The 72,089-nt window shown below is 33.6% G+C and overlaps 1 protein-coding gene, 1 long non-coding RNA gene and 2 pseudogenes across 7 annotated transcripts in view; 2 read left to right on the forward strand and 2 right to left on the reverse strand.

The window, feature by feature from the left end:
- Positions 1 to 691, reverse strand: part of LOC114383671 — a 6,194-nt gene extending 5,503 nt beyond the window's left edge. For all 6 annotated transcript variants that reach the window (XR_003660568.1, XR_003660569.1, XR_003660565.1 and 3 more), the window contains exon 1: positions 1 to 691. This exon is cut by the window's left edge and continues 142 nt beyond it. This is a non-coding gene — a long non-coding RNA (uncharacterized LOC114383671).
- An 11,908-nt stretch (positions 692 to 12,599) lies between these two features.
- Positions 12,600 to 15,142, forward strand: LOC114383284 (trifunctional UDP-glucose 4,6-dehydratase/UDP-4-keto-6-deoxy-D-glucose 3,5-epimerase/UDP-4-keto-L-rhamnose-reductase RHM1-like). Its single transcript, XM_028342915.1, has 2 exons — positions 12,600 to 14,165; positions 14,647 to 15,142. Exons 1-2 carry the CDS (start codon positions 12,642 to 12,644, stop codon positions 15,088 to 15,090), a joined length of 1,968 nt encoding a protein of 655 aa, XP_028198716.1. The 5' UTR covers positions 12,600 to 12,641; the 3' UTR covers positions 15,091 to 15,142.
- Positions 15,143 to 16,654: 1,512 nt separating this feature from the next.
- On the forward strand, positions 16,655 to 18,370 carry LOC114383898 (annotated as a pseudogene).
- A 2,141-nt stretch (positions 18,371 to 20,511) lies between these two features.
- Positions 20,512 to 22,071, reverse strand: LOC114383444 (annotated as a pseudogene).
- Positions 22,072 to 72,089: the final 50,018 nt, after the last annotated feature.

Below are 72,089 nucleotides of genomic sequence, written 5' to 3' on the forward strand. Positions count from 1 at the left end.
CGGCTTGAGTCTTCATGCTTGTTGTACTTCTCTTCATAACTTCCCTCTTGGTTATCTTGTATGTTCTGCTCATCTTAATGGTGTAATGTACTTGTGTTATCTATTAAAAAATTAATAGGCCTTACAGTGGGAATTTCTTCTGGCTTCTTGTCAGACAAATATTAATGAACCTCGCAACATTAATTAACAGCAGAAAACTTATTAACAAAAAAGAAGTCACAATTTTTCCAAACAAAAACTAATGAACACAACAAATACACGTTACCTGAATGGGGAAGAGCTCCGCAATCCCTTTCTTGGCCAGAGCATCTATGATCTGCAGAGCAATCCTGAGATTCGCGATCGCTAGTCCTTCATCATTGTTTGCGCCGCTAACCTCCTTGTAGTTAGAGTAATCGCGCTCGACGACGGACTGCATCGCGCGGAACCAACGACGCTCGAAAATTCAACGGTCTGGGCTTCGTGTGAATGGTTTGGGATCCATCGCAGGAGACATCGTACCTGTCGGCGGGGAACCTACGAGGAAGCAGCTCGACGGAGGCGAGAACGGTGAAGAAGCGGCGCGAGATTACGAAAGAGGATCTTCTAAGAGAGAGTGTGTGTGTGAGAGAGAGAAGGTTGAACGTCAAGCCCTTTCCAATTCTTTCTTTTGGCTTGTTCTGTGTGTCCAACTTAGCCCTGGGTGTGCACACATGGTAATTAACCACTGGGAATTTAAGGCGATTTTATCTTAAGACCATCGTTGTTGTTTTGTCAATAATTACCAAATTGCCACCCAAGTATATTCTAAGGCAGTTATTAACAACTGTCTTAAAATGTGCGTTGTAAAAAAAAATTTCAGATGTCCTAATTACAAGTTTGTCACTGCGTCACATTCTAAGACGGTCCTAAATAACCGTCTTAGAATGTGTGTCGTAAAAAGTTGCATTTCTAGTAGTGCAATTAAAATCAGCTTAAACTTTAGAAAAATGTTCTGCTTTTGTACTTGTATATCATTTTGATTTTTGCATTGGCATATTAGTTGTTTTCCTTTTTTTTTCAATGGGAGGATTCAATAGACAACTCGCAACAAGCAAGACAGCCAAGGAGGAGGAAAAGGAAATGGAGTTCGTTGGAAGAAGAGACACTAAGGGCTGGTGTAAAAATGTATGCACTTGTTCTAAACTTGTTAAACCATAACTTTCCTGGTGAACTGTCATAGCTATAAGTTATAATTTTGTTACCTGTTTTATGTTTTAAAGTGCTTGTAATCATTCAGTAGAGTAAGGTTTTTTTGTCGTGGTGTACAACTTATAATTTTTTTTTGAAAAGGTAAAAGGTGTAAATATATCTGAAAGTTTTGTGGTTGTTACCTGTTTCATATATTTTAAAAGTAGCTTGCAATCATTCAGTAGAGTAAGGTTTCTTGTCATGGTGTACAGCTTATAATGAACTCCTCCATCTTAAAAGCTCAAGGCGATTTTAATTTTCTTGCTACTAATTTTGAATAAAGAAATGGAAGGATAGAAACTTCAATATTGTGGTACCATATATTTTTTATCTTGGTGAAAAATTAACTGTGTTTGACTTACCACTTTACCATATTGTAGTGCATGCAATTATCATGGCAAGCTTAGTTCTGCTTCGGCCTGCATTGATTTTCGCAGTTACTCTATGGAGTTTTCCCATAAAAATTGTTGCATTATAATATAGATGAACAAATTGAACTTGGTAACATTGTTCAAAATGTGATGAACAAATTGCACAAGCATTTTGACTAATTGTAGAGAAGTGTTACTAACGTGAAAATTTATACTATTAACCTGTTGTCTTTATTTGGTGAGAATCCTAAGGGACAACATGCTTTGTGCATTGACATTATTATTTTTTGTTTGCTTTTGCCATCTATATTTATATTTATATCAAGTAAATTAAAAGGATTATAAAAATGAGTTTTTTTATTCATAATTGAGAAATGTAGGTGGTGGATCCATCGTGGGATTATGATGTAAGTGTTGTTCTTGCCCTTTTGTTGTTGATAAGTTGAAATGTCAAGATCACCACTTCTTTCCGCAGCTCATTCTAGCATCACATGCTGCCTTGACATTCGTAACTTTTTTATGTAAGTTTATATTTTATTTTTCTTTTATTCTTAAAGTTTTTGTTGAATTTTATCCTTTTATAGACAATGTAAGAATTTATATATTGCTTCCCTTCTACTCATAAGGTAGGATTTTATTATGTTTTACTTTTTTTATACATTAAATAAGGTTTTCTTATTTAACCATTTTATTACATAAGATAGATATTAATAATGATAGCTAATATTATTTTCACTCATTTTTAGATATTTTTATATTACCCTTTTTATTTTAACTATTATATTACTTATAATATTTATTTATCATTTTAACATACTTCAAGATATTGGTATTGATATAAGATAGATTTATTATTATTATTAGTGTGGAAATTTTATAACTTAAAAATATTATTTTGTAAAAAATTCAGAAGAATTACTTATAGTGTGTAATTTTTTTTTTACAAAAATTACAAGTGTGTAAATAATGTGTTAACTGTTCTTGCTCCATGGGGATGGTCTCCGCTACCTATATTATATTAAATTGATGTAGTTTTAAAGTTCTTTGTACGTGCTTTTTTCTTTTTCTTTTCATTATCTAATTAGATTGATTGAGAATTGTAAACAAAAGTTTAACAAAAGAAAGGCGAGAATGAAACATTGCATACAATATTAAAAGCTAAGTAGCAAGCACTCTCAATAATAACATAAATATATGTTAATTTTTAGTTTCATTGAATATTTATTAATCTACGTGCAATAATTTTAAACATAAAAAAATATAGGAAGTAGGTAGAATTATATTTTAATTAAATAAAATTTGGCTATCAAATTTAAAATACATGAAAAATAATGCAAAGATGCATAAAATTTTTGCTTTATTGGAAATGGCAACTCATGATTAAATAAGAGATGGAAACGTACATTTGACATCATGGTATTGCCGTGTACGTGGAAAAAGCAACGGGAATATAGAAAGGTCAATTAAAAGTAGCATTATATTGAGTATTATTGAACTGATAAAAAATATTGAGTATTATTAAATAAAAGATGACTAGCGTCACATATTTTTGGATGAGAACCCGTTGCTTCACATAACAATATTGTCCTCTCATCATATAATTTTTTTTATTTGAATTGCTATCTGTTGTTGAAATTAGGAGAGAAACTCCCATTCAAGTTATCCTAATAAAAATATTGTCCTAATAAAATAGAGAAAATTTTCTAAAACTTTTATTTGAGACTTAAGAGTGAGGATTGAGATATATTATTTAAGAGTGAATATAGAAAATATAGTTTATGAAGAGATAGGATAGCAGGGTTCGGACCAATCTCTTTCTTAATAACATCAATATTCAAATTAATTTAATCGGAGATTTAGCAACTCTTGCCGGTCCAGAATTAACCAAAGTCCAAACATTTTGACCTTGATATTCTTATATTATATTATTACTACAATTAAGGAAGCATTTACTTTGCTCCTAATTAACTGCCACTGATACAACATAGAGTATCTAAAATATCCCATAACCTTGACTTTGTTTCATACTTAGTACAAGAAGGCCAAAAATCTTAGTTGGTCTTCCTACAATTGGTCCTAATCAGGCCACTAGACCCAGTGAGAGGATTAAGGTTCCCCATTTTAATCATTGCATTGGCAAAGTCAGTTTGGAAACTTGCAGGATCTGAGTGCAAGAGACCCTTTTTGCTCTGCAAGTTCTTGAAGTAAGCATTGTCAAAGGTGTTTGGGCTTGTGGTGTTAAGAGGGGCCAAATTGACCAGAGACATGTATTTGATCGTATATTTATATTGACCATCCTTATTTAAAAGGAGAAGTACGAAATGTTACCACCAACACACAAATTCTTTCGAACACGTTTTCTTACTGTGTGAATTTCACACATTTTCTTACTTTATTGAGGGTTTTTTTTTTTTTTTTTTTACCGTTTTAGGTGAATGGGTTGCATGCTCAGTACGTTGGTGCTAATTTTACTCCCCATATCATCACTGTTAATTCTGGAGAGGTAAGTGTCCGAAATATCTATTGTCTATAAGTTGTGCTCTTGTTATGCAATGCAAAATAACATTTCTGATATTCAAGGAAATAGCCAAAATTATTGTGGAATAATATTATCTGACATTTTTCTTGGGTGGAAGCACAACTTTCACCAAAATTAGTCATTGCATCTATGATCTTTTTTTTATCCTTTCATCCTTTCCCCCTTCAAATGTTTCCTCTGTTGATTTGTTGATTTGTTGCATGTTCATTACATTCGTGTTTTTTTTCCTGGGGATAAGTAAGGTACATGCTTGGATAAAACGTGCCATTAATATACTCCATATGGCAATTGGATAAAACCTGTGAATATCGTAGTCACTTAGTCAGTTATAACCTTTGGCAATTGAACTAGAGGTGTTGCTTAATTGACAAATTGAACTCCATATGAGTGGACTTTAGTTGTAGTGTATGGATATGAAATCCACTGAAAGCATATTGTGACCTGCGCCAAGCTACATCTTTGGTAATTGTGTAAGAAAATATGATTGCTCCTTGTGCTTTACTTTAAATTTTTCACTCAGTTATGCATTTGGTGATGTTAAATTAAATCACCACTCAACTCCACGTTTAGTTTTGATCATCATCTTCTTCATGCTCGTTATATTGTATACTGTTAGTGTGAAAAATTACACAGATAATGGATTAAATTTAAATTCGTATGAATGTTATGCAGTCAATCAGCATGTGCTCTCACTGGAAAGTATACTCCTGATAAACCACCAAGTGGCCGGGCCAAGGGGCAGAATTTATACTCCAGAATTAGTAGAACAAGTAGGTAACGTCATGATTGCAGCGGACTCGTCTTCCCCACAGGAGCCTCAGCATGCCTCTCAGGCACCACCAGTTTCTAATACTAACAAGAATCATAATCAAGAGGTTTCGTTCTCTCTCTCTAATAATTTTGTTAGTTGCATAACTTGATTTCTCCCCTTGTTTTTTGTTTTTTGATACTTGAAATGCAACGATTCTTTTAAAAACTTAATTTGGTTCTGTATTTTTATAATTGAGTATCTTAAACTCTTATTCCTTGTCTGAATTTCAAAACATTTTTTTCCACAGTAACAAAATTAATTCACCACACTCAAATATGTAAACTTGATACATTTTAATATATTTAAATTAAAAAATTAATTACTCATTTAATACTTATAATTTTTAAACTTATGACTTTTAATTCATATCCAACCTACAATGTAAAGAATTGCATTTTTATATTTACTGAGATTTTATTTTATTTTATTTATAGAACGTTGATCATAAATTAAATTTATTTTATATTCTTATATTATATACTATGATGATTATGACTTCTTTAATTTAAATATTTAATAATGTATATTGATAAACTTGTTATTCGGGGCCTTTCAAAATGAAAATATATTGATTCATGAGTCGAGAGTTGTGAATGAACCTGTCAATCTATCATTCATGGATATATTATGGTTTTTTAATTTAATTTATCAATAAACAATATATTATGGTTTCTACCAGCAAAATGGGGGGCAGGTAATCGACTGTTGCTAAATGATGTTCCAAATTTTGAGTGTTCTGAGTTGACTAGGTACATGTGAATAGATTAAGGTTTATATTTTCCCCTCCTTTGTGTCCTGCAAGTAGACTTCGTGAATGAAAAAGAAGTTTCTTTAACCTTGGAAGACGATATTGTGCAGACCCAGAATGATGTTTGCAAAGATTCATATCAGACATTTATAATTTTATATCTTGCTACAAATAGCAACTTCCATGAGAGGAAAAAAAGTTCTTCCTATAAGATATGAGTTGGTTAATACATATTTCACTTCGCTAATGTTGGATTCTGTAGTAAAGATCTGATTTTGATATTTACTTCATTTTTTTAATAGAATATCTATATGTTTTGGCTCATATGTACTTCGATTAACCAGCTATTGTTTTTAATTTGTGTTGCTCCCCGACTTACCTATTTAGTTTAAAACATTGAAAGCTAGTGCAATTAATTTTGAGGTTGCAGTGGTGTATCCTGAATGTTCTTTCAACTAGAGTGCCAATTTTAATTTTGGGTATAAGTATAATTAAGTCAGAGCAGTTAGGCAAGTTTGGTAGGAAGATATGATGTTAGTTATGGCATCCTTTTTACAATTTATAATAAACCAGGACAAAGCATAGTTATCAGTAGTGGCAAATAGGCAACACTACAGTGCTGTAGCTGAGTGGAGTTCCTGCTGCTTGCTACCTGTTGCAGGAAATTCATAGTTTAGCATTTTTGCATCGTACATGAGTTGGAAATTTATTTATAACTATTATAATAATAATAATCTTGTACATATTTCTTAGATGATTTTGTTCTTTATTTAATTTAAAAACTACCTCTAAATCAGACTATTATTATAATAGATAACTCCTCGACCGTTATTTACATCTTTTAATCAAAAAATAAAAAATAAAAGATATTGTTAGTTTTTTTTAGATAAAAAGTATTGTTAGTTAAGGCATGAAGTGCCTATTCCGCACTAGTAATTCATGATGACAATTTCAGTATAAAATTTTGGTAACAAAGCAAGGGACACACCCTTCCCCTGGAAATGTTTTCATCAAGACTTGACCTCTTGACTTAGTAACTTAGATACCTCATCTATATCCAATGCCACACTCAAGTTAAACGAGAGTGACTTTGATTTTGGGGGACATTAGAATAGGAAGTAAAATATAATTGACTAGTAACAGCATGGTGATATCCACCTGGCTTGGATAGTGGATATCATTGTCTTGCATCAGAGTGATGTACTTAGCATATCCATAGTCTATTGAGCAATCCAGTGCGCAGACTTGCAGCCAACAACAAATAACAAATGTTGTGAAAACTGGGCCTTTAGTCTCTATTGTGCAGACTTGCAGCCAATAACAAATGCTTGTTACAATTACACCCCGTCAACAAACACTGTTAGAAATAATGAAACAGATAGATGGTGTGATCATTCTACCAGTGCATTAAAGGCCCCTCCTAATTTATCACTCTGCACTACTTGTTACCTGTGTTAGGATTTTGTTTAATGAAAGTACTATAGGCAAAGGTGCTAAAAGGCGTGCCTAAGCCATTGAGGCATGGTGCACGAAGCTTTTTTTGCTTTTTTTAATCATTTTATGCCTGCTATCTTTTCAATGAGTTGTGTCTATCAAGTTAATAGTGTGCTGAACTTATTTATTTATGCTTGGTATTGTCGTGCATTACAGCCTTCAGACATTATTTTCTTACTTTCAGGTTTTGTCTGTGACATTGGATGAATGGTCAAGTGATAAAATAGATGCAATGATTGAAGTTGGAGGAAATTCTTCTGCTAATTCAATTTATGAGGCTTATTTTCCCAAAGGATATACAAAACCTGGACCAGATGTCAGTCATGAGCAGCGTGCGAAATTCATCCGGTTAGATATGTTTTCATCTAATAACTTTACACTGTACATCTACCATTCTTAGCATCATTTTGCTTGTTTTATAAATCTATTATATATTATATTTATGGTCACCATAAAATGGGTAAAAAATGTACTCAACTTTATATGATATAGATATGAACTTTTGTGTCCTCATTGCAATTTTTTTCTTCTCATGTTTTTCTTTTTTGTTTTTTTCCATTTGGCTTTGCTGAGTCATTTATGTTCAAGTTTCTATTTTTTTCTGGTACTCTTTTGAATTGCAGTCCATTGTCCTAGGTTGATAATGGGCTAACCGGCATTGCGTTGGGATATTGCTCATGGTAGCATCATCTATGATAGAAATCTGACCAGGTTAAAGTATGAGCGTCAAGAAAAAAAATTATATTTGAATATATTGTTATTGTCATTCATAAACAAAAAGCAAAAAAAATTTTAAAAAATTATCCTACATCGGTTATACAGCAAACTAATGTAGAATGCTTTAACAATTCTACATCGGTTATACGAATAACTGATGTAGAATGCTTTACCATGAGTAGCATTCTACAACGCTTGACAGCCACACCCGATGTAGAAAGTTGACGATTCTACATCGGTTATTAGGAAACTCGATGTAGAAAGTTGACCATTCTACATTGGTTATCAGGATAATCAATGTAGAATCATCAGCTTTCTACATCGAGTTTCCTAATAATCGATGTAGAATCGTCAGCACTCTACATCGGGTTTGGGTTGACACCTGTAGTGGAACCCAAGTCATTCTACATCAGTCGTTGAACCGTCATAGTAGGACGACGATGTTTCAACATCGTTGGCTACAACATCGGGTCAAAACCGATGTAAAAAGCCTACTTTGTAGTAGTGATGGCCCAGGCCCTCCACGTCAGTGAGCACCTCCACCGCGTGATAGGCAGTGACAACTGCTCCCCTGACTGGCGGGTGCAGTTCTATGTGTCCTCCTACGCCCGCACCGATCGATACTTTGCGAGCTTAGACGATATTTCTTGAAGAAGATGATCATCAGCATAAGGGAAGAGTCCCGAGTTCGAGAATGGGATTTCGAGAACTTTTTGGTGGAAGAAAAGATGAAGGTTATAAAGGAAACACGCAAACGTTTTAGAAGGTTCTTCTATCAAGAAGAGAATTTTAATTTCTCATCTCGTAGAAGGAAACTAAAATTCCACATTTTAGTTGTTTAAAATTTTGTTTTAAAATTCTAAAAATTTAAATTCTTGATAAAAAAATATTCAAACAATGAATTTTAAATTAAAGAAATTTAAATTATGTGATAAATTATTTTTTTCAGTTAAAATTCTCTATTCAAACACACTAATGTGTTTAAAATTCTCTATTAAATTCTCCTATTATATCCTTTTTTACAAATTCTGTTATTATCTTTAATGATAAGTATTAAATGAAAAGTAAAAAAATTTATTATCTTGAAAGTATAAAAGTAGTAAGAGGATTAAGAATTATTGTTAATATGAATTCATTATCTCCGTAAGAAACAAGGCCACCAATTACCAACACTCAGCTTTCGTTTCTCTTGCTCTAAATCCGGAACAATCATTTCATCCTCAGTTTCAAATTCATATGAATATTTTGTCAGCAGTTGTTTTCTCTTCTCTTTCTAGCTAGTTCTGATTGATTGAGGGCATCTAGGATCAGTTTATTTAAATTTAGTTGTTGAAAAAAAATACTTATTTTAATAAAAAATAGCTTTATATTTTTTTAATATATTTGTTTAAACTTTTGTTTAAAAAAATCTATTTTATGTTTGTTAGTAAGCAAATTCTACCTCCTTATTAAATAAGGAATTTAAAAAAATGCTTATTTTAAAATTACTTGTTTTAAGTTTAAACAAATTGATCCTTAGTTCCATTTCAATTTATGAATGTTTTTGTATGACAATTAGACAAGTCGGGGCGCACACACATGAATGGTATTGAGAGGTGAGAGCAAAGTTGACTCATTTAAGATTTGTTCTACATTACACATTATTCGGTACCACTATAGAGAATCAAGCAAGAAGGGAATTGTGCTTGTGGCTCTTGAAACAAATTGTAACGGATAATTACATTTTTTACAGAAATAATTACATTTAATTAAGAAGTGTAGAAACTGAAAATTCAGCATTAATAGCATTTACTTAGAATAATTATAGCTAATTAAGAGATGCAGAAAGTTAAACATTTTAAACTCTAAAATAAGAATTGCAATAGAAAATAGGTTCATGTAGTCGTAGCTTGACTAAAGTTAATGCTCATGCCAACATGTTATCATAAATAGATTTCGGCTTAACATGCTATCACAAAATCATACATCTGATTACATTGAACTATCTCAAAAATGAAACATCGATTAATTAATTAATTTTTTCATGTAATGATAGGTTATGACTAAATGACAATAAATCAAATAAAATAACATATTTAAACCAAGTTTGTTAATTTGTAGAAAGGGGTCTCCATCTTGATTACACAAACTTCGAGTTACACCAAATAATCTTAGTCTTCGGTACGCTATCAGTTCATCTGGTTAAGCTGCTGACCATTATTGTCATAAACATCAATTTCTAGGTTGCTCTTAATTGTTTTAAAAGTAAATTGCACCAACTTTCCCTGAGATTTGATGAAATTACAGTTTTCTCTTCATATTTGACCCCTACAGAACTCTCCTAAATACTCACAAAATTTACACTCTCCTCCTCTTAGCAATTAATATACGATTAAATATTTTGATAGAAAGGAGTCATGTGCATCTTTCAAATTATTTTAAAGATCATTGTACCAATTTTTTTCCACGCATGAACCAAGGCCAAACAATCTAATTGCTCCAATTCTCAAGTCCAGGACCCAGAAAGCTCGATGCTTACAATGCAAATCTTCTATGAATACATCCAGAAACCAATCAAAGTTTCTTATTCCAATATCATTTTGACTTGAGTAGACAAAATCATTGAGTATTACCCCCCCCCCCCCCCCCCCCCCCCCATCCAGTTCAGCAAATACAAACCTAACATCAAAAAGGAAATGATGACGTTGATTTAAAATAGAACCCAATAACTAGAAACAATTTAAAACACCAATCCAGCAAATAGAAACTAGTATTCAGAGAATCAAAAACATGGGAGTAAGGGAAAGGTATAGAATATTGTTGAATGTGGTACCGGTATTAGATATATCTTCTCTTCTTTTTTTTTTCTTTTTTATTTCTAGAATCCCTATTATAGTTCAAAACCAAAAATGAAAATGAGTGAAAAAAACAGAATGAATTTTGCTTTAAACCCCCTTCGCTTCAGATTCGATTGGACTACAGGGAAAAGTCCAAACTGACATCAAAACCTAGATCTGAAAAGACGAAAAGTTGACAGAGAAGGAAGCATAGAAGGAGGACGAAGGTGGTGGCATCGTATCCGATAATGGCAGTCTGGCAGAGCGCGGGTGGAAAATCATATCTCACCGGTGGGCTGTGGCTTCAGCTGCTACTATAGGTTTCAACTTTACCAAATTTTAAATGAATGATTTACAAATTTGTCCTACATGCTCATTTTATAGGGGGACTAAGATGCAAAATTACTAAAATTACACTAATAGGTTGCAGGCTTATTGTTTTATTAATATATTTCACCGATTGTAATCTACCATTATAATAATAGGTAAAAATCAACAAACATCCAATTATGACCTATTATTATAAGTAAAAATTAATTGATTCACTTTTTCTTACTTTTAAGATAATTCACCATAGTTAGATGTCAAAATCATTGTTTGATATGTATTTTTATTAAAAAAAAAATAATGATTAATTTATTGCATAAAAAATGATTAATTTATGTTCAACATCTATTTTCGTTAATTGCATTATAATATAGAAAGGACACTGTAAAAAAATTATCATCATTTTAACATGTACATAAATGCAAACAATGAAAAGTTTACAAGTTACATGTGGTTGTTAAATCAGACTAAAAATGAAGAGTCCAATTTAATTGATTAAATATGATGGATTAATTTAATATTATCTTTGATTCTCTTATTTATCATAAAAATAAAAAAGATTAAATTGTGAATTAAACACATCACTAATTAGAAGTTTATATCAAATTAAACTGTGTTAAATCATTCAATTCATCCAATCAAATTAATAAGTCATTAATTTATTTTCTCTAAAAAAATCCATTTCTTCATATTTTATGAATACTTTTTTATACATCTTATATTACTGAATGAGTGAATGTAAACCATTTTCACGACGTATCCTCTAATGCAACCAATTATTTAATAAAATGGTTAAACTTCAATTGAAATCCTTACCATTCATTTTTGGGTCCTAAATCATTTGTTAGTTTTCTATTTTTTGCAACTAGAACAGAGAGACACGTTTCTTTTCAACACTCAATCATTTTTTAATTACACTCTTAAATCCTAAAATTAAGGTCATTGTCTTGGAGATCAACAAGTGAGAGGTAACCTATTGAAAACCAAATTAAGCTTCAAACAATTTTCGGATCTTAGTCCACGTTTTTAAGTTATAGCCCCAAGTGGAACATCATGAGAGCCAATTAATCTCAAACAAACATTACTACTTTCTCTCTCCTCTTTTCTGATCATTGCACACCAATTGCTTCCATTTCTCTCAACCATCCCATGACCAAACCACAAAACTTAATGTAAGTAAAAAGTCTATGTGCTCTTGTTCTTCCTCAAGACTATTACATTACAATCATTAACAGCCAAATTTTCCTTTTGTCTCAATCTTAATTTATGTGCCAGAATTGTGTCTCTAGGATAATTGTCAAAGTATGATATGTATTGTTTTTTATGTAAGTAATGGAAAAGTGATTTTGTTCATTGTGAATTTGCATTACCAATACCATGTTCATGTCTACAAGTTGTAGCCCCTTATTGCCCTTTATTTGTTCAAAGGCTACTATTACAAATTTCATTTACTTAATATGTTTACTTTAATATTCATTTGTAGTACATGTTATGCTTCTTTTCCCTTTTCATTCTTGAGATTAATCCTTGATTCTTTTGTTCAGTAACAGAACATTGTAGATATAGCAAATCATTGACATAAAGAAGAAAAAAGTCACCAAAGCCAACCATGTATGAACCAAAAAATATTCTCATTACTGGAGCAGCTGGATTCATAGCCTCCCATGTCACTACCAGGCTAATTGATAGTTACCCTAGCTACAAGATTGTAGCTCTTGATAAAGTAGACTATTGCTCCACTTTCAAGAATTTGCAGTCATGTGCTTCATCACCAAACTTCAAATTCATCAAAGGTGATATAGCCACTGCTGATATTGTGAATCACATTTTGATAGAAGAGGAGATAGACACCATTATGCATTTTGCTGCTCAAACACATGTGGATAATTCATTTGGGAACTCCATGGAATTTACCTACAACAATATCTATGGCACTCATGTGCTTCTTGAAGCGTGCAGGGTTACCAATTGTGTCAAAAGGTTCATTCATGTTAGCACAGATGAAGTCTATGGTGAAACAGACTTAGAGGCTGATATTGGAAACCATGAGGCATCTCAGCTTCTACCAACCAATCCTTATTCTGCAACAAAAGCAGGTGCAGAAATGTTGGTCATGGCTTATCACAGGTCTTATGGTCTTCCAATTATAACTTCTAGAGGCAATAATGTTTATGGTCCCAACCAATACCCAGAAAAGCTTGTTCCTAAATTCATTCTTCTTGCCATGAAGGGTGAGAAATTGCCAATCCATGGAGATGGATCCAATGTGAGGAGCTACCTCCACTGTGAGGATGTGGCAGAAGCCTTTGATGTCATACTTCACAAAGGAGAGATTGGCCAAGTTTACAACATTGGCACTAAGAAAGAAAGGAGTGTGTTAGATGTGGCAGAGGATATTTGCAAGCTCTTTAAATTGAATCCTAAAGATGTCATTGAGTTTGTTCAAGACAGGCCTTTTAATGATAAGCGATATTTCCTAGATGATCAAAAGCTCAAACAACTTGGCTGGGAGGAGAGAACTCCTTGGGAGGAAGGACTTAAGATGACAATTGATTGGTACATAAAGAATCCTGATTGGTGGGGTGATGTATCCACTGCTTTAAATCCGCATCCGCGTTTTTCGGCTATCAATCTCTCTGATGAAGCTCAATGGTCCTTTCAATATGGATACTCGAGGCTTGCAAGGTCATATACTGAAGTTGGTAGAAAAAATTCAGGATTGAAGTTTTTGATATATGGGAGGACAGGTTGGATAGGGGGGTTGTTGGGAAAGCTTTGTGAAGAAGAGAGAATTGATTGGGAATATGGGAGAGGAAGATTGGAAGATAGGAAATCACTTATGGAGGATATGAGAAGGGTAATGCCAACCCATGTGTTGAGTGCAGCTGGTGTTACTGGAAGGCCTAATGTTGATTGGTGTGAATCACACAAGGTTGAAACTATAAGGACTAATGTAGTGGGAACTTTAACTCTGGCTGATGTTTGCAAGGAACATGGCTTATATATGATGAATTTTGCAACTGGTTGCATATTTGAGTATGATAAAGAGCATCCTCTAGGATCAGGCATTGGGTTCAAGGAGGAGGACAAACCAAATTTCATTGGTTCCTTCTATTCAAAGACCAAGGCCATGGTAATATCTCTGAAATTTTCCATTTCATCTTATTTATAGTAGTGCCATTGTAATATTTTTCTTTTCGGTAACAATCAAAGGTATCCTTCACTAGAGGTGATCTTACTAGAGTGACATGGTAGATTCTACCAACAAAAGAAATATTAGCAACACTTTATTTTGAACACACTTTCTCTCTTATTGGTTGGAATTTATCAAAAATCACAAAATTTTGTATTTAATGAACCTCTCATATAACAAAATTTTGTGGTCTCATCTTGTTTAATAAACCTCTCATAATATTGTAGTTTTCAATGAATTTTAACCAATTATAGAAAGTCCATTAGACAGTATGTTGCTACTATTCTTCCTACTATTAAACAAGAACATGACCAGTAATTATATATTGAGAAAAGGGAAAAGTTTAACTATGACACATCATGCATATTTATATTTTCTTGCAAAGTTAATCACATTTAAGGATATGGCAAAATACATGCAGGTGGAGGACCTTCTAAAAAACTATGACAATGTCTGCACATTGAGAGTTAGAATGCCAATATCATCAGATCTTAGCAATCCAAGAAACTTCATCACAAAGATTTCTCGTTACAACAAAGTGGTAAACATACCTAATAGCATGACAGTGCTAGATGAGCTCTTACCCATATCCATTGAAATGGCTAAGAGGAACTTGAAAGGGATATGGAACTTCACAAACCCAGGAGTCATTAGCCACAATCAGATATTAGAATTGTTTAGGGATTACATAGACCCAAAATTTAAATGGGAGAATTTTGATTTGGGAGAACAAGCAAAGGTAATAGTTGCTCCTAGGAGTAACAATGAAATGGATGCTTCCAAGCTCAAAAATGAGTTCCCAGATTTGTTGTCCATCAGAGATTCCATTATCAAGTTTGTCTTTGAGCCTAACAAGAAAACTTGAAGGTGTTACAGTTTTTTCAATTTTCATATACCTTTGTATCTAAATTTTTATGTGGAAGGCTGATTGTAAGAATTCAAACATAGGTTTATGTGTGCATTGTTCTTTTTGTAATTTATACAGTTACCATATTCTCTTATATCATACCTTTTGTAGCGTACAAGTTATCTTAAAAAATTATTGGCATTTTACCCATTTTGGATGAGTATTGAATAATGATTAACGTCCCATTGGGATTTGTTCACTCAGCATTCATTCAGATTTCAGCCTTATGATTAATTATGTGTATAATTAATTTTATGCTTAATTATTAACTTGGTCTTCAAATTATTTTAAATGATTCAATTTGATTCTTAAATGTTAAAAAAGTTTAATTTGATCTTTAAATTCTTAAAAATATATTAATTTGGTAACCATACTTTTAAAAGATTTAATTTGATCCTCAAATTCTTAAAAATAAATCAATTTAATTCTCAAATTCTTAAAAATGAATCAATTTGGTTCTCAAATTTTTAAGAACTTGAAAATCAAATTGAACCATTTAAATAATTTGAAGGCAAATTATTATTTTTTAAAATTTGAGGATCAAATTAAACATTTTAACAATCTACAAACTAAATTAAATCATTTTAAATAATTTGCAGAAGAAATTGATAATTGAGCCTTAATTTACTTCAAACTGGTTAAGAGTAAATAATTGTACATATAATTATCAATGTAGTTAAATTAACTACTCGTGAGATAAAGTTAATCATTATGAAATATTTTATTAATATCATGACACTATTAATTATTTGTGACCTAAGATTAACTGCTAATAGACATTTCAATAATATCATAACACTATTAAGTGCATCAATAATTATACAGAAAAATTGCTTGTGCATCATTGGTGTAAAACATATTTACACAAGCAATCACTAGTATTTTATCATGTCACTTAATTACTTTAATTAAATCAAATAAAAAATAATTTTAAAGAAGGAAACAATCCAATTAAATCAAGTAAAAAAATAATTCAAAAAAGAAGACAATCCAATATTGTTGCACGTTCTTGCTGTTACATGCACCTTGTAGCAAATATTTTTTGCACAGAGCACTGTGAGAGTATATTTTGGGATCAAAGAAAGAATCTCAAGAAAACCATGTGGGGAAATTGGATAGCAACAAAGATAATCCATAAATTTATGGTAGTCTTGTAGGAACAATTAAGGTCAAGGTTTTCTTTTTTAGCATTTTGAACTGTAGTGTAATGGAATACTTCAATTTCAATAAATAGAGGCTGAGAACCAATAAATGGTAGATTCACTTGTCAGCATTATCACTACTGATCATTGCATCTTTGGCTGCTCTCTTTCCCCACAATCCTTTATCTTGTTATACATCTGCATCAATATTGTTTATGTTAAAATTTGAGAATTTTCTTTTATCATTAATATTAATATATTTGCTCATTTTGGGTTGCTTGTAAAGTTAGTTTAATAGTTGTTTGTACTCGAGCAAACTGAAACTGCAATTCATATTGCTTACTTCCTAGCTTTGTAATGAGTGCTTTTTGTTTTGCCCAATGAGGAGCTTCTTAGTTTGTCCATATAAGCTCTCATTGTACCACTCTAAATATGTTGCATTACTAAAATATATCAAGTCAATTTTGCTCTCTTTCATGTGAGGTTTCTAGTTTATAATTCGGTACTTTTATGTTTCTATTTAGTCTGATAGCTGTTAGCTTTCTTCTGATAGCATAGTCTGCTCAGACCGTTGCACAGTCTAATAGTTATTTTCGCTAAGTCTGAAAGTTGTTTTGAGAAGTTGTTTTGCTTCAATCTCAAAACATTTTGGTTCAGACTTACATCCTTTTTCTCATATGCCATATTCTAACATGGTATCTAGAACTTAAATGATCTTTAAGGGATTGTGAAGGAGCAAAAAACTAGAAAAAAAATCATTGAGATAACCCACATAAAAAACCTCCAAACACAAATATGGCTTCCATTAGTTGTAGTTCTTTACCTCCACCTCCTATATTTACAGGTGAAACCTTTCATTTGTGAGCTACAAAAATAAGGACTTGCCTTAGAGCTCAAAGTTTTTGGGATATAGTGAAAAGTGAAAGTAACCTAACTACATTACCTGAAAACCCAACAAAAGCTCAAATAAGGAGTCACAATGACAAAATGGCAAAGGAAGGCAAAGCACATGATGACATTTTTATGAAGATCCTAACTCTTGAGACTGCAAAAAAGGCAAGGGATCAGTTGAAGGAGGAGTTCCAAGGGAGTGAAAGAGCAAAAAAATGTAGGGGCTGAAGTTGAGAAGGAAGTTTGAAGCAGCCAAGATGAAAGAAAGTGAATCTGTCAAAGAGATCACTGATAGACTTTTGAAGGTGGTTACACAAATCAGATTAGTTGGAGAGGAGCTAAGTGATCAACATGTAGTGGAGAAAATCCTAGTGTGTCTTCTAGAGAGGTTTAAGTCAAAAATCTCCTCTCTAGAAGAAAATAAGGATTTCTCTCAAATATCTATTCCAAAGCTTGTGAATGTTCTACAAGCCACTGAACATAGGAGATCTTTGAGAATGGAAGAAAGCATGGAAAGTGCTCTTGTGGCATACACCAAAGGCAAAGCCCAAGGCCGGAGCAGTCCTAGTAAAAAGTCATATGGTGGAAAAGAAAAGGAAGAAGAAGCAACAAGAAAGGAGGAGGTTGGTAAAAGTCTCCACCTTGTTCTTATTACAAGAAGAACAATCATAATGAAAACTTTTGTTGGTTCAGGCCTAGAGTTAAACGTAAGGCCTGTAATCAGCTTGGCCATGTGGAGAAGGCATGCAAAAATAAGGCAAACCAGAAAGCGTAGTCAACTCAAGCTGTTGAGAATCACCAACATATTGAGGAGCAGTTGTTAGTGGTTGCACAAATTATATGACCCACAATGCATCTTTAAGTAGCTAGATCAAACTTACTTCTCCAAAGTCACCATAGGCAATGGAGGGCATGTTGATGTCAAAGGAAAAGGAGTTGTTGTTGAAACTCCTTCAGGTATCAAATATATCACTAATGTTTTATTTGTGCCTGAGTTAAGCCAAAGCCTTTTGAGCATGGATCAAATGCTAGAAAGGAATTATTCCCTGTGTTTTGAAGATATGAAGTGCACTATATTTGATCCTTCTAGAAGTGAAATAATGTCTATAAAAATGAGAGATAAAAGCTTTCCATTAGAGTGGAAGAAAAAATACTTGCATGTTTTTCCAAGTGTTGTAGATAATTCTCCTCTATGGCATAAATGACTTGGTCATTAGGCCTGCAAGTAGTTGTTTCCCTTCCTCTTCTTGTTGATCATCGGCAATGTTGACATCTCCTTGTTGTTGATGGGAACATTACTAGAATTAATAGATTTAACATCGTACAATTAACATCGGTTATTGGAATAACCGATGTTAACAAACACAAGGTGGCATTTCTGTAAATAAGTTTGGGTAACTAACAGCGGTTTTTAAAAAATACCGATGTTAACTTCGCTTTCTTTATAAAACCCAAACGCCAAAAACCCTCTTTCCCCCGCGTGCTCTGTTGACGGACAAACAAAAGTTTTTCTCTACCGCGACTGTGAGCATCAACCCAAGGTACAGCTAGCCAAAAACCCTTCTTGATTTACAATCACAAAGGCCAAATCAAGAAGTTGGTCTACGTTCCTGTCTTGTAGCTCTTGATTTTCAAACAAACCCTTCTTGATTTTCAAACAAACCCTAACATTATGACAAGTTGTTGCAGGTTCTTGACAAGTTGTTGCAGGTGGTGAGGGACAAAGTTTGAGGGGTGTGGTTGGAGAATTAGCGAAGTTGTTGCAGGTTCATTATGACAAGTTTTGGTTGATGGGTGCTGCTGCTAGTTACGATAATTACTTGAATTTGGTGGGGAAGTTTCCTTCTATAGAGAAAGATTGGGATTTGCAGCTTCTGCCTATTACCTTGATCTGTTAAGCCTCTTTCCGAATCCTATCATCGTCCCAGGTCCAGTTAAAACTCGCTTTTTAAATATTATAATAATTCCATTTCGTGAACTTTGGTGTCGTTTATGTGCTTATGTTTATTACTTTTAAAATTTTTAATATATACCAAAGTTTGAAGCTCGAGTTTGAGTGTTTTTTTTAGGTTGTTAGAAATGTTAGTTGGAGGATTTCAATCCGGAAACTTTCTTTCTTCCTTCCACCCTTTTCCCAACAACTGGATGTATCTTATATCTCCTTCGAGTTTAAGTGTGTTAACTTTTTTATTTATTAATTTATTATTTTTCGTAGGATAAGCCTTGTTAATTTGAATAAAGTTTTTTTAACATGCACTAACAAGTGGTTCATTTGAGTAATGATGGATTCAAATCTCAAGTAGGTGGTAAAAAGGGTTTGAATCCTAACTTGTGTATGGAAAAAAATCTGGTTGAGAGCAGGTAACTCGCGTTTGAGTGTCTTCAGATTCCTTGAAAGAGATTAGTCTGACAAACAAGATATTCCTTCTGTTATGTGTAACAAAAAAAAAGTGTTTTTAACATTGCTGACATTTTAAAGCACATAGTTTGGTTTGGGTTTTGTGTACTAAAAGTAAAGGGTGTTAGTGTTATGTTATGGTGATTTTATTGCTTTTGAATGACGAAGTGGACACTGGATCTTTGTCTAAACTGTAATTTTTTGTTTTACAGCTTAATGGATTCATTTGTCCTACGCCATCAACCCCTCCCGCCTCAGACTCACCTACGAGGACGTGTGGCTCCAATCCGATGATGGTGTTCGGCTTCACGCTTGGTTCATCAAGCTCTTCCCTAATTGTCGAGGTCCTCTTCCTTCTCTTCTCCTAGATTTTCTTTTATTCCTTTCATCTTGTACCATGAACTTTTCTATTACTGTTACTTGAGGTTTTGTTTGAATTGGAACTGATTAAAAAGTAGCTGGCATGGCAGGGGAGAAATATAGATCATCAAGAAAATTAGGGTATTATTTCCTATGATTTGAGTGAGACACGATGCTTTATGCTGCTTGTGAACAAATTAGTAAATTAGTAAAGATCACATTCTTACGTTTACAAAACTAGCACAAGATTAAACGAAAGTACTTAATTATCAATGTCACATCATTCTAAGGAAAAATGTCTTTATACATAGAAGTTACACAAAAAGAGAGATTGAAAAGCCATGTCCCAAAAGAATAGAAACAAAACCCGAACTTTACTCTCTTATTATTTTTGTCTTAACATTTTTGCTTGAGCTCTTCACATGCATTGATTCAGGGACAATTAATAACTAGGCTTTCGTCCATAAATTGAATTATTACATCCACTATCCACATGAACATTTATGATTGGAAATTTTGCCTGAGAATCACACGGACGAGTCCAGCATACTCTGGCAATTTGATATTAAAAAAATTATCCTTTGTCATAGGCATATGTGAGAGAACAAAACCAATGAACGTTAATTATACTCCTTATGAGGAATAAAAAACTATCCTAAGTGCACTTGCAGCTCTTCTTCCTCTGTTCAATTCTCATAAACATCTTCCTCCATATCCTGCACTTCTAAACAACGCTTGCTTTATGTCTTTAGAACTCAGCATCGTCCTTTGCTCCGATTCCTATTACATAACAAACAAGATAATAGCATTGATTAAACCGCGCTTCAATCAAAAAACGCCATATAGGATGAATAGAAAATATGCAACTAAATAAGATATATTAGGCAGTGCCCAAAAACCATGGTAGTGATGTACCTCTGAGCATGAAGACTGCATTGTGAAATCATTGAAACAACTAATAACACATTGTTGAATCTCTAGGCCTAATGCTTCCCGAGTGTTTACTCCCTGCACAACAAATTTCCACCCGGGTGTCCACACTCCTCTCCACCTCAAACTGCAAAGACCAATATAGGAAAATATAAAAATCAATGCAGGACTGCACCATTATTTCAAAAAGATCAATCAGAGAAATTATTATATGTTTGAGGACCATTATATTTTAATCAATCTCCATGTGACACATAGCTGAGTCTTATTAACTCTTTTTGGTAAATTGAAAATTTCAGTTTTATATCACATGAAGATAGGTCGGAGTCGAAGGACTACGTAGTAATTTCTTCTTGGAGGTGATAGGGAAAATCCATACCTTGGGTGAATTTCTCACTAGGATTTCATTTGGTTTTACATCTTTGAAAATGCTTGCCATGTTTGAATCTACTTCTACTTCTTGCTGCAGATTGTTGATCTTCTCCAGAAGTTCTTTCATGTAATCAATAGTACTGTCTCCAAGTATAGATGTTCTATCCATTTGTGATATGCATTCAACACAACAAATTAGATCTACACATTATGTAAGTACAACTCTGATTGAATGAATGACTCTCACTCACTGCATAGTGCATACCTTACTAATTTTGGGGACAATTGCTCTTAGCATCGAGAGCTGGTCGTTTAACCTCTTTCTTCTTCTCCTCTCCGCCATTAGATTCTTGGAGGGTTGCCCCTGAAGCTTATTTGATCGGTTCTTTCTTTCCAGACCCGTTCCCATGTTGAAAACCAGCATTTCAGAGGATTGGGTTGGCTCCATTTTACATGTGGTTTACAGCTCCAAATTCTTAAGCTCTTCCCCAAGCAAACCCTGCTCCTCTTCTTCCATCATAGACAATATTGGAAATCCTCTTGACCAAGAAATGGAGCGGTATTGAGTGGAGTATCAAGGGTGCTATAGAATGAATCCATAATCTGTGGTGATGATTCATCAAGTAAGGAACCATAGATTTCACTAAAGGGGTAGTCGTTATTGTAAGTTTGAGGAACTTCTTGACCACAAGAAGAGTTTGGAAGGTAAGGTAGAGAGTTTTGATCAAAACAGTCAAAACTCCAACCATTAAAGAAGTGGTTTTCTTCTGTTCTTGGATTGGTGTCCCATGTTTCTCTTCTTAGAGACATTAATTCCTCCAAGAAATCCTAGTCTTAAAACTCCATATCTCTCTCTTTCTTTCTCTAAATGTTTGTATGTGTATGCTGTGAATATGCTAATTCTTTAAGAAACACACCTTTTGAGTTTTGAGAATACGTAGGGTACTATATAAGGATGAAGAAGTATTTAAATAAGGGGATACAGTAAGGCTTGTGGCGTATGGATTATTATATGCAATGAAGTATGATGATGATGTATTCATTAGAACCTATAGTCTAAGACAGAGAAATGGAACCTATAGTGGTTTAAACTTTAAACGCTAGGATTTGGCTCCTCTCAAGTGAATTAGTGCACTTTAGAGGAATAAGTATGGATACAACTATTGCTTTAAAAACACAACAAATGAGATTTTAATAAAAAGGACCAAACTTAGATATTGTTCTATAGATACTTTTGGTGTTCTTGTATATGTTGACCTTTAATGTGAACCTTTATTGTGTGGGTTAAACTCCAATTCTAATTAGAGGACTATACCAAAAGCACCTAAAGAACTACATCTAAGTTAGGTCCCAAATAAAAATCAAGTACATGCATAGCAACTCTGTAGTAAAGTTGTTACAAATTTACAATCTCTACTGCTGATTTTCTACTCTGTGTGTAAGTGTAAGTGCCAAGTGGCATAAGTATCATCAATATGATTGATAGGTGCATGCATGTATTCCTTTCCAGTTAAACCTATTAACTTCAATAATTATATTCTGCCAAGTGGTCCAATTTGAGGTTTAAGTGTAATGCAAACAAACTTTATTAGGATAGCCTCTCCTCTAAAACGCTATTAAAACTGTTTAAATGAAATTAATTGGGTTTAATTTGTGGTACTTTTTATTTTGATATAACAATTTGGATGAAAAGGCTTTCCTCGTGCAGGGGGGACCACTACACTCTGTGGATCGTTCTTAAATTTCTGGCAGAGAAAACAAGAGTAGTTGTTCATTGAATGGGTGTTTTACTGTTTTATAAATCTATATATACAGTGAAACAAGTACTACTAGTTAATAACATACCTTTACTCAAGCAAGTTGTCCCTGCATTCTCTTTTTCTTTTTTTTCCTATGATAGTTGTCAAAGGATTCAATTAATTGCAAAGTAGAAAAAGCATATATATGGATTAAAAATTTTGATTGGTTTAACTATTCATTACCTAAAAGCTGTAGAACCAATCTTGTATTTGATTGGTTTAGTTCATAAAATTAGAGAAAGGCGAGAAAACCCACCGGTTCAGAAAAAAGGTTGATGTAGGAAGATGCACTAACCAAAGACTGAGAATGAGGTCAGATCTCAATCTCATCAGAGCCAACACCAATGTTTCCCAATTTTCCCATCAATTCCCTGATGACAAAATTCTCACTTCATTGTTGGAAACTTCCTTAAGCCAACACCAATGTTGGTACAACTAAATTTGTCTCTGCTGTCAAGTTGACACTGCCCTCCTGTGCGATAATGGCAAGCTGTACATTCATCACTTATTAGCATACTTTAGTGGAGATATCTGAAATTAAACATGTTAGGCGTACGTAGTAACTCTGAGCACAGTCAAATTATCTATATAATATACAATGATGATAGTCTCAACTAAATTAAAAAAGTTTAATATGTGTTGATGTATGCATCATAGAGGACTGCGGTAAAGGATTAAAGGGGAAAACAAAGCTAATAGATCTAACTTTCAGCTTCATTCATGCATATTTAATTTGTTATTTATATATTGATATTAATTTTTTATTGTAACTGGATGCAATTCTGTTATGACAGAATTTGTTTGCTGCATAGTGGAATTAACAAGTTTGTGGAATTGGTTGTAATTGTGCGTTGCTAATGGCTCCCGGCTGCTGATACATTATCCCGGCTTTGGCATTTCAGATATCCTCTCAAAGGTAATTGGCCTTCGTTGTATTTCTTGTTGGCCTATTATAGTTATTGTTAGCTTCTTTTATAGGGCCTGTGGTGTTGTCCTGCTTCTCTGATTTGTCGTTGCTATCAATGTAACCTAATTAATAATTTAGGTACAACAATAAGTGTCAACAGCTATAAAAAAATATATTAATGATTAAAATTATGATAAAATATACAAGAGCAGTGGGCATGTAGTTTTAATACTATATAAAATTGCATATGGGATCCATTGATGATGATCTACTTAGAAGCAAGAAAACAGATGTATAGTACGTAATATATACATAGATGATTTTTAAGATGTTATGAGAATCTTAATAAAAAATCAAAATAGTGGCCTGGCCTGCACATGTTACACATTAATTCCATGTCAGATACTCTCTAGTACTAGTAATGGTATATGTATAACCTCACATCACTCGTTATTTCAGGTCTGAGTTATTGAGTTAATATCTCTTGATGCAGTTCTCAAGAATTAATATTGCATGTCAGTAAATGATAAAACCTCAGAGAGAGAAGCCAGAAACGATGGCTAGTTCTGAAACAAGTAAAAGACAACTAGAGTTAAATTTTGGCCCACAAATCTCTCTTAAGTGGAAATAGAATTTGGAGCCTCCCATTATAGGTGTCATTAGTACCTAAGCTAGTGAAAATCTTTTGTTTAAAATTTTGAGCCCCAGTTAATGATTTTGTGATCTTTTATTTAGCTAAATGAGATCTATTAGTGGATTGCATCTTGTCTGTTAGCTGATCATTTTGTCTGTTAGCTGATCATGTTAAAGAGATTGTTTAAAACTTTGGTACCACAACCAAAATTTTATGCTTTCAGAGTTTATTTATTCCTTTGGCCTCTGTTTGCTAATGGTAATAACTACAAAATAAGATTCTAAAAAAATTTCTGAAAATTTGTTGAGTTTGAATTCTTGATATCCTTAGTTCAATATATTTTTGTAATTATTGCCTAAGAAGTGAAATAAAAGATAAGATAAAGGTGAGCTATGAGAATTATTATATGGAGTCAATCCAATACTAAATACAAACTGTATAATAGATCCATATCAACATTATCAATTGTCTTTATGTTTAATCAACCAAAAATTGGTTCATATTAATGTAAGATTAGTAAATGATCGTTCAAATTATTCAAACTCTTGTTACTAGGCCCTGAACTTAATGGATTTTAGTATATATAATGTAATGTCATAATGAAATAGAAAACATAAAATTCCTCCATGAATAACGAAAATGAGAATGTAGGGGGAAAAAAAAGATCTTTGCAATGAGTGACAGTTTTCCAAGGATTTCAACGTACTAGATTTGCCTATCTTAAGTCAAGATATGTGTATCCAATGTAACAAGGTACCCATATCATATCACAATTAATTCAATCAAAACAACAATACTAGTCCAGTCATAAAAGTATTTGTTTAAATTTTTTGATTGGAAAAGATGAATAAAACCTATCATACATTACTACTTTTGTGAGTTGTGAATGCAACAGAGCTTGAAATTCCAATAACCCATCATGTGAACTTTTTTCAGGGTTGCAACAAGTGGAGTGATTTTCAACAATCTGGGGCACCGATTGCTGCTATATTTATTGATGATGGTTTCCAATTGCTCCAAACGAAGCTCCAGAAGTATGGGTTCATTGTGACACCTTCTACCCCTCACATATATATTAATAAAGGAGTAAAAATTCAAATATTAATTAAAAGTATTTTTAAAACATTTTAAAATACAAGCCTTTCAAATGGGTAAAAGGCTCACATTCACTTTCTTCTACATCATATTCAAACTTGTCCAAATAAATAATAAAGTCATCTCGGCTCAAAGAAGGCCATCTAAGTTTCATACAATTAATATAGAACCTATATCCTAATGTCACATCCTATTAGAGCGTGGTGTTCCCGTGTCCTCTAGCATGAGGTTCTTCATAGTCATCCACCTATTCATCTGCTCCCCCGAACACAAAGTTCAAGATCATCACAGGATCCAAACACAAACAGCAAACCGAGAGTGAGTTATCACATTTCTAACTACTAGAGAGAAACAACACAACATATAGTAGCCAAATACAATTTACTTAGCATATCTCACACTATTTCATCACCTTGTCATTCATCAATCACACTTTTCAATCATCAATCACAATACACAGGAACCACACACTCCGATTAAGACATAATAACACATCAATTTCATAATAAACAATTAGCAAGCGTATGCAACAGTTATGCTAAGACTCAAGCCTATATGCAATGTGGTACCATGTCAGTGAAAAACCTCGTCGGGCGCCTAGGAGTACATGACAAGACAAACCACACACTAGCAAGTCAAGTCACTCTCACTAGGTAATATCATAGGGAGACCAGTCAGGGTCACAGTGTTTTGCGAGAATGCTCCAACCATATGGGATCAACATAGGCTTAAAGGAACACTCAAACCGTGTGACCCCCAAGGCCTACACTCTGAAGAGTCCGTCAGGGCCTCTCCCTCCTGATTCAGGTCCAACCCAGAAAACATTTTAGCACACAGACTCTATCTATGAACTGTACAAAACACACGACTCCTCAATTGTTCTCAAAATAATTTTAACTCGTCGCCCTTTAAGGGTCTTATCATTAACTCGTTGCCCAAAAAGGGACTTAGCATCAACTCGTCGCCCTAAAAGGGACTTAACATCAACTCGTCGCCCTTGAAGGGACTTATGATCGTGTGATTGTACAATTCATAGTTCACAACTCAATGCACATATATATCTCAATCATATATATACTCAATTTATCACATACACTTAATCCCAATCACAATGGTATAATCTCAATTTAACATGTTATCACACCTCATGAATCATATACACTTTACCTATGAACTATGCAATACACACATCTACTCAATTGTTTTCAAAATCATTTTAACTCGTCGGGTTCCCACAGTGGATCCCATCACAATACTCGTCGCCCTTAAAGGGTCTTACAATTGTGTGATTGCACAGTTCATAGTTCACAACTCAATACACACATCTCATCTCAATACACATGTATTTCATCATCCGTCACATGTTCAATTTATCACATACTCACAGTTTGAATCATCATTTCATAACCTCAACATAACAATTTATACAAAAGATTTTATCACAACATGGGATGTAAAACCTCTGAAATAGTTTCTCACAATTGTATCAAAATCAATTAATCAAAATCATGGGTTAACACAAAGACATCAAGAGCACTCAAGTTTATCAATCAATTCTCATCAGGACTTCAATTGGTACATAGAACACAATAATATTGTATTCATAATCATAAAGAAAAATTATAATTCAATAAACATCCCAAAATAAACCCAAATTTAGTTCTCTAAGGATCCCTACACATGTTCATTCTAACCCCAACATCCCTTACCTCTAAGCGGATTCACGTGTCTTCCCATAGCGATAGCGTCATCTCTAGCGGTTCCCTAAAATTTCTCCAGTTTTTCCTCCGACTGCTTCGGTAGAGTACCAAACGTCAGAGAAACGGAGAAGGGATTAAAGCCTCCATTTGGACTATCTTCATGCGATTCCTTTTTCTCCCTCCACGAACATTATATCGCAAATCCCAATGGTCAAAGCATGCGAAATTAAATTTCGAACAACATATCCAAAATTCACAACAATCCAACGGTTAAGGAAACCGGGATCGTAGTTTTACTAAGACAGCTCTGGGTTTCTATGGGAAAGGAAAGACTACAATGCAAGGGATATTTCTCTTAGCTCAGGCATGATATCAAAATTCCCAACGGTGAGAATGCTCGGAATCGGGTTGCAAACATGGTACTAAAATTTCGCGACGATCCAACGGTGAACGAGTCTGAGATCGTCGTTTTTCTGAGACAGGTTTGGTGGGCTGCGAGAAAAAAGAAAGGGTTTTGAGAGGAGAAGGAGAAAAACAAAAATGAGGGAAAGAAGAGGCACCGTCAGTGTGAAAACTGACCTAACGCTATTTATAGCTAGGTTTACTCTATTTATTTATTTATTATTTTATAAAAGCAAACTTTATTTTATTCTCTATCAAACAAATAAATAAAATACCCTTTTTATTTTCTCTCAAATCATTATTTTAATTAACAATTATATCTCCTTATTTATTTATTTACAAAATCACATCATTTTTTTAAAACTCTATTTATTTATAAATAACAATCCTTTTTAATCTAGTTTACGAAAATTGGGATGTTACATTCATCACTCTTGCCGATTGTCGATTCAATCTTGAATTGAATCACCTCTCCCTGACAATTTTGGTAACTATTTATTTTTTTATTAGTCAAAATCAAACTCAGATATTGGAAAAGTTCATATAATTTAATGAACAGAGTTAGATTTTAACTACATGTCGACTGCTCTTGTATATTTTAACTTAAATAAAAAATAGGAATTCTTCTTCGTTTCTTCGTAAAGAATCAGTCAAATAAAATATACAAGAGCAGTGGGCATGTAGTTTTATACAAGTTTCAGATTTTTGCCTGGTAACTTGTCACATATGTATGTTACATGAGTTTTATGAACATGTAGGAATTTGATGTTCCTACTTATTTTTGTTGATACCGTGTAAACTCTAAACTCTAATTAAAAGGTTTCTCCGCTACTAATTTTGTTAGTCCATACATACTTCATACTATTCTTCGCTGTATTTCAGTTACTATTATGAATGAAATGAGGTAATTCCATTTCTGTCAAAAAAAATTAAAAGGTTTCTTTTTTATATAGAAAATGGTCTATCAAGTATTTTTAGTACGACTTCTGATTCCTTAGGGGAGTAACATTTGATTTCTCGTGTCACTATCTGGATTTCGGTGGATATGATTTAGAGTTGAAGGTTATTCCTTTCGACTAAAAGATGCATGCAAGAGTTGAATTAATGCAAGATGTTTCCGGTATGTTGTTTGCTTATGCCATCCTATTTTATAAATATTTTTTAAATTATGTGACACTGAATTCGAATGTCATATTTCAACCAAAGAGCTGTACTATTTATGTTTAGCCAAACAATATGTTGAATTTCTCTAAAGTTTAGAGGATATAGTGCACAAATTTTAACCCTTTATTATAATATAATGGTATAGTAGTACAAAAAGAGCTACCAATATTTTAGAGGTTTATTTTAACTAATGTAATACTTCCTTTAGTCCTTTATATATAAGTAACAAATGAGTGTATTTCCTTTAGACTTAGATATAAGTAAAAAATAAATAAAATTTATTTTGATTAGCACCTATTTATTAGTTTTGCTTCTGAGTGTAGCATTCATATTGATATCTGTTTTTCGGAATGATGATTGATGTAGGTGTTCATTCAGTTATTTCTTTGATTCTTGCTTTCATTTTGGACCGTGCTGCTCATCATCACATGTACAAATGTTTGTTACCAATTAATATTTTTATTACATGTTCACTGCCATTAATGACAATTGATATATGCTATACAAATTGTGTTCATGATGAGTGAACCTTAGATTCCCATTTGAGATTGGATGCAATGATTCTTGCGGACAGTTTGCATTAATCATTGTATTCAATCTTGAATTGTCTGTTTGGACAGTTTGGGGAGACTAATACTTTTATGGTAGATTCATGTGTTAAGGTTAAAATTCTTTTGTTTAATTTGATGAAATTTCGGTAATGCATTTCTAGTTGTTCTCTGAGTGCATACTTGATTATCGGGAAATTAATTTCACCGATTTCATGTCGTGTACTTGGAGACCAATGCGAAATGCTGCCAAAATTTTGTCAAATTTAACAAAATAGAATTAACCCTGATGTATGAAGCTACCATAAAAGACGGTCTTCCCGAATGGGATAGGGCCACACCTATAATAAAAAAGTGAGATTTTCATGCATCGAATAACTTTGAGAGTATGACCGAGTTATTACTTAGATGGATCGAAGTTGGATGAATGAAAGGCGCATCAGCCCAGAATATGAGGAAGGCGTCGAACAGTTCTTACAATTTTCTTCAGAAAGAGGTCAACCGGATGAAGATGGAAAATATTATTGTCCTCGCATCAATTGTTTGAACGGAAGACGACAAATACTTGATGACATACGAGAGTATTTGTTGTGTGATGGAATTAAGAGAAATTATACGACGTGGATATGGCATGGTGAAATGACAGACATGTAGAGTGGGCAGCAATCCGAACCGTTTGATGTAGAAATAGGAGATCGCTTGGAGGATATGATTCGTGACCTTGGACAAGAGTCTTTCCAGCAAGCGCATGCCCTTGTGTATGAAGGATTGCAGAGTGACTCAAAGAAGCCTTTGTATCTGGGGTGCAACAATTCCTTGACGCTATTGTCGACGGTGTTAAGTCTGGTTAATGTCAAGGCTAGATATGGATAGAGTGACAAAAGCTTTACTTCATTGCTTCAAGTAGTGCACGATCTACTTCCAGAGGATAACACATTGCCTAAAAGCTACTATCAGGCCAAGAAGATACTGTGTCCGATGGGTATGGAGTATCAAAAGATTCATGCTTGCCCTAATGATTGCATACTGTATAAACATGAATTTGAAGAAATGTCGAAATGCCCTAGGTGTGGGGTGTCATGGTACAAGGAGAAGGATGATGAGGACTGCAGTTTTGATGAAAACTCAAAGAAGGGCCCTCCAGCGAAGGTGTTGTGGTATCTTCCCATCATTCCTTGGTTTAAGCGTCTATTTGCTAATGACGACAACGCAAAAGATCTTACCTGGCATGCAAATGGGAAAAATCTGATGGAATGGTCCGTCATCCGACTGATTGCTCCCAGTAGAAGAAGATTGATAGTTTGTATCCGGATTTCATCAAAGAGGCAAGAAATCTTAGGCTTGGACTAGCCAGTGATGGAATGAATCCATATGGCACTCAACACAATTCATGGCCAGTTCTACTAGTAATTTACAATTTTCCTCCTTAGGTTGTGCATGAAGCGAAAATACATGATGTTGTATATGATGATATCGGGCCCAAGACAACCAGGAAATGACATTGATGTTTATCTAAGTCTGTTGATTGAAGACCTGAGAAAGTTGTGGGACGAGGGGGTTTTAGTGTTTGATGGGTTTCGCAAGGAGACTTTTCAAATGCGTGCAATGCTTTTTTGTACCATTAATGACTTTCCTGCATATGGGAATCTCAACAATTACAGTGTTAAGGGTCATCATGCATGCCCCATCTGTGAAGAAGACACAAGCTACATACAACTGAAACATGGTAGAAAAATAATGTACACTATACATCGTTGTTTTCTAAAAGCTCATCACCCTTACAGACAATTGAAAAAAGCTTTTAATGGAAGTCAAGAGCACGAAACTGCACGGATACCGTTAACTGATGAATAGGTGTTCCAGCGGGTTGAACACCTTAATACTGTATTTGGAAAGACCCAAAAGAAGGATAAAAGTAAGAGTTGCATATGGAAGAAGAGGCCTATTTTCTTTGATCTTCCGTACTGGTCTGATCTAGATGTTAGACATTGTATTGATGTTATGCATGTAGAGAAAAATGTATGTGAAAGTGTCATTGGGACACTCCTTAACATTCAGGGCAAGACGAAAGATGGTCTAAATACTCGTCAAGATCTAGCTGACATGGGCATACGATTGCAGTTGCATCCAAGGTCTGATGATAAAAAAATATATTTGCCTCCAGCTTGTCATACTTTATCCAGAAAGGAGAAGATCAATTTTTGCCAGTGTCTGCGCTGGGTTAAAGTCCCACAAGGATACTCTTCAAATATTAAGAGCCTTGTGTAGTTTAAGGAGCTTAAGCTAGTGGGGTTAAAGTCTCATGATTGTCACGTGTTGATGCAACAATTGTTAGTCGTGGCCACACGAGACATTTTGCCTAACAAAGTCAAGTTAGCCATAACTCGCCTGTGCTTTTTCTTCAATGCCATATGTAGCAAAGTCCTTGATCCTGTCAAGTTTGATGACCTGGAAAACGAGGCTGCAATTATACTGTGCCAGTTGGAGATGTATTTTCCTCCTGCTTTTTTAGACATCATGGTTCGCTTAATTGTTCACCTGGTCAGAGAAATCAAATGTTGTGGTCCTGTTTATCTGCACTGGATGTACCCAGTTGAGCGCTACATGAAGATCTTAAAAGGGTATACCAAGAATCTACATCGTCCAGAAGCATCTACTGTTGAAAGGTACATCGCAGAAGAAGTCGTTGAATTTTGTTCAGAGTACATTGAAAAGGCTAAACTTGTTGGCCTTCCCGAGTCTCACTATGACGACAGAGTAGGCGGTAAGGGTTCAAGAGGACTGCATGTTATCACTCCAAGTGTAGAAGATTTGTTACAAGCTCACTTGTTTGTGTTGAACAACAGTAATGAAGTTTTGCCATACATAGTTCAGCATGAAGGTTTAGTCAAACAAAGTAATCCAAAAATGTCAAAGAACTAGGTCTTGAAAAAGCATAACAAGACTTTCTCTGATTGGTTTAAAGATACAATCTTTGCTGACGAAAATGCTTCTGAAACATTAAGAAAGCTAGCTCATGGGCCTAAAAGAAATGTTATAACTTGGCAAGGATACGACATAAACAAGTATTCCTTTTACACAAAAGCACAAGACGACAAAAGTACAATGCAAAACAGCGGGGTCACCCTAAGGGCTGAATCTCAACACTTTGCAAGTGTACATGATGACAATCCTTGTGTAGCTTCCATCCCTTACTTTGGCTTCATTAATGAAATATGGGAGTTTAACTATGTCAAATTTACTATTTGTGTTTTCAAATGTAAGTGGGTTGACAGCAACACCGGTGTGCGGACTGATGATGTAGGATTTACGTTGGTAGACCTAAAGAAACTAGCTTACCAAAATGACCCTTTCATCATGGCAGAACAAGCTAAGCAAGTATTTTATGTGCAAGACCCTTGTGATGAAAGGTGGTATGTGGTTCTACACAGGAAAACAATTGGTGTTAATGTAGATGATGATTCATACATGGACACTTATGTTAGTCCTTTGTCCACACAAATGACTTCTAACATCGTCAGAGAAGAAGAAGCTGATGACATTCATGCTAATCGTAATGATCATGATGAAGGAGAATTAATTAACATCGTCTAACGTAATTTTCTAATATAGTATTTCATTTTGGTACATTCATTTACATAACTCATATAGTGTTTTTTTTATAATATTAACTAACTCAACTTTTTCTCTTTAAAGGACCATGGCTACTCCACCTGCATCGCCTCCTCCTCCTCCTCTTCCTCCTCCTCCTGTAGACGCATCAGCGTCTCCATCTACGTTGAAGTGGACACACAAGGCGACACGGCTACGATCATTGGCAACTAGACCACCTGGGGCAGAAAGACCTGTGGTCAACGTCGATCCTGCTACCGGCAAGGCCGACAGTCCCCATAAGAAGAAATTAAGAACATATTTGGGGATTGTCGCTCGTGATAAGGTCGACATGACATATGACACCTGGAAGGAAGTCCCTGCTTCTCAGAAGGATTTGATATGGGAGGATTTTCAGGTATTTGAGTTTTCTTCGTTGATTTTCTTTAGTAGTCTAAATTTGTTATTTACTTACAATAAAACCTAATTTATTGTTTGTCAGGCGGAATTTGAAATCCCTGAAGCTTCTGACAGTAGGACAAAGAAGAAAATTCTTTAGACTGTCGGCGAGCGCTGGAGGCAGTTTAAATCTGGCTTGACTAGGAAATGAGCACTTGCAGCCAACAAGGACGGTGTGGATGACATTGTCTGTGAAAAATACGGCATTAGCAAGGAGAAATGGGCCCAGTTTTGTCAGACCCGCAGAGACACCTCGTGGGAGGTATGTACTTTGTCATTTTAGTTGTTTTCCACAAAAAAATCACTTCTTATAATTCATTGTAGTAACCATTTTCATTAATGTTCAACTTTTGCAGGATGTGCGGAAAAAGGCACAGGCCATCCAGAAACAAAACATTGCCCCCCACGTGTTGTCTCGTGGGGGTTATGAATATTTAGAACAAAAGCTCATGGCTGAGAAGACAAAGAAAAGACTGGAAGAAGTTTCCCAGTCCGGAAGCACTGAGGGCGTCATTGACCCTCCATCTCCCATCAGACGCCACGTGAAGTGGAAGGTGACTCGCACGAAGAAAACTGGGCAGATGACGTCTGAGGCAGCAAAGGAAATAGCTAAGAAGATTGTAAGTCATTTTTAATTAATATTTGTAATTATCTTTGTGTATTCTGTGAATTCCTTGGAAAATATGTGTTCTGTACAGGATTCTTTGGACGAGCAGGCGTCACAGGGATCGTTCATCCCCCATGGACGCCAGGATGTCCTGACTGCTGCCGTTGGGCAACCAGAGCACCCTGGCCGTGTTCATGCTGCTGGAGCTGGTATCACCATAAAGCAATACTTTGGATCGGCTCCACGAACGTCTCGCAGTTCTTCCTTCATGGCTCCTGAAGACCTACAATAGCTGACCCAACAAATCAGGGACCAACTGGAGGAGTCAATCACAGAAAAAGTGACTCGACAGCTGATGGCATCCTTCAGCCAGATGCAGTCCAAGTTTCAGTCTCAGATGCAATTACAGGAACTTGCACCGCCTCCGGAGCCAGAGGTTGGTCCCTCAGGTGCTCGTGTCAGCACAAAGGAGAGTTGTGTTGCTCCCTCAGGGAACGATCCAGGGACGGGTGACTCAGACAAATGCAGGCTATACATTGAAGAAAATCCTTCCTGCCTGGTTGCCCTGGGAAGACTTTATGAGGGATCCACAACAGTTCACAACATCCCTTTGTTGCATGGCCAAGTCAACGTTGGTGTTGAGGAGGTTAAAGATGCAGAGGCTCTCGTTCCTGTACCCACTGACGATGTTACCTTAGTGGGGCAGGCACTTAACACCTTCCTTGCTTGGCCGACACATCTTGTAAGGCGTTTATCAAAACATGTATTTTACTCTAATTATATGTTTCTTTTTTCAATTAATTTGTTCACTGTAATCAAAACTTGTTAATTAACTATGTTTGATCAACAGGAAGCTGTGTCTCCAGCAAAACCTCCAGAAAGCCCGGATGATGAGGTCGATGATCCCCTGTACCTGATGACATTGGCCATCCCACAACTATTTTTGAAGCCTCTCCAGGTTATGTGGGATGCTACCATATTCGGGGTGTTTAATCAAAACTTCCCGTTGTACATAAAGCACGAAGATCTCTCTAACATTGCACACGGTGGTCAATGTCTCAACATATCTGTTATACAATTGTGGATTCTGTAAGTCATTTTAGATTACTGTTAATTACCAAAGTAATTATTTTAAATTCATACATAATTAACTTGGTCTTAACAACACATGCATCTGACTGAGACAAGTCTACGAGCGGGGAATTCCGATGTGTATGGATTCCTCGAGCCACGGTCCATTCAGAGATCTGGGCAATCGCAATTTGAATCCGAAAGTTACATCAAGAGTTAGATGTAGAGTTCAAAACGATATGTTTACCTTGGAGCCTACCTGAATGGGTAAGTCAAACACAACAACTGAATTTAAATAATCTATACTACTACAATAACCCATATTCATCTCTACTGCAGCAGACACTGGCAAATGGTCGTCATTCCGCCTAAGGAAAACCTAGTTGTCTGGTTTTGTTCTTTACATAACAGGCCAAACAACTACCTTGAGGGAATAATTAACATGTCAGTATTGTTTTCAATACATTTTCATTGGCATAACTCAACAACATCAATATTTTAATGTTCCTCATATTCAACACTAGTGCTTTGAAAGGACTTGATGATACTCCACAACCTAAATCCAAGGCTGCTGCTAGGTGGATTGTTGTTAAGGTACGTGATTTAAATAAAACTTCTACTTATATATATTTTATGTGTGTGTACACTAATTGTAGTTAATGTTTAATTAATATCCAAATTTCATTATGTATTTAGTGTAATAGACAAAAAGGAAGCACTGAATGTGACTATTACGTGATGCACTGGATGTCCACGATAATCTTAGGATCTTTCAGGAATAATTGGGAGACGATAATTGTTTATTTCAAAAAAAGTTGGTAATTTTAATGAAGTTAGACCATTGGAAGTTAGACCATTGGAAGCAAAGAGATTCAAGGCGCTTCGCATCTAGTGGGCATAGTATTATCTAAAAGTTAGAAATCAAACATAGGATGTTAGATAACTATGTAACTTTAGGTTACTTAATTAGTTTACATACTTTGCATTACATTTTTTACAATTATTGTTTCATTTTAACATTGAATAACCTTTGTTGATAGCTAGTTTTCTGCTAAAACCTATTTGAAAGCAGAATGCAAATGATATATGTTGTGTGCTGTGTGGTCTGATTTTAAATTTATAGGTTAAATTTTGGTTTTTTTTGTAAAAACAGAGACAGTATTAAAAAAAATCCTGAAAACAACATCGGTTTTTAACAGAAAACCGATGTTAACTTAACATCGGTTTTCTGTAAAAAAAAAACCGATGTTAACGAATGTGTTAATCTTGATAGTTAACATCGGTTTTTTTAAAAACCGATGTTAACGTATAATAACATCGGGTTTTTGGAAAAATCAATGTTAACGAATGTGTTAATGTTGACAGTTAACATTGGTTTTTTTAAAAAACCAATGTTAACGCATATTAACAACAGTTTTTTGGAAAAACCGATGTTAACGTACGTGTTAATGTTGACAGTTAACATCGATTTTCTATAAAAAAAAAAATCGATGTTAATATCGAAAACGTTAACATCGTTTTTTTGTAAAAAAAACCGATGTTAACTGTCAACATTAATATACATTTTTTGGGTGTAATTCATATTATCAACATCGGTTATTTATATAACCGATGTTGGTAATTTTACGTTAACATCGATTTTTAAAAAATCGATGTTAATGATAATACTTTCAACGTCGATACTTTCAACATCGGTTTTTGAACCGATGTTGAAAGTCATAAATAACTGATGTAGAAAGCATATTTTCTAATAGTGGAATTGCATATTTTCCCCATGTGTCCTACTTGACCACACATGTAACATTTCACATCATGCCTCCACCAACATTTCTTTGCTTCATGATTAGTCTTCTTGCAACAAGGATATGGTGGGAAAGGTTCACGGTTATTGCTTTTGCCACCAATGTTGTTCTTCCATTTGGCTAAATACATAGCATCCACAATTCCTTCTTGTCTCATAAATCTTCTTTGCTCTTGGGCCTGCAAGGCATGCATGACTTCTGCCAAAGTGATAGTTAATGTAATTTGTTATAATAAATTTTGACTTTAAATAAAAGTATGATAAATTTTGAATTTAAATATATTCAATGTATCAATTGATTATCAATCAAATATCAATTTATAGTATTAATTAATTTTTTCATATATATCAATATATTTTTCACATAACACATTTATCAATTCTTCTTAATATTGTAATATACTAACAATTCTTCTACATATATTTTCATATAACTCGTGACATGTATAAAAAATTTTATATGTAATGTATATTTTTCTTATATATCAATTCATAAAATGTAAATTGATCAAACTAATTTATGTATTAATATCTAATTGATAATTAACTTATTAGTAATTAATTTATTAACATCAATCTATTGATTAATTAATTTATTATCAACATGAATCTATTATATTATAGAATAGATTACTTGTGAGACAAAGCTAACTATATTTACACATTTAGGTCCGTTTGGGATGGTTTTGTGTTTCCAATTTTGAAATTAAAAATTAAATCCAGTTTCAGTTTTAGCGTCTGTTTCGATTTTGAAATTTTAGGAGCTACGGTAAGTTAGAAATAGATAAAATAAGTCCATTGTTATATTTTAATTAATTACATGTGTTAAACAAAAAAGTGGATAGAAATTATTTATAAAAAGATGTGATAATAAGAACAATTAAGTAAAATACAATTACAGGATGACATTAGCTACAATGAAATTTGCAAATGAGGGCCTCCTAGTATGTTCATCCTATATTGTTCATGTGTCTTCTTCCAAAAACATTATCTATGAATCCTTCTTATCACATCCAAACACAAAATACATTGCTTTCAAATTTCAGTTACCAAATCCGATTCAAAGTTCTAGTTAGATTTATAAGAAAAATAAATTCAATTGCAACACAACATTCCAAAAAAATTCAATTCATTCTCAACCATTCTATTAAATAGTTCATAGGCATTTTTAATTCGTATCATGCATAGGCATTGATTTATGTTGTATAGAGAACCTTTCAAATGGGTTCTTGATTGAATACAAAAATTGGTCCCCCAAAACCTTACTATACAAATCAAAAAAGGGAGGAATTTAACAATGTTATAACATCATATCGTGTATGAACACCAATCAATGAACAAGGGAAACTTTTCAATTTCGAACATCATATCCGGTTACAAATTCTTATTATCTCCATTTCAATTAAAATACAACATCTATAATCAACTTAAACTAAAAGAAAAGGAAATTTCCACTACAACAATAAAGAAATTCCAGCCAATAACCCCCAAACCACGTATGTATAGATAGAAATAGCATCAAAACATATAACTCATCCATCATAAAGGTTTTGGTCCATCCCAAACAATTAATGATAATCAGAGAAGGGATGAAATTGCTTGAAGAATCTTTGGAGAGTTGAGAGAAAAAAAGAAAGTAGGTTTCCAAAACACCCAAATTTGATGAAACAAAACTTGGATCTATGAATATCCACCACCTCTCTATTGCGAAACATGAGATGCAGGTCCTTGTGTTGTCTTCGTCCACATATGGTGTCGTAATCATAGATGTAGACACTGCACTAGCGCCAACATGCAAACCAACCAACAAGCCTTCGTTGTTGGCTTCGACACGACCTCTTTGTCTCCTCCACACTCCCTTCATTGTCTACAAGTGACAAGGTTTGATCTACAGTGACTAGAGGCAATCGGCGGCGGGTGGTGACCACCAGAGTGAAAGGGAGAGCAGACTAAAGACAAAGCCACGTCAAGAGAGCAAGCCATGGCAAATTTACTGTAGAGGGTTAGTTTTCAAAACTATTTACCAATCTGGGTCTATTTGCAAACTTTTAACGTGGGGGTTGGTTTTGTTAGAGGAACCCGTCATAGCCACTAGCGGCAAGGGTGAACCCGCCATAGCCACTGGCGGCAAGGATGAACCTGCTAGTGCCAATGGCGTTATAGGCCACGTAGGAGGGAAAGAGGAGAGTGTCGCCAATGCGAATGGCGACACACCTCCTGTGCCAGTTGGAACTGCCAGGCCTGATGGCGATACAGGCCACGTGGGACTCGCCCACAGTGACGGCGAGATAGGCCACGTGGGACTCACCCACAGTGCTGGCGAGACAGGCCATTCACGTGAAGCTCTAGGGGTCACAGGCTGGGTCACAGGCTTGTAGTTAGGGCTTCAGCTTTTCAGTATTAGGTTCAGCTTTGCATTGTTTAGGGATGCAGCATATACAAAGTAGGATTTGAGTAGCTTTTGACCTTGTATACGCTTTTCTTCTATAAAAAAAACCTCCAACGTAAACTTTGGATTCACACTTCTCTTCTTCAAGCTGACCTTTGTTTTTCTCCATTGTTGAGTTTCTTGAGTGTCTGCGTGCTGTGTTGTTGGTGCTGGTTCCTTTGCTTTTGCTAAGTTTTTTTCTTCCATAATTCATAATTCCCTGGTAAGTGATTTTCTTAAATAACATTTATATATTATGATTTATATATTATGTTTGTTAATATTTTTAAAATAATAGGTTAGCTAGATAGGTATTGTAAGTTTAGGTTAATTAGGATTAATAGGTATTGTAAGGTTAGGTTAGTTACTATTATTAATAAGTATGCTGTTATTAATTTTTATGTAATAATAGATATTTGAATGTTAGGTTAGGTTAGTTAGTATAAAAATTTTATTTAGTTTGTAGTATATATTTTTAGATATTATATATGTAATATATATATATATATATATATATATATATATATGATACTTTAGTAAGCCACAACCAAAGGTTCCATGAGGTTTAAAAACATTAGACACACTTAATATTAGCCTTAGAAATATTAGGCACACACGTAATATTAGATAGCGTAGAAATATTAGGCATAAATTAATATTAGCTTTAGGTACATATTTGTAAATTTTAGGTAGACATAAATTTTTAGTTTTTATAATATTAAGCATTTTACACGTAAATAAATAATTGTAATATTAGAGATGCGTAAATTTGCCTTATTAGTGTTATATTTTTGTATGTTATATATAGATAGTATAGTTTTAAATAAATGAATTGATAAGTTAATATTGTTTGAGTTAATTATTTTTATTTTTTAGTTTTTAGTTATATATATATATATATATATATATATATATATATATATATATATATATATATATATATATATGATAAGATAGTGTTAGTTTTAGTTTGTAGATTAATATTAATTGTTTTAGGAAATTTACGTTATTAAATATATGATACATTGTACATTATTATTATTTTTGTATATATATTTTTAAATAATTTTTTGCATTTCAATATTTTTTGTATTATAAATAATTTGTTAGTCCATATTTTATTCAATTATTTTTTTGTTAATTGTAGAAAAAAAATTATTTATTTAAAGTTTTGTTCACATGTATTTTAATTTATGTATAGAATATATTAAAAATTGGCCAGTTTGATTTTTTTCTAATGTTTTTATAAATGTGCGTAGTTTAATTTAATTTATATTATCTACAAATAATGTATAAATTGATTTGTGAATTTATTGTATTATATTTTATTTTGTAGTAGCAATGACATCTTCATCATCATCTTCATCACATATTAACATTAAGTCTGGCCCCATCGATGCTGATGTATTATGGATGCAACCTAAGCATGTTTCAAAACATGTTTGGAATGGGGAAGAAGATAGGAAATTACATATCAGACGAGTTGTCCCCACGTATCAAGGGGAAGAACAAATTCCTGAGCAAATTTTTCCTTTTCTTCTACAATCTGGTTTCGCCTGGATTATCAAGATGGGGTACTTAAAAATAAATGCCTCATTAATTAGTGCTCTGATAGAAAGATGGAGGTCGGAAACACATACGTTTCACATGAGATGTGGAGAATGTACTATTACTCTCCAAGACGTCTCTGTATTGTTAGGTATAAGTGTGGATGATTTATCATTAATCGGTTCAACAAATCTTGATTGGGCTGATTTATGTGAGGAATTATTGGGAGTAAGACCACAAGAAGATGAAATTAGAGGTAGTGTGGTTAAATTAAGTTGGCTGGCTCACCATTTTGCACAAATAAATAACGACGACGACGAAGAACAAGTACGAAAGTTTGCCCGTGCATGGATACTGAGATTCATTGGAGGTGTCTTGTTCGTTGACAAAAGCAGTAACAAAGTTTTGCTAAGGTACCTTCAATTTTTACGTGACTTTGAAGAATGTGGCAGATATGCATGGGGAGCCGCCGTACTTGGTTTTCTATAGAGAGAGATGTGCAATGCCACCGATTATAAAACTAAATCAATCGGAGGTATGTGCATCTTACTACAAATGTTGGCATGGGAACGATGTCCAACCTTGGCTCCAAAGAGGACTCCTTCCCAAGTAGAAAATACACCACTGGGGCACAGGTTTGTCATTTTTAACAACGTCTTTCATTTCAATAGAATAAATGGTTTTAGCATATATTAAATTTTAATCTTTGTAGGTGGCTGCGATGTTGAAACCAACATATCGGCAATGATGATGTGAGAGTTTTTCGTCGCAAGTTGGATATTATGAAACGTCATGAGGTAAGAACATGCTATTGTATTTGTAAAATAAAAAATTATATGTGTTATTTTACTAAAATGTTCACAACTATGTTGTTATATGTAGTTTGTGTGGGAGCCGTACCCATCAACCGTTATATCACTGTTGCCACCCGTTTGTTTAGTCGGAAGTCTCGCCTGGTACGCGGTGGTGCCACTAATTTGTTTCCAAGTTATTGAGTGGCACCAACCGGACAAAGTATTGAGACAATTTGGGATGCAGCAACCAATTCCAGAGTCTCCTTCACAACCCTTAAACATTCATGGCATAACATTAAAAGGGAAACATGACGAAAATTGGGGGCAATTGTTCATCCCAATGATTCATCAGTGGAATAATCGCCATGCATTTAGGGTCGACGCTTATCCCCGACAAGAAGGCCTATTGAGCTTTAACTCGGACTACATGGTCTGGTATAGGCGAAAGACAAAGATGTTTGTTGACCCACAAAATGCAAAGACGGCTACATTGGTATTTTTTAATTTTTTTGAATATTTAACTTGAACATTTTTTTAATGATGGCTTTAATTTTCTTACCCTTATAATTGCAGGCTGAAGTTGCGGAGACATTACAATACATGGTGTCTCCTCAAGGGAGGAATACATGGACAGTTGATGATCTCGTGCCTTATGTGGAAAAAATTACAATTTTATCCGAAGAGCAAGAGAGAGTCACTGAGCCAGTGTCACATGGTCCTGCATCTGAGCGTCAATTTCCCGCACAACAGTTTCACATACTTTAGTCAAGTGTTGAAACTTAGGGCATAGACAGACGAAGGGAGACTGTTGAAGGGGAAGAATTTTCCCAACAAATGCCGGAGCGTGGCCATGGAATGTATTACACGCTACAAACATTTGCTGAGTATCCAACACAGATGTATCAATATCCTTTTCAGGGTCATCACACTGATACTTCTGCAAGCCAGCAATCGTTCGGTGGTGTTGCGGAAACACAAGCTCATTTTTCATGGCCCACAATGACCCCTTCACAGCAATATCATGGCCCAATTCCAACACCTAATGCCCCGTTAGGAACACAATGGAATGTACCGGGACAAATACCTAATACGAGTGACTTATTCGGTGTTGATTTGCGTCACGCATTTTCTGCGGAGGCTGACGAAGAAGAAGCGGGGAGGCATCGGGGCAGAAGAAATCCTGATCGCCAAGCACGAAGATGGGATCGACCTTGTGGCACATCCTCACGGCATCACGAACACCAAAATGAATGATTTGCATGTCTCCATTTATTAAGGCTTTGTTGTATATTTGTCATTTGAATTTCACACGTAATGTATGATATTCAGTTTATTAAGGCTTACTTATGGATACAATTTATGTCGCGTATCAAACTATAATAATCAATGAACCCTAAACCAAATAACTAAGGTAGCCAAAAGGAAAAAACTAATGTTTCTAAGTAACGATGAACATCAATGTGAACTAAACCCTAACCCATAAAACATAAAAACTAACCCCTAGCCCTTAAAATAAAAAAACTAACCCTAACCCCTAAAATATAAGCACTTAGCCCTTACCATTAAAATAAAAAACTAACCCTAACCCTAAAATGTTCAAAACTAAACCCTGACACTTAAAAAATAACCCTAACCCTAAAAAATAAGAATTAAACCCTAACACTTCAAATAAAAAAACTAACCCTAACCATTAAAAATAAGAAATAAACCCTAACCCTTCAAATAAAAAACTAACCCTAACCCTAAAAATAAGAACTAAACCCTAACCCTTAAAATAAAACACATAACCCTAACCCCTAAATTGTTCAGAACTAAACCCTAACCCTAAAATAATAAACTAACCCTAACCCTAAAAATAAGAACTAAACCCTAACCCTAAAAAATAAGACCTAAACTCTAACCCCTAACATATAAGAACTTAGCCCTAACCCTAAAAATAAGAACTAACCCTAACCCTAAAAATAAGAACTAAACCCTAACCCTTAAAAATAAGAACTAAACCCTAACCCCTAAAAATAGGAACTAAACCCTAACCCTTCAAATAAAAAACTTAGTCCTAACCCTAAATAAAAAAACTAAACCCTAAACCCTAAAATAAAGAAACTTAGCCCTAACCCCTAAAACATAAGAACTAAACCCTAACCCCTAAAAATAGGAACTAAACCCTAACCTTTCAAATAAAAAACTTAGCCCTAACACCTAAATAAAAAAACTAAACCCTAAACCCTAAAATAAAAAACTTAGCCCTAACCCTAAAAAATAAGAACTAACCCTAACCCTAAAAATAAGAACTAAACCCTAACCCTTAAAAATAAGAACTAAACCCTAAACCTTAAAATAAAACGCCTAACCATAACCCCTAAAATATAAGAACTTAGCCCTAACCCTAAAATAAAGAAACTTAGCCCTAACTCCTAAAACATAAGAACTAAACCCTAACCCTTCAAATAAAAAACTTAGCCATAACCCTAAAATAAAAAAACTAAACCCTAAACCCTAAAATAAAAAAACTTAGCCCTAACCCCTAAAACATAAAAACTTAGCCCTAACCCTTAAAATAAAAAACAAACTCTAACCATTAAAATAAAAAAAACTAAACCCTAACCCTTAAAATAAAAAAACCAAACCCTGCCCATTAAAACATAAAACTAACCCTAACCCTTAAAATATACAAACTAAACCCTAACCCCTAAAATAAAAAAACTTTGCCCTACCCCCTAAGAATAAGAACTAAACCCTAACCCATAAAACATAAAACTAAACCCTAACCCTTAAAATAAAAAACTTAGCCCTAACCCCTAAAAAAAGAACTAAACCCTAAACCCATAACCATACCTTTTAAACCCCTAACACTAAAATATAAAATCTAAACACTCAAACATAAACTATAAAAACTAAACACTAAACCCTAAATACTAAATTCTAAACCCCAAATCCTAAACACTCAATTTTAAACCCTAAACCCAAAATACTTAGACACTAAACCATAATGACTAAGTCCATAGTTTGTCATTGTAGATAGTTAAAAAAAACTAAGGTAGACAAAAGAAAATAACTAACGTTTCTAACTAACGATCAACACCAATGTCACTCAACCTCGATTGATCCACTCCATTTATTTCAACTTCTAAATGTAATTTTATTTCATTAGAAGTACACATTCAACAAAAAGTAACTGACGATTTCATTGAAGACCAAGAAGTAAATACATTGAACAAAACCTAAAGCAATACAAGTCAGTCATGTAACATACATAAATCAATTAAATGAATTACTCCCACGGTCAGATTGCATTGGACATCAGCGACTATTGTTCCCTTAAGCTCCACATCTACTACATTTTTGTCGGTGGTCAGATGGTTTGATCCAATCCATCTCATTCCTTATCCTTGTTGATTTTGGCCGACCTTTCGCACGAATTGTAGTTGGGTCAGGGATTAGTGTCCATGCCTCATCAGAAGGAGGAATTGCTGCTTCATTCCCAAGAGGCCACCACTATGCGGAGTATGCTTTTAAGATGTGCTCATTGATGTAACCAACAACTATATATTGGTAGTAGTTCATGCTCACGTAACCACAAGCTGCAATAATGTGTGAACATGGATAGTGAAGCGCAGAATACCTTCCACATTGACAATAATGGACATTCAAGTTAACTGCCCAATTTTGTCCGCCACGTTGCGTTATAGGATTGAAGGTCTCCTCTACTTCAAACCTTGTCGAGTGGATATCATACACGCGAACGATGTGCGAACAAGCTTGTTCCTAAGTTTTGTAACAAGCTTAGAACAATAAACTTGGCCTTCTCTTAATTGTCTTTGGGCTTGGCGACCATGATCAACAAAGTACTTTCGGCACCTACTATATGTTGACTTGACCAACGCTGTTATTGGAATGTTGCGACAATCTTTCAACACTTTATTCACACATTCTGATAGGTTGGTTGTCATGTGACCATATCGTCATCCAGATGTCTCGTAAGTCATGCTCCATTTTCCTTTGAAATGCGATCAATCCATCTTGTTATGGCTGGACTCAATTGACGAAATTTTTCTAAGTTTTGATCAAACACATGCTTGCAAGGAGTGTACGCTGCATCAAATTTGTTATCATCAAAAGTTGTACGTAGACATGAAACTCAAAATTAAATTAATGTATAAAATAAACCTTACCCAATGTCTTGAACATCTCTTTTTGTTTCGCGTTGTTGAATCTGCGATTGAAATTGCTGGCTATGTGTCGAACACAGTACACATGATAACCGTGGGGAGGTTGCCAACCAAGTGCTTCGTTAGCAACAGTAGACTTTATACTCGCGTGACGATCAGATATTAGACAAATTCCATTCTTATCTATGACGTGTTCACGCAAGTGGGCCAAAAACCCTGACCATGCTGTTAGCGTCTCGCCTTCGACCACGGCGAATGCTAGAGGAAGAACACCACCATTTCCATCTTGCGATGTGGCCATTAGCAGGGTCCCACGGTATTTTCCGTATAAATGTGTGCCGTCAACTTGTATGATTGGCTTACAGTACTTAAAAGCCTCCTTGCATTGACCAAATGCCCAAAATACTCTATGAAACTGACGATGTTCGCGACTCACCCTATTACTAACAATAAAATCGTCATGTAGTATTTGAAAGTAAGAGCCAGGAGAATGATTTTGCATGTGTGTTAGCCATGACGAGAGTTTCGCATACGACTCTTCCCAATCGCCATATTCAATTGCAATCGCCTTTTGTTTGGCCATCCATGCTTTTCTGTATGAAACCTTATAGGAAAATTCACTATTTATCCTTTCTTGAATCAAAGAAATTTTTATTGATGGATCTTCTCTGATCATGCCTGTAATTCAAATAACTAAATAAAATTACAAATTAAAATAACAAATAACACAAAAGTAGGATAATATGAACATAAAAAACGTACCTACTACGCAAGTCGCAATTAAATTTGAATCAAGCTTCTCATGGTCTTGTGTCATAGTCATATTTAGACATGTGTGCGGTCCACCCCATTGTGTCACTTTCCATGCATTCGTTTTTTTGGATAAAATTGCCCTTATATAAAAAGGGCAAGGAGACTCTTCGGTGTTGTTGGGGCAACAAATGATATATTTGTGTGATTTCATTTCAACAACCTTAAAAATTTGATGCACCTTCATCACATATTGTTTGAGTGCATTTTTGACCGCATCTTTACTATCAAAATCCATGCCAACATATAATTTTTGTCCAACATTAAAAGTCGTTGGCATGTCCAGACCACAAATGTCCTCCTCATCTGGATGACTCCAATTGATATTATTATAATGCATAGCATCATTCCAAAATGGATTTTGAATTTCTGGTACACCTAATAATTTATAAAAAAAAAATCACGTCAACAAACTACTCCTATTTAGTTACCATTAAATACAATTCTCATAAAAAGATAGATGTATTCAACTAATTTTGTATTTCACAAACATTTACCTTCGCTTGGGTGAATAATTGAAACTGGTTAAACGATGTCAATGACTTCATCGTCTGTATCAGATATTCCATCATGACTATCATCTTCATCGAAAGACTCTTCAACGTATGAGTTAGATGCAAGATAATCATCATCATCATCATTATCTTCATCAACATGTAAATTGCTTATATTTCTTGGCAGTTCTGACTCATGATGAGATACATTACGTTCACATGACGTAGCAAAATTTGCAGCATGAAACATAGAACCACCAGCAACATCTTTTTCTACGTACAACTCTAGAACTGACATTTGTTGTTGTTGTTGAAAACTTTCGATCATAGTTTCAACATCTTCGTCATCACAAATTTGCAACGCAACATATTTTCCTGAAACTAAAAATCTACAACTTATAGTAGAAATAATTTCATTATTTTCTAACTTTACCTTATCTCCAATTTTTTTTCAAAGCATTGAAACTAATTCCGCGTTTAATCTGAATCGCCTTTTTACTGTCTTCAAATATTACACCATCATTGTCTTCATATACTCTTCCGTTGAAATACAACACTGTAATAATTGAATTCATGATATACCTACATCAACAAAATTAAAAATAATTAATCATAACAACAGTCTTTTTAAAATAAATAAGTGTATCTACTTGCTGCATCTACTAAATTAAATTTAAACTTAAACTTAAACTACAAATTAAAATAAGTAAACATTATTAAAAAATAACTTCAAAGTAAAAAACCTAATTACAAATTGGCTTAAACTTCACGTGTTAAAATTTGTTTCTAAATAAAACAATTATTACTTCAATTAAATATTTTATGAATCATAAAAATAAAAAAATTTATTTGCTTCCTCTATTAAACTTAAAGTAAACATTGAGACGTCATTCTAACCAAAAAAAACAAAATTACTCATACGTCAAATTAAATAATTCAAAAAAAATTCCTTCAAAAACTTAAAGACTCACATATAATATTTATAACCGGAAGGGTCACACGTCAAATTTCTTCTAAGCCACAAAAACCATGAACAAAGAGGATTACAAATAATTACTCATACTAATTTTAAAATAAAAATTCTAATTAAAAAAAATTCACTTAAACTTTACCTTCAAATTTTAGTCTAACAAATAAAATTATTACTTCAATTAAATATTTTGTCAATGATACAAATATAAAATATTTATTTGCTTGCTCTATTAAACTTAAACTACACATTCATACTTTATTCTAAAAAAAATTACTCTAATTAAATAATTTATGAAAAATTCCTCAACTTCACAAAAAATTTCAGATACAAAATAAAAGGGTTATAAATGAAAGGATTACACTTAAAAAAATTTTAGACGGAACATAATTAAAATTACAATTTTTTTTATTAACTTATACTATATTTTATAATTAAAATTACAAATTTTTTTGTTAACATAAACTATATTTTATCACAAGTAAAATGAAACTTCGTTTTTAACTCTAAACAAACCACAAAATAGTTAAGAAATAGCATGTAATTAGTTTTTGTCTTAAATTAAATTATATGTCAAATAATACCAAAAAAATTCTATATGTCAAATACAGAAATTAAATTCATTCGCAAAAATAGTTAAAAAAAAAGGCTTACAAATAATTACTGCTAATAATTTCTAAATTAAAAATCTAATTTACAAAATTAATACAATTTGACCTTCAAATTTTATTCTAACCATAAAATTTATTACTTCAAAATAAAAAATTTATACATGAGAAATAAACAAAACTAAATAAGACTTTCTTTAAATAAATATAAAATACTTACTATAGAATCAACAAATTTCAAACTTCAAACGAAAGTCTTTCTTCCTCTCTTCGGTTTCTTATCTCTTTCAGTATGAAATTTTGCAAGTATTGAGTATCATTGCAAGTGCGCTATTTAAACAAAATTTACAAGAAGAAAGCTGAAGTTATCTGTCAATTTACACGCCATTAAACTGTATGCATGTGAACATGTATAGTCTCCCAATGCATGTGAACAAGGTGTAGCCTCTGAACCCTAACCTGTGAACATTTACAGGTAGCTTTGAACCCTATTTCAGACCTTATGTTTAGTCTCGTCATGAATAGGGAGAGCATGCGCAACTTCCGAGTATCATTGCAAGTGCTGTATTTAAACAAAATTTACAAGAAGAAAGCTGAAGCTATCTGTCAATTTACACGCCATTAAACTGTATGCATGCGAACATGTATAGTCTCCCAATGCATGTGAACAAGGTGTGGCCTCTGAACCCTAACCTGTGAACATCTTGAACCCTAACAGACTTTATGTCTCGTCATGAACAGGGATCTCGCAGGGAGCATCTCGCCGTTAGCATTGGCGAGATTGCCCTAGGTGTATGTCGCTATTATTGCTGGCGGCATCAGTGCCTACTCAGCATGTATCTCGCCAAGAAGAATGGCGGTATGAGTCCTACGTGGAGCATCTCGCTCGAGCTGCTGGCGGGACTGCTTGCTCGCTGCTCCTGCTGGCGGGTTCACAAGGGAAATCGTTTCTCCTGCTGGCGGCATCCCTGGACTCGCTAATGCAACTGGCGGCATCAAATAAGAAAAGACCCCCCTGCAATTTCTTTCAAAAGGGACCCTGATGCGTAAATTGTTTATAAATGTATCCCTCTACAGTAAATTTGCCGCAAGCCATCAAGAGAGAGGGTCACATTGAGAGAGAAAGTAGTGTAAGGGGGACTGAGATTTAGGATAAACTCACAACAAAATTCCAAAAACCAATTTTTAATGTTTACAAATAGGGGTAAAAATGATTTGAAAACCTTTAAAAAACCAACTCAGACCCAATTTTACCGAATACATTCCCGTTTTAAAATTCTATTTTAAACTGAAAATTGAAAACTCACAATCACCCCGAAAGTAGTCGGGGTCTTACATATCAAAATCATACAATTGTAATGCCTAAGTGATAAAAAAAATACAGTTAAGCCTATTTTATTCTTCTCTTTGCTCTATCTTATTCTATCCGGACTACGAAAGGTCTCTAACTATTTACCACAAAATAACACGAAACATGTAAATATTCATTGTTTGCATCTATATACTTGGCATAATTTTCTAGAATCATGAGTATTTGCAACTGATAATTTCTACATTTGAAGGACTAATTTCATTTAAGAAGAAAACAACAAATAAGAGGCCTTTGAGTCAAGAAATTTCACAGCGATGAAGTCCTATTCATTTTCATTATTTGAGGCTCCAACTCCTTGCTGCTGCTACTACTACTAACCAATTTCAACCCCGATGTAGAGAAATATACAGGAAAGACCCCACACCCTTTTATCTTCTCTTGATCCCGTCCAACCTTGACATCATAGTAATCAAATTCAAAGTTAAATGGTATATCACTGCTGCTATGAACTATACTCTCTCTGTACACTTTGCAGACATCATGATACAAAAACAACACATGATCTGGAATTAAATTTGCACAGTGCACAATAGACTTGCCATTCCAACCCACATGTTTGCCACCTTGATAGATAGAACACGAAACACAAGCATTCAAGACTGGTCCCTTAAAAATGATGCAAAAGATAAAACACAACAAGTTGTCATGTTGTGGAAGACAAGGAATAGTTATTGAACTCTCTCCTGCAGGTAACCAACACTAATCGGTGACATGGTCTCCCGCAAGAATGAAATATCCACCGTCAGAATATACACGTTGTTTGTGCATGTACGAAGGTATGCTGCTTTGTAACATGTGTTGTAATACCAACCATTGAGTGGTGTCTATCTCCAGCAAAGTGCAGTTAAAGGCCCTCAACTGTTCAAGATATGGTGGAAGCTTTGGCAGAGACACGAGTTTCCTGCAATCATCTAGCCATAGAGTTTTCAACATTGATAGGTTTTGTATGTTTTCAGGCAAGCTCTCAATACTTGTTCCGCGAAGGTCTAACTCTCTTAAAGACACTAAGTGGCCAATGTTCTAAGGGAGTGCTTGTAAGAACAACAAATTCGATGCATTATGCATATCATCTGATAATAACTTGTTTCTAACAGAGTCAAGGTTCTTACAACCACTTAAAAATAAAGAAATTTAAGTTTCTTATTGCGCCAAATTGATGATGGCAATCCGCATATAGCACTATGAGATAAGTTCAAATCTGTCATTTCTTTTGATGCCATTGAGAATTCCTTGAGAGATGAACAATGATTGAGTTCCAGTAGATGAAGAGATTTTGAAGGAACATGGAGATGATGCAAGCTTTCACAATAACCAAGATCTACTTTTTCTAGTTTTTCTGCCTTAGATACGTCCTGGCATCTCAATTAGGTCTCTGGAGCCACAAAGGTCAATTTGCTTTAAATTCGCAAGATTCTGTATCACATTCTTCAGAAATTGTTAAATTCATAATCATGAGCCGTACCCAAAAGATAAACCTAAGCATCCATAAAAGCACATCATGCTACATGTGGCTTTTGTGAATGAGACCAGTACCACTTGGGACTTTCTAATTCGAAAAATTATTAGATGGTCCGCAACCATCATGGTCTCCACTAATTTTTATATGAAATTCAATTGAGTGTTATTAATATCTTTACGTAAATTGAAAATTTTGAATTCGTATTACTTAGAAATTAGTTTGGACCATAAGTAATCCTAGAGTACCTAATAACTTCTCCTATTGTACCTTTACAAATTAAAAGAAAAAATATATAAAATAACATTCATACCTGAACCCCATCCCAAAGCTTTTTAAGCTTGCTTTCACACATGAAAATCTCAACAAGCTGTTCAGCCCAAAAGTTAAAATTTCAAAGACTCAAGACTGCATCCATCCCAGTGAAGATATCTCAATTTATGAGACAATGACTCAAGAGACCGTTCGGAAGGTACACGTTAAATCAGTAAGTCATGTAGCACAAATCATGGATTTTAAGAAATCTCATGTTAGACAATTTTGCCAAGGAATTGGAGCTCAAATATAGATCCCTGGTTAATTTACTCAAATCTAAAGTTATGCCTTCAACAATATCAGTTCCATGACAAACAAAAATTAAAATAATAATGATCAGGTCTATCATACTAGATACATTCTAAGAAGCACAGGTATTATCAAATAAAAGCAGTTGAATATCCAATTTACCATGTTATATTTCAATACATCTTGCACTTACTCGAATTTCCAATATTGACTTTGTCGTCCAAGGTCTTTGATAGATTCTTGATGAACAATTTCCCAATCCATTTCCTGTATCAAGTCATGCATTTCTAACTTACTGGCACCTGAAATTGTTATGAGAGCTTTGTCTAAAAGGACTTTTATCCCAAATGCTGCAAAAAAATCACAAGCTTCCAATAGACTTGTTACCTAATCTCTATCCAATCCTTTGAAGAAGCATGCAATGTCTAAAAAAATTGTCCTTTTGAGAACAATCTAAGCCATCATAACTTAATTTTCATACCTTATGGATTTCCATATTGGGAATCATTTTTAGTTTTCTCAATTCACTTTCCCATGCTTCTTTACTTCTTGAACGAAGACATGCACCCAAAACTTTTAAAGCAAGGTATACCTTTGCAATATGAAATTACTCTTCTAGATAGATCTTCATATCCATCTTTAGGTTGTATTTCTCCAAAAACAGTCAAACAAAAAAGCTGAAGAGAGTGCCAAGAGCTCAAATCTTGGACCTGATATATTTCATCAATTGGGCTAAGTATTTGCTTATTTCTAGTTGTAACAATGACCCTACTACCAGGTTCCCAGAAATCATAATCTAGCTACTTCCTGGCTCTAATACCAGTTGTTGGAAAGATTCCAGGGGAGTAAACACCGGATAGATTTACACCGGTGAACCACGAACCACCACATAAGAGAACTTGACACCACACTTTAACCCAAAATCTTAAGTCTCGAAACTCTCTTTTTTTCTTCTTGAACCGTCCCATGTTTGAAAAAACGGTCAACCATGTGATCAGTCGCGTTTTCTTTTGTATGTTTGTTTGTTTCAAATTGTCATTCGTGTCTCCTATGATATTACCCTACTCCAAATAGTAGGTCATTCACATTCTATTATTGTTGAGATATCACTCTCATGAGAAGACTTAACTTATGCAATACTATCATTGAGTAAACTAGGATTGTCGGATTTAGTTGCTAAGAGGAGAGGAGTCTTGTGATCGAAGACACTGAAAGGAGTTTCAATTAGGCACACTACATGGTATTGAGAACTAGATGTGCAATCTCTTTCTTATTGGTCTTTCAGCAAAGTTTCGGGACGAAACTTCTTTTAAGGAGGTGGAATTGTAACATCCTATTTTTCGTAAACTAATTTAAAAAGGATTTTTATTTATAAATAAATAGAGTTTTAGAAAAATTGTGAGATTTTTATAATTAAATAAATAAAGAGAAATATTTGTATTAAAATAATTGTTCGAAGAAAAAAAAATATATTTGATTTATTCATTTGATAGAGATTAAAATACAGTTTGTTTTTATAAAATAATAAAAATAAATAAATAGCGTAAATAATAGATTTTGAGTACCCTAGCTATAAATAGCGTTAGGTGTGTTAGGTCAGATTTCACACTGACATGCCTCCTCTTTCTCTCAATTTCATTTTCCCCTCTTCTCCTCCCAGAACCCCCTCGTTTTCCCGCAGACCACCAAACCTATCTGAGAAAAAATGATGATCTTGAACTTATTCATCATTGGATCATTGTGAAATTTGAGCACGAGGTTCAAAACTCATTTCCAAACATTCTCACCGTTGGATCATTGTGAAATTTTGAAATCATGTCCGATCTGAGAGAAATGCACTTTGCATCGTAGTCTTTTCTTTTTCTGCAGAAACCCAAAAATGTCTCGGTAAAACTATGATCCTGAACTCGTTAACCGTTGGATTTTCGTTAAATTTGGATATGTTGTTGGAGATTCAATTCCGCACATCTTCACCGTTGGGATTTGCAAAAAAAAATGTCTGTGGAGGGAGAAATTTGCATCACACGAAGACAGTATAAAATGGAGTTTTCAATCCCTTCTCCTTCTCTCTGACGTTTGGGAACTCTATCAGAGCAATCAGAGGAAAAGCTTGAGGAATCACAGGAAATTGCTATAGATGCCGCTATCACTATCAGAATACACACGTGAGCCCACTTAGAGGTAAGGGATAAGTTTGTCGCAATTGGGGTTAGAACGAACATTTGTAGGGATCTTTAGAGGATTAAATTGGAATTTATTTTGGGATGTTTATTGAATTATAATTTTTCTTTTATGATTATAAATACAATATTATTGTGTTCTACGTACCAATTGATGTTCTGATGAGAATTGATTGATAAACTTGAGTGCTCTTAATGTTTTTGTGTTTTGACCCATGATTTTGATTAATTGATTTTGATATAATTGTGAGAAACTATTTGAGGAGTTTTACTCCCCATGTTGTGATAAATCTTTTGTATAAATTGTTATGTTGAGATTATGAAATGATGATTCAAATTGTGAGTATGTGATAAATTGAACATGTGATGAATGATGAAATATATGTGTATTGAGATGAGATGTGTGTATTGAGTTGTGAGCTATGAACTGTGAAATTACACAATTGTAAGATCCTTTAAGGGCGACAAGTATTGTGATGGGATCCACTGTGGGAACCCGACGAGTTAAAATAATTTTGAAAACAATTGAGCAGTTGTGTGTATTGCATAGTTCATAGATAAAATGTATATGATTTAGAAGTGTGATAACATGTTAAATTGAGATTATACCATTGTGATTGAGATCAAGTGTATGTGATAAACTGCGTATGCACGTGATTGAGATGTGTGCATTGAGATATTGTGTGCATTGAGTTATGAACTATGAATTGTACAATCACACAACTATAAGACCTTTTAAGGGCGACGAGTTAATGTTAAGTCCCTTTAAGGGCGATGAGTTAATGCTAAGTGCCTTTAAGGGCAACGAGTTAATACTAAGTCCCTTTAAGGGTGATGAGTTAATGCTAAGTTCCTTTTAGGGCGACGAGTTAATGCTAAGACCCTTAAAAGACGACGAGTTAAAACTATTTTGAGAACAATTGATGAGTCGTGTGTTTTGTATAGTTCACAGTAGAGTCTGTGTGCTAAAATTTTTTCTGGGTTGGACCTGAATTAGGAGGGAGAAGCCCTGACGAACTCTTCGAAGTGTAGACCTTGGGTGTCACCCGGTTTGAGTGCTCCTTTAAGCCTGTGTCGATCCCACATGGTTGGAGCGCAAGACAGCATGACCTTAACTGGTCTCCTTATGATTTTACCTAGTGAGAGTGACTTGACTTGCTAGTGTGTGGTTTGTCTTGTCATGTACTCCTAGGCGCCTGACGAGGTTTTTCACTGACATGATACCACATTGCATATAAAATTGAGTCTTAGTGTATTTGTTACATAACGCTTGTGTATTGATCGATATGGATTGATTGACTTTATGATATTGTGTTTTGATCCTTGAGTACGTGAATGTTGTGAAAATGAATGAGATGTATTGTATTGTGATGTGATGTTGGGCAACAAAATGGTGAAATGACGTGAGCTATGTTTAAATAAGTTTTATTTTGTGTATATGATATTTATACCTACATGTTATCTTGTTTCTCTCCATTAGTTAGGAGTGTGATAACTTTCTCCCTGTGTGTTATTTGTGTTTGGATCCTATGATGATCTTGAACTTTGTGTTCAGGGGAGCAAATGACTATGTGAGTTGCTTTAAGAAACCTTGTGCTGAAGGACGTCGGGACACAATGCTTTGATAGGATGTCACATTGGGGTATATGTTTCTATATTAATTGTATGAAGTCTTAGATGACATTGTTTGAGCCGAGATGACTTTATTATCTTTTTTTTTGGACAAGTTTTATTGTGATGTTAGAAAAGTGAATGTGAGCCTTTTACCGTGTTGAAAGGATTTTTTTTAAATGTGTTTTAAAATTTTTTAATTAATTATGATTTTCTTTTTCTTTTTCTTTTATTAGTACATATATGTATGGGGTAGAGGGTGTCACATCTTGCTGAGTTCATCCAAGCACCATTTTGAGGAAGCATAGTTCTTTGAGAAAATGACAATAGATATGCAAGAATCTTCGATGGCCTTGATTAGTGCTGGTGTTATTTCATCTCCCTTTTCAAGTTGGTAGTCTATATAGGTTTCAATTTTCTTTTGCAACAAAGCTTCATAAAGAGGGCTTGTGAAGTTCCTACGGGTGTCCTCACCTCGAAAGCTTAGGAAAACATCATATTTTTCAAGAGACAACATAGAAGAAGAGTTAGAGGAAGAAGCAACAACATTGGTCATTTGCTGCTCAGCCATTTCAAATTCTATGTGCTCCACCTGCAATGATTGTAACACTACACTTGAAGAAATAAAAAAGGCTTTAAAGTTTCAATGTGTTCTTGACACTTGTTCTTACTATTATTAGCTAGTATCTATGAAGCATGGGGACAACTGTTAGGTGGCGTCCCCCGTTTTCGGTATTGCACTAGGACGGGGACGGGGAGGTCCCAGGGATGGCATTAATTTCATGGGTACGGCTGGCCAAAATAGGGATGGCGGTGATCTTTCGTGGGGATGTATTGAGGATGACAGTGGCCTACACACACGTCCCCACCCTTATCCTGCAGCACCGCCGCACACCTCCACCTCCATCCAAATCCAGCACCACCACGCAACACCGGCACCCGACCCTCACTATGCCACCACCCACCGAATATGAACCCAATGTCGGCCGTACACAACACTACCACGGTCCAACAAAGTCATGTCACCCCCTACCCACAATCCATGCAAGCAACCTTAACCTCTTGAGGCTCTGTGAGCGTAAGCCTCTCTCCTCCTTGACCCTTCAGCTCCTCAGCCCCTCATCGGCAACGATGGTCGCATCGATTGCGATGTAGGGCCCGAAGTCCCCTTTGCTCCTCCCTCCCTTTATTCACATTTTTTGTTGGATTTTGTGCAGGTCTTGTTAAGGGTTTTTTGGGTTTAGGGGTGATGTGTTTTGAACTAGTATTGTTGGATTTGTGACTATCAATGGGTTTTGGATGATGATAGAGGGTTGTGGTGCTGGGTGGTTGTCTTAGACATTGATCTAAGTTGTTTGTAATATATTTTAATGTTAATTTCACACTTTACCCTTTAATGTTTTATTTTGTTAAATATAGGCTAGTGTTATTACTTATTTCTCTTTTTTTTTTTTAATTTTTCAGTTTTTTGGGATTTTTAGATTTACCATTTCCCATCCTGTTGTACCCGTATATGTCTCTGTCCCTGTTTTGGTGCGTCCTAGACTAGAATTTATAAATTTACAGTTCAATGTTCATACTCTTGCTCCCTTACGAAAGAATAAATAGACAATGTTGTGATCCTCTGAAATTTCTTTTGACTTGGTAAAGCTGATAGAACATTTGAACAAAACAGAAGCTCAATAAATGATTAGAAATAAAAAGTCTGAACAATTATAACGTGAATAATGAATCTAAACTTCAGATTACACTATAGCGATGCAGATAGAAACCTAAACGCCAAATATTGGGCTAATATTTCGTTGTGTTTTTTAAACAATAGACTGTCTGACATCTACCATTGATTGATATTTATGCAGTAGGTTGAAACACTGCAGTTGTTAAATAGATGGATTGTTTAGAAAATACTATCAACTTGAAATACAAACTGGTATCGATGAAAAGAGAATTTAATGAGATTGACAATTGAATGTATTTTGTTTCAGCTTCTTGTAATTATAGGTCAAGTGGGGCTTGATTTTCAGTTGTACAACCACGGTTATGATCTAGAAAGCCAAGGCTGCTAAAACAGAGGAAATACTTAGAATTGAGTCTAATTTGTGATAAAACTTTTATTGATTGTCTTGGACTTAAACCTGAAATGTGCATCATATTCATAACCAACGTGCATTTGCTTTCTATCAAACCAGACACGGTTGAAGTCCTACTTGCGTGGCTCAATTTCTATTAATAATAGTAGATGCTGCTAGAACATTAAATTATGCTTAAACTGTAGATTGTGATGTCGAAGAACACCAACAAATCAACCTGAGGTGCGTGATGACACTGTCTTAAAAGGACTTATCCACGTGATACGTGCAAGTCCCCAGGATAGAGTAACAGTATAAACAATCTGGACTCTGAGAAAAGCATTGACATCATCTAATGAAAAATAACTTAAATTTGGAAGCCACATGTTCACACCAAGTCATAGACATTCATGCAGATAGCAGCAAGCGATACGTCAAAGCGTTTATTGTTTCTATTTTCTAGCCATTTAAAACTAACACTTCAGCATATCACAAAAATTAACCCAAGATATCAATTACAAATTTACAATTCAAAATATAATCAGATGAGTGAAAGTAGATTAAAAGAGAATTGTAGATGACCAATCTGAAGGGCAATTAGAAGTTCATGCCTTCAAAACTACAGCTTTAACAAAAAGAATGGTGACATCCAAAGCAAGCTTGATCAATAACTTGACAACGATTGTAAAGTGCATATAAATATACTAGTGTAAGTATACAAGTGTGTCGGTGATATGTATGTTTCTCAGAAGTTTCATGTGCTATGATGCAGAGTCTAGTCAATGATTTCACTCAGTTTCTTATCTAGTTCCTTGTGGGGTCCCACATAGTTTTGGTTGGTCTGTGAAGAAACAAGATAACACTACTTTTGACCATGCATAGGTTTTCGTTTAAAATGAGTTTGGCTTACCCTTGTTTCCTTTTTTTTGTCTTCCTTAAATAATATGCAGTTGTTTATTTTTTTTTTTGTTTGACTTCGAAAATCTGATATTGGTTCCTACAAAAATGAAGATGTTTAATTCAGACTTAATGTCACTTTTAATCAATTATATTTTGTAAGTATTTTATTATGATATATTAAGTTTTAAAAGTTTCATTCTCATCTTTTATGTTTTTAAAACTTATAATTTTGGTCATTTTTTCAATTTTTCATTACAAACATTAGTGTTTTGTTAATTTTTAAATTTTAAAATGGTTTAAGGTCACTTTTGATTTATTATATTTTTAATTTATTTCACTTTGGTATATTACATTTTAAAAGTTTCATCCTAATCCATTATGTTTTTTAAATATATATATCATTTTGATCCTCTTTTTTTAAATTTTTTGTTAAAAACTTAGTGTCCATCAGTTTTTAAATTTTAAAATAGTTAAGTTAACGTAGTCACAGATAAAAAAGATAAAAACTGTCACTTCTTTTTTTATTTAAAAATTCAAAATTACTAAGTAAATAAAGAAAAGATAGATCTCAAACCACGAACAACAATCATTTTCACTCTCATATTATTAGTAGTAGTATTCTCTTCATTCAATTTAATCATTTAATAATGATAATAATTTTATTCACTAATTATTATCATTCACAACGGGAAGGGCATTTTCTCCTTCGACCGCTTCGCCTCTTGTCACCAACCTAGAATGATCACTATCATGCCCCAACTTCTATATCTGCTGCAACCTCCCTACGCGGCTAGAATTTCCAGTGGTTCGAACGAGATTGTATTGACGTTGTTTGATCTATGTGATACTATATTTTTTACCTTTTCAAATCTAGAAGAGATTGAAGGAAATGAAATTTTTTTTGTTTATTTTTTAAAAAATAAAATAAAGATAGTAGCGGTTTTTAGTTACCGTAATGTAAAGTTAATTATCTTAAACGACTTAATGTCATTTTTATTCTATTATGTTTCACAGTTATTTCACTTTGATACATTAAGTTTTAAAAAATTTATTTTAATCTTTTTTTAAAATTTAAAAGTTAACAAAATACTAATATTTCTAATGAAATATTAAAAACATGACCAAAACGATGTATTTTAAATACATAAAGGAACGGAATAAAAGTCTTAAAATTTAATGTAGTAAAACAAAATAGAATGAACCAAAGATGATATTAAATATTCAAGGATCAAAATGATTTATTTAACCTTTAATTTATTTGTTTGGTAATCATATGAAGTGATGTGAGTTTAATGGTTAAATCCAGTCTGTTATTAAAAAATTTACTATATCAATTAATTAGAAGTCATAATTGATACAACCTTTATCACTTTTATAGTATATTTGAATAATTAATTTTAAAATTTCTAAGAAATTGAAATGCAAAGCAATTCAAATTAATTAAATTTCATTAAATTGTGAAATAATTTTTTTGGATTACTAAAATATATATGTACCATTTTGTTTATGAAATAAGGTTTAATTACACATGTATTTCCTATCATTTTCAAATTTATCCATTTTAGTTCCTATAATTAATAAGTGGGTTTTTAGTCTGAAAGTTTTATTTTAAATACATAAAGGAATGGAATAAAACTCTTAAAATTTAATGTAATAAAACAAAATAGAATGAACCAAAGATGATATTAAATATTCAAGGTTCAAAATGATTTATTTACCCTTCAATTTATTTGTTTGGTAATCATATGAAGTGATGTGAGTTTAATGGTTAAATCCAGTTATTAAAAATTTTACTATATCAATTAATTAGAAGTCATAATTGATACAACCTTTATCACTTTTATAGTATATTTGAATAATTAATTTTAAAATTTCTAAGAAATTGAAATGCAAAGCAATTCAAATTGAAGCAATTAAATTTAATTAAATTGTGAAATAATTTGTTTGGATTACTAAAATATATATGTACCATTTTGTTTATGAAATAAGGTTTAATTACACATGTATTTCCTATAGTTTTCAAATTTATCAATTTTAGTTCCTATAATTAATAAGTGGGTTTTTAGTCTGAAAGTTTAATAAGTGAAAATTTTAATTCCTAATATTTATATTTTAATTTAAAAAAAAAATTGTAGTTAAAATTCATTAACTATATTAAGGACTTTTGGGGAATTAAAATATAAATGTCAAGGACTAAAAAATTCACTTATTAAACTTAATGGACTAAAGAATTCACTTATTAATTATAAAGACTAAAAAGAATAAATTTTAAAACTATAAGAATTAAATGAATAATTAAGCATGAAATAATTTATATCTTATTCGCTCTACCTACCCACTTCAAGCTCCTCCGAGAGCAAGCGGATGTCTCACTGAAGGCACTGGCATCATTGAGGTCGCCGGAAAGGGATTGGCACTCAGGTCTCGGTAATTGAAGTTGCATTCTCCGATCAGCTTCCAGTGTCGATGACTCCGATGGGGTTCGTGAAGACGTGAACAAGTTCCACTATATGAGTGTGAAGACGGGGATAATATGGAATTTAAAAATTCTCCACCTAGTTTAGTGGAATTTTAAATTCCAGAGTTTAACAATTATGAGTTGTGCATGTTACTGAGGGCATTACTTCGGTTTTGGAGGACAGTTAACTCAAAGTAGTCCAAAATGGATCATACTTCATAACCGATTATTATAAGTTTGTCTGGTAACTTATAAGGGTGTATTTGTTTGTATTTTCATTTTCTGTTTGAAAACTGTTTTTATTTTCAAAAGATTAGAATTCTGAAAACATGTTTGGTTTGACTTCTTATTTTCTGCTTTCAAGAAATAAAAACACTGAAAATGTGTTTTCAAAAGGAAATGTATTTTTAGATTTTCTTAAAATTACATTCATTGTCACCGCGTTTTTATTTTACCAAAAATGAGGTTCTTAGTTTCAATTGAAAACGAGATTTTACTGTTTTCAGTTTTTGGTTTGTTTGAGAAAATATTTTCAAAAATCCAACCGAACGCATTTTCATCACCATTTTCTATTTCCAATGAAAATGAAAACAAAAAACAATCAAACCAAACACTCTTATATTTTATATTTTCTGCGAAATGAATTTTATTAAGTATAGAATGGCCTTTTTACCCTTGTTTAATAAAGGTTTAAAGTTGGTGAAAGAAAGTTTGTTTGTGCGAGTTTGTGGAAGGTTGTTTTTCTGCGGGCAAGTCCGGCGCGGCCGTGACTGAGAAGAACTCAGATCATGTTTGAGGTTGTATTTTTGGTGTGTTTATTGTCTTCGTTGATGTCGTACTTTGGCAGGTTCGTATTTGTTTAGTTTGCATTTTCATTTTCTGAAAATTGTTTTCATTTTCAAAAGATTAGAATTTTGAAAACATGTTTGACTTGACTTCTTGTTTTCTGTTTTCATGAAATAAAAATACTGAAAATTTATGATATATTAACTTCTTGTCTTTTTGTATTTTTATATTTGCTTAAAATTACATTTATTGTCACCGTAATTTCATTTTACCTGAGATGAGGTTTCTGTTCTCAACTGAAAACGAGAATTTATTATTTTCATTTTCTGGTTGTTTCCTGTTTTTATTTTTACTGAAAATGTTTTCAAAAATCCAAGCAAACACATTTTCATCACCGTTTTCTGTTTTCAGTGAAAATGAAAACAGAAAACAACCAAACCAAACACCCCCTATATTTTATATTTTCTGCAAAATGAATTTTATTAAGTATAGAATGACCTTTTTACCCTTGTTTAATAAAGGTTTAAAGTTGGTGAAAGAAAGTTTGATTGTGCGAGTTCGTGGAAGGTTATTTTTGTGTGGACAAGTCCGGCATGGCCATGACTGAGAAGAACTCAGATCATGTTTGAGGCTGTATTTTCGGTGCGTTTATTGTCTTTGTTGATGTCGTACTTTGGCAGGTTCGTATTTGTTTTTAGGATTAGGTAGCGTTAAAGAAATTTTAGGGATTTCAGTTGAGTTGGGTGATTGAAATTTAGTGGTTTTGTGTTCTTTTGGGATGGCAATTTTTTCAGTTAGTGTTGTTAGTCCCCCTTTTATATGCGCTAAGAATGAGTGGGCTTCGTGTGAAGATGATTCAAAGAAGTATGGCAGGATGTCCAGTTGTTCTTATTGGATATTTTGTTCGTTTGTTTTCTTGTTCTTATTTTTTTGTATATAGAATGATATGGCGTGAATGTTTCCGCATGCAAATTCCAACTTATGCTTGCGGACCTACAATTGAAACTCCACGAATAACCATATTTTAAAACCAGAATCTGTCAATCACCTCCGTCTCAAGGATAACCCAATACAAATATCACAGCAGAAATCGTGTTTACCTTGTCAATGTTGTTCATCAATGCAACGGAAATCCCACCAGAAACACTACAGCACCGGTGGGTTTGCAAAAAAAGAATTCTCAAATCACTCTTACAAATAATGGCGGCGGTAGCTACTTACGAACTTATAAACACCCAATATGTTAACGTAATTAAACGACTAATGATATAAAAAAAAATCCTTTATCTAGAATTACTTTTTCACTGGTGAAGACCATTGCCCCTAAGAAATCTGCAACATTGAATATTATATTATTATATTCAAGGTCCTTTATAACCCTGGTCCAAAATGAATCACTTAACTAAATGGTCCCCAAAAGAATTGGCCTTTGATTGTTAAAGTTTAAAATGAGAGTTTTATTATTAATTTTTTTGTGATATTAGTTTAAAATATTCATTATATTAATTTTATATATGATTAATTTATCAAAAACTAACTCATAATTTTAATGGAATCTCTCCTCTCACGTTTGAGAGGTGACATGACATTGTTTTAATTTTAAACTATTATTACAATATTTTACAATGGCTAAATCAGTAATGTAGTTCTTATGCTTGTGCAGGCTTGGAAATGAGTGCAAAAATTGAAAATTATTCACGGTTTACTGTTATTTCTTTCTTTACTTTTTTAGCAAATGTTGTAAAATGAACCTTCAAAACTTTTTTTTTTGTGAAGCTATGAAACACCCTTACTTAGATGTAGGGATGTGGCTTCTTCAAGAAAAATGATGCAATTTCTTGAGGTTACAACTATCTAAAGCTAATAAATTTTTTATATTCTTAACAAAATATTTTTAATTTAAATTATGAACAAAATACTAAAAACTAACAATATAAAATAGTATTACATTATCATTTAATCATAAATAATTATGTATAGTAAGTTGATTGATTTTTACAATAATTATCTTAAAAATCATATCAATAATAATTTTTTATTGAATAACAATGTAAAATTATTTTACATTATTTGTGCATTATCATTAAGGTCTTAAATTATTAGGTGATGAATATTATTTTATTATTTGTAGTTGATTTATTAGTAAGATTATGCAATTTAAAAATATGAATATAGTTTTAGTTGTAAATGTAGATTATTTAAAGTCTTATTACTCATTTATATTTATTTTGAACTCCAACAAAAAAATGGCATTGAAATGACTATAGAACTTTTTTTTTTTTTGAATTAAACAAACTATGTAATGATTCAAAAATTAACCGAAAAGTACAAGGCGATCGCTAGGATCCAGCCACCAAAAAGGACAAACGCAAACCAGAGAAAAATTAACCCATCATAAGATTAGCTATATGATCTCTAAGATACCCACTGTACCAACCTCTGTAAACTATCATATCTATAATATTATCCGCTATTTTTGTATTATCAACAGTATTACCGAAACTCTTATCGTTACGGTATCTCCAGATTCCATATAAAGTTTCAGCACCAGCTAGTTTCAAAATTGCATGTCTCTTTCCCTTCCCTTTTGTGGATGAAATTAACCACTCTAACTCATCATTCCACTCACGCGGTACTCTCTTAATTTGAACCCAATCAAGAACTTTAGTCCAAATAATTTTAAGCTCCGGGCAGCCATAAAACAAGTGATTAATAGATTCTTCAGCAGGACAAAAGCAACACTTACTATCTTCAATCATACCAAATTTTTTCAGACGGTTTTTAGTGGCTAACCGCCCATGACAAGCAAGCCATAGAGTCATCAGAGCTCTAGGCCTCGCTGTATTCCCCCGAAACAGATTACGCCAGCGCACTTTTGAAGTGTTGGTGCAAAGACTTTTATAAACCTCCTTCATACCAAATCGATTTTTCTCTAGCATGCTATCCCATATAGATTGGATATCCAAAATGCTACTACGATGCTTCAGGATACTTTTCATAATCCAAGAGTTGTGAATCTTTACACTCACATTCATCAGTGTGTCCTTATTCAAGTAGTAGGCATTTACCCACTTCACCCAAAGACTATCAGATTTGCCACTAAGATTCCAAAGGAGTTTCAGCATAGTTACCTTATTCCAGACCGAAAGGTCAATGATGTTTAACCCTCCATAATCCTTCGGTTTGCACACAGAGTCCCAAGCAACTAGACTTTTTCTCTTTATCTCTTGCCCTCCTGTCCAGAGGAAAGATCTGCAAATAGCTTCAATTTTGTGAACAACATACTTCGGGATAGGAAAGCATTGCATCCAGTAATTTGCAATAGCAAACGTCACACTCCTTATAAGCTGAACACAGCCTGCATAAGTCAAGAGATTAGTGCTCCAGTGATTGATTCTCCCCACTATCTTATCCACTAAAGGCATATAGTGGTGAATAGAAAGTTTTTTACTAGTGAGCGGGACCCCCAAGTAACGGAAAGGAAGAGGGCCTTCATTAAAACCAGTAAGATTGAGAATATTCCTCTTGTTATCGTCCCCCACACCACCAAAGTAAATCTTACATTTACTAGGATTAGCAATAAGACCAGTGGACTCAGAAAAATTCTTGAAAGCCTTCACCATAAGATCCACAGATATTGGATCACCTCTCGAAAAAAGAAGTAAATCATCTGCAAAAGCCAGATTAGTAATACTAAGCTTTTCACATTTAGCATGATGGTTAAAATTAGGATTCTTCTGCATGTCATACAGAATTCTATTCAGATATTCCATAACAATAACAAAGAGGAGGGGGGACATGGGGTCTCCCTGACGGAGTCCACGCTTAGCCTGCAAAAGGTTAGAGTGACAACCATTGACATTGAAACGGTAAGAAACAGTGGTCACAGCTATCATGATCCATCTGATAAATTGTTGAGGCACACCAATCTCTTTAAGAATACATTCCAGTGCATCCCAGTTAACCATATCATAAGCTTTCTGGAGGTCTATTTGCATCATACAGCAGGGAGTCCCACCTTTCCGAGAGTAACCCTTAATCAGTTCGTAAGCAAGTAGAATGTGATTATGAATTTTTTGGCCGGGGACAAAAGCAGCTTGGTTCTTACCAACGATACTATCCATCACCCTACCCATTCTAGCGGTAATAATTTTAGAAATTATTTTATATATTGTAGTGCACCCCGCAATAGGTCGATATTCCTTAATAGTTTTGGCTTCCTCATTTTTTGGAATGAGAATTACCAAAGTACAATTGAAAGCCTTGTAGATCCGATCATTCTCAAAGAAATCTCTAACAGCAGCCACCACATCTTTCCCTATAATATTCCAGCTGGTTTTGAAAAATTTTGCTCCAAACCCGTCTATTCCCGGGCTTTTTGTGTCACCAATGCCATTCAACGCTTTACGGATTTCTTGGTCGGTAATGGGGGCTACAAGTTGTTCCCTCTGTTCCATACTAAGTTGAGGCCCCCCTCTCATGGCCATAATATTAATATGACGCACATTACCATCTTTTGTCCCCATTAAACCCTCATAGAAATTTAAGACTTCGTCTTGAATTTCGTCATGAGATGTAATAATCGTACCGTCATCCTTATGCAGCAAATTCAGCCTTTTGGAACTCTTTTTAGCTTTTATGGTAGCATGGAAATATGAGTTATTTCCATCACCCAATCGAAGCCAATCAATTTTGGATTTTTGTTGTAATGTTTTCTCTTCCAGGGAATTCCAATTGATAACCTCCTCTGTATACCGCTTAACAGTATCAATTTTACTGCTATTCCATCTATCTTCTACAAGGCTTTGTTGGGCATGTTGCAGATTTTGTCTAGCCTCCATTATTCTAGACTGGATATGATGCAGAGGCCTGTTGATTTTATTCAAAGCAGGTTTGAGCCGTTTGAGCTTCTCCCAAAGCACATACATCGGTCTACCATTCAATGGTTCGTTCCAACTATTACTAACAGTGCTATGATATTCCTCCAAATCTGTCAAACAGTTTGAGAATTTAAAATGAAATTGCCGACCTGCAGTATTCCTAGGATCAGCCAAACAAAGTAAAGCGTGGTCCGATACGCTCGGAGGCAGGATTTGGAGCATTGTGTCCATGCTGTCTTAGAACCATTCCACATTCCCCAACACCCTATCGATTCTAGAATAGATCATACCATCAGTTTGCTTATTCGACCAAGTATAGTAGTCACCCGTGCTATCCTTTTCAAAAGTTCCCGTATTTCGCATCATTTTTGCCAAGTCTTCATATTTTGACTCGGTGACCAAATTACCACCAACTCTATCTTTAGCTTTCAAAACGTTATTAAAGTCACCAAGCAAGACCCAAGGACCATGTTGATTGCCATGAATACATTCGATATCAGTCCACAAAGTTCTACGCTGATCCAGCTTATTAAGGGCATAGATCGCTGTGATCCAATAAAGAAAAGTATATTAGGGAGACAAGTCAATTGCTCCATTGTGGCGTTTATGATATGACTATAGAACTTAAATTTTATGAAAATGAAAATAATATGACCGTAGAAATAAAAACAAATTGATTAAAATAGTAGTGACGAGATCGCATATTCCGTATTCCGTTGAAGATTAATGATCTTTTGGTTTGATTGTTTTAAAATATGAAATCACTTGTAACATTTTTTTATTTAAATCCAAACTTTTGAAAATTTTAAAAGAGGATGTGTTGAAAAAAAATATTTTTTATTAATAGTGAAACATTAATTTGATGTTGATAGACTTTTTTTTTTCAAATTTAAAGGTGTTGAACAAAATCCAAACAAAAGAAAGTAATTGCTAAAGAGTATTGAACAATGTTAAAATATTTTTCTTAAAGTTATTTATAGAATATTATCAATAACTTATTAGAAGAATTTTTCAACATTAATTTTGGAGTTGACGTCTAATATATCCTATAATTTAATATGAGAGTTGAGAACATTATAATGCTCACATCTCTCAATGAAAAGAAGAATAATTTACTTTAATAGTGTTAAGTTAAATAAATTGAATCACATATTTCAACATAAGGAGACATTCACATCCCAAATGGTAAAAATTGTAATTTTCTCTAATTTAAAATATTAATTAGTTCTATGAAAAAATATTAATCAGTTTGTATGTAAGTTATTATTATATCTAATTTTAAAAAATTATTAATTTTTTTAATTTCAAATATAGCAAAAATAGTCAACATCATATTTTTCTATTTTTAATTTTATTAATTATTTTTCCCTATATTCTTGAAGCTTAGTTCTTTCAATTTTATTCTCTATAAATCCTGTTTCCTTCCCATCCCTTACATCGATGTAGTCGCTCAAGCGTTCTCCATTTGTAATGGTGGCATTTATAGTGCTCTCTAGAGCTCTTCCTTCGGTTGCTCTGTTAATGTTCTTGTGCGTCAGAGAAAAAATAAAGGAATGTGTTTTATAAGAACTGTCCTGGGTTAAAAGTTCCTTTATATAGTGAGGGAATTGATGACCTAATTAATTTTATTTTTATTTTTCTCTCTTTATTTATTTATTTATTTGCAAAGCCCAAAAGGCACGGCTGTTACACTTTGGCCTTTGAGTGAACATGTTTAAAAGGAGATGTGACGTTTCAACCTTCCAACAAAGAGTAGCAGCCTTGCAACTCAGAGACAAAGGAGTTTTTGACTTAAGAGAGCATGAAACTAAATGGCAGTAGAAAATAGAGAAAGAGAAAGACGTTAGGGAACGTGAAAGTGAAAGGCAAATTTTTGGTCTGATCTGATTCGAGTCATACACCGATTCTATCGGTTTAATGTTGCTTTGATGATGTATCACTGAGTTAAATGCATAAACGATTTATTAACTTAATCGACTCGACCATAGGTTTAGTTCCAGTCCAACAAGTCAAACCGGCAGAGTCAAACTAAGTTTAATAACTATGCTCAAGCCTATTAGATTAAAGCACAAAAGCCTTCTTTAATAAAATAAAAAATAGCATAACTGAAAATTAAATCTAGGGTTTTGAAATAGTACTAATGTGCAATAACTTACTACTAAAGTAAACTACCAAATTATTTAGCTAATATTATCCAACAAAATAAGTTTATTGTATTTAATGATAATACTTAGTAAAATAATTTATAATAATAAGATTATATAAAATTTATAGTTTGATAATGATGATGGTTTTAGTTTTGGAACATGAACTATGGATTCATCACATTTTGTTAAATATATCATGTATATTTTTTAATAAGTGATCAACGAGTTCGACCACTAACCTAATGCCTCAATCAGGTCGATCAACGAGTCGATTTTCAGGTTACTGTTATTGTCGCCAACCTCCATGATCAAGCAAGTCCTTCTTCTTCTTTTTTTTCCCTTTTGTTTCCCCTTTCTTCTTCAAGAAAACATCATCTTTACAAGGATGGTTTTCCTTAATTTGTAAGGTACAATTACATTTGTCTTCATTCTTTTATATTTTTCCTTGTCTCATTCTCTTTTTTTCTTCTTTTCTTTTTGGATTAATTATATAATTGGTCCCTTAATTATAATTAAAATATCAATTAGGTCTCTCAATTATTAAAAAGTTCAATCAAGTCCTTCAATTGTTTAAAACACTAAAATCAGGTCATCTAATTATTTAAAACACTACAATTTGGTCTAAGAAACCCCTTCGGAAATTTCTATAAAAGGGGTTTCTTAGACTCAAACGTAATGTCTTAAACAATTAGAGGTGATAGTGGTGTTTAAAATAACTAAAGGATATGATTTAACTTTTAATGATTGAGGGACCTAATTGTAGTGTTTTAAACCATCAAAGGACTTGATTGAACTTTTCAATAATTAAGGGACTGAATTGAACTTTTAGTTATACTTAAAGGACAAATTTGTATAACTAGTTTTTATTTTTCTTTTTTTTTTTTTTGTCTTTCATTTTGTCTCTCCCTCTTTGGGAATCATTGCATAATAACCTTTCTAATTTTATCTTTTTTTATAGTTGAGTGGTATGATGTAGGGTCTTCTTCGTTATTCCTCTTAGCCTTTGACTTATTAGCAGAGCTAGAGCTCTTAACAACTTAGATAGAATCATCCACATGGAGCCTTTTGGAATTACCTTTTTAGGTCTATATTTTCAAATTTAGCAACTTTCATGTAGTCTTTATTTTTTGTCCTTTTTCTCAATTTTTTTTACTTGTGTGTATTTTTTGTTGTAGTTTTTGAACTACATTACTGTAGCTTTTTTCTTTGAGTTGCTACACAAATAAGCTAATTTGAAGAGGTACATTGTTTATAATTTTTTCCTTGAAATGTTTCGTGAGTTTCTACTTTCAATTAAAATTAATTCTTTCTTTTTGGATTACTACACAATTATGCTACTTTGAAGATGTGTGTTGTTTAGAATTTTCTCTATAAAACATTCCATGTTTCAATTCATGATTCCTTTCTTTTTCATAATTGGTTTATCTAAAATACTAACTCAAGAAAGTGGATATTTTTTAATTGGGTATTCTTACATATGTGTATTATCTTTGATTTTTTTTTTTGTTTTAGTTCTATTATGATATATAATTTTTCTGTTATTTTGTGTTATGATTGAGAAGATTGATTTTTAGTTAAATTTGTGTCAGGTAGTTCAAGTGCCATAAAGTTGCTTCCATTATTGATACATTTTTGTGTTTGGTATGTTTTCATATTTGTTACTCTTCACCTACAGACTCTCTGGAATTTAAGATTGTAGTTGGGCTTTTTACAAGTTATTCATTCAAGCAATGTCAAAAGACTTTCTATCAACTAAGACACTTTAGTATTCCACATATGTGTAGATGTCGAGCAAGCAAGTGTAGTATTTACTTAAACATATGGCATGATGTTGTTGGTGTTGCTTCATGCCTTCATAATTTTTAGAGTAGTTATCTTTTTCTCCCTCTTATTTTCGTATTGTAGTTTTGTTACAATCATTGTTTTTGCTTGAATTGTCCTATCACATTACAACAATGTTACTTCTCAAAATGGTTAAGGTGATCAAAGGAAAATTTTCATGAAAACAATTACTCCTTTTGTCCTTAATTATGAGACATTATGGCTAATTTAAGCTTATTAAAAAAGTTGCTTAATTTAATTATTAACATTAAATTTGTTTATAAGTATACCATTTTTCATAATTACCCTTAAGTAATTAATGCATGGAGAGAGAATAATAGTAGTGGAGTTTTAATTTTTAAAACTAAATTCCTCCATCCTCCAATCCTCATGAGAGAGAAAAAGAAACAATTCATAGCATTTATTATTTATGAACTAAATTAATTAAGGGTGTTTTAGTATAAAAAAAATAAGTAATACAATGAACATGTAGAAAAGACTTTTATACAAAGAGACAAAGAAATTTCAAAACAATGTCTTATAAAAAGGGACAAAGGGAGTATTCAATTTGTTGGGAAAAATAATACTTCCTACATATCAATGAATGATAGTCAAGCACATTTATTATTTACTGCTCAAACAATGTTCTTCTACACACATGTTTGTTGTTACTCATTAATGGCACATTTATTATTTACTGCTCAAACAATGATAGTCAAGCACATTTATTATTAACTAAGTAGAGATATTAAAATGTGTGGAGGGAATTTTAAATTTAAAAAGTCAAAGATAGACTATCTTGGTCAAACTGTCAAAGGGAAGAGTTTTGATCAACTCATTAATGGCACTATTGTAAATATGTACAACTTGTGTCTAGAATAGAAAAGTAGAGTTTTAATTATACATTTAGGTTGCTAATGACTTTGTGATGACTTTAATTAGTGAAACTAAATGTTATAAGGTAATTAGTGACATGGAAATTTTCATTAAAACCTAATCATACTAAATTAAGTTTTTAAGT

The sequence above is a fragment of the Glycine soja genome, chromosome 14, assembly GCF_004193775.1.
Source record: "Glycine soja cultivar W05 chromosome 14, ASM419377v2, whole genome shotgun sequence".
Classification (NCBI taxonomy): Eukaryota; Viridiplantae; Streptophyta; class Magnoliopsida; order Fabales; family Fabaceae; genus Glycine; species Glycine soja.

Excerpts from the sequence above, each read along its gene's own strand:
- LOC114383284 (XM_028342915.1), top strand. The coding sequence starts at position 12,642 with ATGTATGAACCAAAAAATATTCTCATTACTGGAGCAGCTGGATTCATA. Across the intron at positions 14,166-14,646 it reads ATTCAAAGACCAAGGCCATG|GTGGAGGACCTTCTAAAAAA; the intron begins GTAATATCTCTG and ends AAATACATGCAG.